We start from the raw sequence: 72,089 nt of genomic DNA, 5'->3' as shown, positions 1-72,089 counted from the left end.
GAAAAAGAACAGCAAATCTGTTGTCAATAGATCTGACCGTCTTATTATTTTTTCCTCTATCCTCCCTTGTATACAAGATTTCTTATTTTCTAATAAAATTTACTTCGACGCTGCCTTTAATGAATTCAAATTATACCTGACTTTTTTTAAATTTATTTTTATTTTTATTTTTTTTAGACCGTCCAATATCCAGTGGAGCATCCAGAAAAGTTTGAGAAGTTTGGCATGTCGCCCTCGAAAGGAGTACTTTTCTATGGCCCCCCTGGTTGTGGGAAGACCCTACTGGCCAAGGCAATTGCCAATGAATGCCAAGCAAACTTCATCAGTGTCAAGGGTCCTGAATTGCTCACCATGTGGTTTGGAGAGAGTGAAGCCAATGTTCGTGAGATCTTTGATAAGGCCCGCCATGCTGCACCCTGCGTTCTCTTTTTCGATGAACTCGACTCAATTGCAACTCAGGTTTGTTTTCATTTTTAAGGCAGAGTTTGGGTGTAACTCCAAATTCTGGTTGGTAGGGCCTCTTAATACTCTACTTCTTTTTTTCTTTTTTTTTTCTTTTTTTTAAAGACTTTTTTTTAGCATGTTAATACACCCCCACTGTCAGTTCGCACTTCACTGTTAGCCACCACACCAGGGAATCGATCCCATGACCTCAGTGTTGAAACGAGGTATCTTTCTCTCAGTCTACCACTTGAGCTATGGATCAGGGTGTGGTTGAGCCTATGGGTGGTGTGGAAAATGGAACCTGCATTTAAGTGGGCTAGCAAAATCCAGCCTTTTCAACCCTAAAATCATGTTTTAGATAAAAATGGGAAAACTTATTATTTCAAACATGGTTTTGTGCAAGTGCATTACATCAACCTTTTGGAACTGCAAGCACTCAAACGCACCATAAAATGTCTGAGATTCTTTGCTCTAAAAGCTCAAATGGTTATAGTATGGCGGATTAATCCCTTTATCTCATAACCCAGGCCTCAAGTTCATGGGTTGGGTCCTCGGCCGAACTCTCCTCGTGAGCCCCAAATTCATGGGTTCTGCCCTATCGTGGGCTCCAAATCCATGGTTTTCGCCCTATACGTGCCACCCGCCTCACATGGGCTCCAAATCCATGGTTTTCGCCCTATACGTGCCACCCGCCTCACATGGGCTCCAAATCCATGGGTTATGTGGGCCACTCACCCCGAGTGTGCCCCTGTATCCCACAGGCCACTCCACTCGAGCCTGGTGTGAAAATGCCCCCGCATTAGATTCTTTGCTCTTTACTCCGACGGTCTTGGCTTGCATTTTATATTTTTGTGTATTGTGGTAGAGAGGCAGCAGTGCTGGAGACGCCGGAGGTGCTGCTGATCGAGTTCTGAACCAGCTCCTCACTGAAATGGATGGGATGTCCGCGAAGAAGACAGTGTCCATAATCGGTGCCACGAACAGGCCTGATATAATTGACTCTGCGCTACTGAGGCCAGGCCGTCTTGATCAACTGATTTACATTCCTCTACCGGATGAGAGCTCTCGCTATCAGATATTCAAAGCCTGTCTGAGAAAATCTCCTGTCTCAAAAGTTGTTGACCTGAGAGCTCTAGCCAAGTACACACAGGATTTTAGCGGTGCTGATATTACAGAGATCTGCCAACGTGCTTGCAAGTATGCCATACGCCAAAATATCGAGAAGGTAGATTTACTCATTTCTTCTTCTAAATTGATTTTTGGTTATCCAGCATGTATCCATACAATGGATAATTTCACATATCATGCGGCCATATGTAGCTAACTGGAACATGTTTTAGATGTCCAATCCATGCATCAGGTGGGCTGCACCTTTGGAGGTTTTCTTGTGCCTCCCGGGCCATGAAAAATAAAAACAGTTTCCTCCCTTTATTTGCATTTATCTTTGCTATGGCTCACCAGAATTTTGAATCAAGGTGAAAATTTGTCCCCTGGGGTTTTATGGGATTCCGCATCATATGGACCGTTCGGATTAGATTCCTATAACACGTGCCCAAAGGTGCACACCTTTTATATATATAATGGTTCTACGCAGTCAATTTGGTAGGAACTTCCCATGAGGTCGAGCTGTGTGAGCCCCACTGTGATGCGTGTCGAACATCAAAACCGTGCATTTGATGGGTCCCCTTTTAAGTTCTGGGATATCCCAAAAATAATCCCTATACGGAACTCAGGTGGGCCATGCCATCTAAAATCATGTAAAGACATGCCTAAAATATATAAAAGCACTTGGTGGGGCTCACCTAAAATTTTGATGCATCTTAAACTTGGTCTGACCCCTCATCCAAGTGGGACACACATAATGGATGGGCTGGATTCGTGAACCACATCTCGGTGGTCCTAAAAAATGATTATGAATTTTTTAATGAGAGGGTAACCCCTCTCTAACTTTTGTACGTGGTGTGGCCCACAAAACTAATTGATTCACTTGATTTTTAAGTCCGAGGATCACCATGGAATGGTGCATCTGACTGATGGTGTAGATTTTCGACATCCAACACAGTGGGGCCCATGAATGTTCCCTCCCCCCCCCCCCCCCACACACACACACATATAAAATGCATGTGGTGTAACCCAAACTGCTTCAGGAATCTATGACAAAGACAAAGCGAATCAGTAAAATGATGTGTTGGATTTTTGCCCATGCAGGACATAGAAAGGGAGAGGCGAACGAAAGAAAATCCTAAGGCTATGGAAGAGGACAATAGCGAAGAAGTGTCAGAGATAAAGGCCTGCCACTTTGAGGAGCCTATGAAGTATGCACGCAGGAGCGTAAGCGACGCCGACATATGCAAATATCAGGCGTTTGCTCAAACCCTGCAGCAGTCAAGGGGTTTAGGAAGTGATTTTCGGTTCTTGGAGCAGTCGGAGGCAGGAACTGGGGTGGCTGGGTCAGACCCATGTGCAGCTTCATTTGGAGCCGGTGATGATGATTTATAGGAATAAATTAAAATTCTGTTTATGATTTGATATAGATGCATGCCTTGTATATAAATCTCTTATTATGGTTTAAATTCATACTCAGAAAAATAGATACCGTGTTGATGGCTATACCTTTTTGGGGCCATTTTATACACAAAACAGTAATGCATTGATTAATTTATATAAATTTTAGTTGGTGTAAATCATACTGTTTCTTTCCCACATGGACTTGAATGCTTGATTTCTTCTTAACCTTTTATTTTCTTTCCTTTTTTCTTAGATGGAGGGTCCCTCTTTTACTTTTCCCTTCTTTTTTTTTTTTCCCTAATTTGGCGGGTTTTTATAAAGTACCCCACTTCTACTCTTGCAAATGGCTTCGATCATTGAACCATGCCCATAATTTAACTCTATATATATGCTATTATAAGGTGAATGGTTTTTTGGACATTTTTGCTCTTGTAATTATCTTTTTTAAGGTGGAGAACTTTGAATATTAAAGGGATACGGAAAAATATTTTAAAGTGTATTTTGAAAGCTAAAAAATGTAGTAGCCTTATGTTAAGCTCTCAATTGGTGGAGTGAGTTGGATCCAGCTGATCTGACTCGATTCAAAAGGTGTGATATCCATATCCAATTCACTTATAAATAGCAAGATCCGAATCCATCACATCACAAATCTAAAAAATATATAAGACAACATATTTAATTTAGTAACAAAATGGTGCAATTTTAATATTTCCAATTTGAATCAAGCAAGAGTATTGAAGTCCAAAGAACGGGTTGTCCTTACCTCAGTGGTAGACTTTGAGGAGTTTTAACACAAGGTCTTGGGTTCGATACCCATACGTGGTGAAATCCCACCATGGTGTGCGCGGGTGTGTGTCAAAAAAAAAAAAAAAAAGTCCAAAGAACAGAAGTGGAACAGCCACAATGAACAGATCTCACTACTAATCCAACCGAAATATGATTCGGATTTATTTATCCAACTCTACATTATACGGTTTTAGTGACCCGCTCTCAATAAAAAAGCAGCTTTTACTAATCTGGTGAGCATTTACAAACAATCGCGTGTGCCAATAAAAGCGTGCGAGATCAGAGCTTTACACCAGGAGGCCACATTGATTAGAGCTTCTGGCTCAAAGCTATGCTTTTTCAGACTGGTGGTCCGCATTTTCCGAAATATTTTAGTGGTGGGCATTCAATCACACTGGCTCAAACCTTATCAATAGGTTGGATGGAAAACAAACATTACCGCTTCCTAGAAATATTTCAGTGGTGGGCATTCAATCACCACTGTTTTGTGGTACGGTCTGCCTAAGATTTCGATGTAAGTCGTCTTAGGACTCATTCCCTAAAATGAGCTAAAAATACGAATGGATGGCATGGATATATCATACATCCATCAAGGTGTGGGCCCCATGGTCAAGGGTGCGCCGCATTGGAAGCGGATTGGCTACTCCCCTGCCAGCCAATGGCTGATGGTGCTCTGGGGGCCCCACTATGATGTATGTGTTTCATTCATGCCATCCATCTATTTTTCTAGATGATTTTATGGCATGAGACCAAAAATAAGGTATATACCAATCTCAAATGGACCACATTACATTCAACAATGTTGAATGAAGGTAGACCATTAAAAACTTTTTGGAGGGCATAAAAGTTTTGGATCAAGCTGATCTTTGTTTCTTCCCTTCATTGGCATCTGTATGACCTAATCCACAAATTGGATATCAAATAAACAGTACAGTAAGCCTTAGGAGTATTTTAATGGTAGATATCCAATCACTATTATTTTCCCGAAGTTTGGTCCACATGAGATTTATATACCTCTCATTTTTTAGATCAAGCCCTAAAATGATCAGTAAAAATGAATGAACGGCATGGATGAAACACATACATCATGATGGGGCCCACAGAGCATCCACCACCAGCCACCAGGCTGGTGGTAGGGCTGGTGGTAGGGGGAGTAGCCAATCCGTTTCGCGGCACATCGGATGAGACCCGGGCCGCACCTAATCGGCTCCCATTGAAAGGATGCTTTTATTATTATTATTATTATTCTTATAAATGGGAGAACGCCGATTGCATTCTACCCCGGCCTGTCCCGAGCTAGGAATGGGCAGGGGTTCTGAGTGGCCACCGTAATGTATGAGTTCTATCCATTCCGTTTATCCATTTGGCCATGTCATTTTAGGCTAAAGGCTCAAAACTGAGGTAGATTCATGTGAAAGTGGACCACACCACCACATGAAAAAGTAGGGGTGATAATAATGCTCACCATTGAAACTTCCCTAAGGTCCACCGTGATGTTTATTTGCCATCCAACTTATTCATAAAGTCACGTGGACCTAGATGAAGGGAAATAACACATATCAGCTCCAAACAAAACTTATATGTGGGCCTTAATAATTTCCAACATTAATATTTTAATCCCCACTGTGTGGTCTAGTTGTTTCTTGAATCTGCCTCAATTTTGAGCCAATATCCTGAAACGATACCAAAAAATGAATAAACAGCGTGGATAAAAACCAGACATCACGGTGGCTGTACAGATCTCGTGCCCGTTCCTGGAATTCCGCTGTTTCAAGTCAGATTCTCATGATCATGCATATTAGTTAAACAATCGTATTGGGGACTGATGTAGAGTGGGTTGGACAGTTTATGACTAAAATGGATCAAAAAACGCCAAGTCGACAACAGAAGTGATCCGAACCGTCAGACCTTAAATCAGACATCTCTCGCAATCTAAAATGAGTTTTTCGACGTATCATATATAATTTTGGGGTAGGACGAGCTACTTTAGCTACCCAACTCCGCTACGCCAGGTTGTGCATGCTAAATTTGCAAAATACTGCCAGATCGTCGGTGGAATTCTCATTTTATTTTCGTTTTTAATATTTATAGTAAGTTTTTGTTTAACTCTTAACTCTTCATCCATTAGGCTTTAGGAGTTGTGCCTAATATGAAAAGTGCTTAGAATAATTAAGATAACGTACACTTACTATTTTTGGCTAAAAGCCATGCGCACTAGTAGACATCACCTATTTAAAGGATTGTGAACTTGTTTATTTCAATCATCAATAAATTTATGAATTTATAGAATTAATTTAAAGGGTTGTGAACTCGTTTATTTTAATCATCAATCAAATTATGAATTTATAGAATTTATTTTCAATTTTTCTCGCTTTTTTCATCGTGAATTTGAAAAGTCTCTACGAGGAGTTCAGAGAAGTTCCATGAATTCGGAGTAGTTATTCTTGACGAAGATGGTGATCGACCTCATCATGTTCATCCCTGCGTCAAGGACCATTAGACATTTATCATTTTCAACCATCCAATAAATGTCAAAAAATCTGATATCAGATAACAGAAATGAGACTTTTTGTTTCATGATACATCCCAAGTGGTTATTGCAGTTTGAACGGTTTAATATGGCTAAATATATGCTGATTGCAACTGCTAAATAATTTCTAAGTGCCTGCCGATTGTGTCTCACTCTATGCCAGACCAACATTAACATTGATCAAACCAGGCTATTTTGGTAATTTCAAAAAAAAGAAAAAGAAAAAAGAAGAAGTATGAAGTACTGTTAAAGATAGAGCAACTTGCTTAATTTCCGGCTACGTAACAGGGCAGCTTATGTGCATGCTAGCACATGGGTCAGTGCAATATCCTAGCCGTCCATGGGATGGGTCTTATTACGTAGATATTCTCTTCCATAAGTAATATGTCTCTTTAGAAGTAGGCCGCGATTCTAGATGCTGTTGAATGGGTGAAATAACTTCAGCTTTCGGCCTCATGTTGGTTCTGTAAACTGTGGCCCACCTGATGAGTGGGCCAACCTGATTCTTGGATGAAGGCATCTTCACAGTGGTATGGCTCCGATGAACGGATTGGATGTTTGTAATGTCGGCACATGTGTGACACGTGTGGCATGTACATGATATGCATTAGCAAAGCCCAAATTTGCTATTTGAGTGTGGTAGGAAGTCTCCATTTTGAATTTTGCACGTTGGGAATGCAATTTCTGTAGTGGATTTGATTCGCTCGTGGGAAAATGAAACATTTCAGCCTCCAACAATCCTATTTTCTTAGGTGGGCTCCTGCTTGCAAGATTTTCCACATGGGTTTTCAGGGCCATAACTGGGGTCCATGGTTCCGAAATCTAGATAGTTGATTTATTGTGCCTCACCATCCAAGGAGATGGACTAGAAGAGAAATAAAACATCCTAATATTGGCATCTTGGATCCTCCAAACTAAGAGAATTTTGGGCGTTCTCTATCCACGGTGGGGATTCAATAATCCAATCTGGATTACCAAAACATGTGGCCCACTAATTTAAGGTTGAAAACATGCACCAGGTCCTCTTATTTTGGTGGGCCCAACTACCCACTCAGCCCAGCTGTAGTTGAAGGACTATGGTTGACAGTGTTGCGTAAACGCCATCCCACCCATTCACCCAAAGCATCCCATCCAGATGAAGGGAATCTATAGCCGTTGTTTTGACAGGGGTGGGCCTTGTTGGAGATCAATGGCAGGCATACCCCTAATTGTTTCATATAGTGTGGCCCACCCCAATTTTCGATCGAACTAATTTATCAGCCCCTGGCTAGTTGACCAGGGCACATTTGGAAGGGTCTCAAGTCAAATATTTGAAATGAATCATTCCCCATTCCACTAAAGTAAGTAAACACTCAGTCCGGCTTAAGTTGAAGGATTATAGGCATGCCTTGGATCTTGTAATGGGTCCACCATGTTATGTGCATTGCATCCCACCCAATCACCTTAGGCATCTGATCCAGATGAAGGAATTTTGCAGCCATTGTTTTGATACTCCAGTGGGCCACATCGAAGATCAATGGCAGGCATATCCACTCATGGTTTCATACTGTGTGGCCCACCCCAATTTTGGGCCCCAGGCCAACCCATGGGTGAAGCTGGGATGGATGTGATGAGGTTGATCACCGTCTTCCTCAGGGATAACTACTCCAAATCCACGGAGCTTCTCCAGACTCCTTACATAGATTCCTCAAATTAAAAAGATAAAAATAATTCTAATAAATTTGAAAATAGTTTGATGGATGATAAAAATGAATTTAGAACCCGTCAAATAGTGATACCAAAATAAGTTTCAGAATCAAACTCAAACTCAAGCTCCCTATAAATAGTAGACCATTATGATTTCTACTAGACTTCATTGTTTTTGGCCAAAAATATTAAGGGTCCAATTTGGCCTAACCACATTATTCTACTAAAATTTCTAAGCCCTTTTCATGTTGGGCAGACTCCTAGAGCTCAAAGAAAGAAGAGTTATGATTGAACTAAAACTTACTATAAATAGAAAGAAACAAAATTAAAAAAGATTTTCGACCATCGATATGATGGAATGTCGCAAATTTACAGTGGGAAACCCAGCATAGTAGGGTTAGGTGGCTAAAGTAGCTTCTCCTACTCAAAATCATATATGGTTCATCGAATAACTCATTCTGGTTTGCGAGATCTGTTTGTTTTAAGCCGCCTACAATAGGGCATTCTCCGGTCCATCTGAAAGTATCCTTGACCTGCTCTACATCAACGGGCCACATCTGAATGGGTTGGAGGTCATCAACAGCACTGTCAGCCCTCACCAAACGTTTTCACGTTGGGTACCTTGAAATGTTTGAATTGAATCATTCCCCATTAGCCTATAGCAATTACCCATTCAGCTCAGCTGAAGTTGAAGGACTATACGCCCACCTTTAATTTGTAATGGGCCCACCATGTTGTGTATATGCCATCCCACCCATTCCCCTAAAGCATTGATCCAGATGAAGGGATTTTCAGCCGTTGTTTTGACACTCATGGACCACATTGGAAATCAACGTACCCACTAATGGTTTCTACTGAGCGGCCCACCCCAAATTTGGATCGAACTAATTTTTGAGCCCTGGCTAACTGACCAGGACTCATCTAAATGGGTCTAAAGTCATTGAGACGTCACCATTAGTCCAAAATTTTTTCACGACATATAAGTAAAAAATGAAACATTTCAGCCTCCAACAATCATATTTTCTTAGGTAGGCTCTTGTTTACTAGATTTTCCACATGGGTTTTCAGGGACATAACTGGGGCCTATGTTACCGCAATCCAGGTCGTTGATTTGTTGTGCCCCACCATCCAAGGAGATGGTTTAGAAGAGAAATAAAACACCAGTCAAGGATTCTAATATTGGCATCTTGGATCCTCTAATCTAAGAGAATTTTAGGCGTTCTCTATCCACGGTGGGACTCAAAAATCCAATCTGGATTACCAAAACATGTGGCCCACTAATTTAAGGTTGAAAATATGCACTAGGTCCTCTTATTTGGTGGGCCCAACTATCCACTCAGCCCAGCTGAAGTTGAAGGACTATACGACCACCTACCGATGATTTTGCGATGGGTTGACATGTCGCGTAAATGCCATCCCATCCATTCAACTAAAACATCTTATCCAGATGAAGGGAATCTGTAACCGTTGTTTTGACACTATGGTGGGCCTTATTGGAGATCAATGGTAGGCATACCCCTAATTGTTTCATATAGTGTGGCCCAACCCAATTTTGGATCGAACTAATTTATCAGCCCCTAGCTTAGTTGACCAGGGCACATTTGAATGGGTCTGAAGTCAAATATTTGAATTGAATCATTCCCCATTCCACTAAAGTAATTAAACACTCAGCCCAGGCGAAGTTGAAGGACTATACTCCCACCTTTCATTTTGTAATGGGCCCACCATGTTGTACATGCCATCCCACCCATTCACCTAATAACCTAAAGCATCTGATCCAAATGAAGGGATTTAATTTCAGCCGTTGTTTTGACACTTGGTGGACCACATTGGAGATCAACGTACCTATTAATGGTTTCCTATTGAGCGGCCCACCCCAATTTTGGATCGAACTAATTTTTGAGCCCAGGCTAACTGACCAGGACCCATCTAAATGGGTCTAAAGTCATTGACACGTCACCATTATTAGTCCACCCAATTTTTTCACTGTATATAAGGTAAACTGTTAGAATTGAATCATTCCTTAGTAGTCCCACTCAACTTGGTTGAAGTTGAAGGAATGCCCACCTTTGATTTTGTTATGCGCCCAACCATGTTGACCCAACCATGTTGTCAACATGCCATCCCACCCATTCAACTAAAGCATCAGATGAAGGGATTTTGTAGCCATTGCTTTGACACTCGGTCCACCACATTGGAGATCAATGGCACGCGTACCCACTAATGGTGAAGTCATGAAACATCTTTGTCCGTGCTCACAAAACGTTGGTTTTATATATATATATATATCTATATATATATATATATATATATATATATATATATATATATATATATATATATATATATATATTACTGTGAGTAGAGTACCGTGAAATGTTTGAATTGAATCATTCCCCATTCGCCGAGAGAAATTACCCACTCAGCCCAACGGATGTTGAAGGACTGCTCGCTTACATTTGATTTTGTAATAAGCCCACCATGTTGTGTGCATGCCATCCCACCCATTTGCCTGAAGCATATGTCCAGATGAAAGGATTTTGCAGCCATTATTTTGACACTTGGTGGACCACATTGGAGATCAATGGTAGGCATACCCACTACTGGTTTCCTATTGTGTGGCCCACCCAATTTTGGATGGAACTAATTTTTGGGCCACTGACTAGGGTCTAAAGTCATCAACACATCAGTATTAACATATGCAGTATGTGAAAAATGTAAGTGGGTCTAAAGTCATCAACACATCACTGTTATTCCACACAATAATGTTTTCACGGTAAATAAAGAAATTGTTGGAATTGAATTATTCCTCATTGGCTTAAAGCAATTACCCACTCAACTGGGTTGAATTTGAAGGACTATACACCCACCTTTGATTTTGTGATGGGCCCATCCTGTTGTGTACATGCCATCCCACCCATGGAATTCTGCAGCCATTATTTTGACACTCCGGTGGACCACATTGAAAATCAGTGGCAGACACACTCACTAATTCTTTCCTATCATGTGGCCCACCCAATTTTGGATCAGCCTAATTTTTGAGCCCCTAAGGGCACATTTGAATGAGTCTGAAGTCATCAACACAACACTGTCAGCCCAGACAAAAGTTTTACTTGAGTATGGTAAAACGTTTGAATTGAATCATTCTCCATTTGCCTATAGCAATTACCAGCTGAAGTTGAAGGACTATATGCTTAGCTTTGATTTTTCTTTTTTAGGCGCCCACCATGTGTTCATGGCATCTCATCCCTTCACCTGAAGCATCTGATCTAAATGAAGGGATTCTGCAGCTGTTGTTTTGACACTCGGATGGGCCGCATCAGAGATCATTGGCAGATGCACTCCTAATTAATTACTACCATGTGGCCCACCCCCAATTATGCATCTGAATAGGTTTGAAACTCATAACTGTCAACCCACAAAATGTTTTCATGTTGAATACCATGAAAAGTTTGAATTGAATCATTCCCTATTCCCCTAAAGCAATTAGCCATTCAGATTACCTGAAGTTAAAGTACTACATGCCTACTTTTTTCTTTTTTTTTACTTTTTATGGGTCTGCCATGTTGTGTACATGCCATCCCACCCATTCGCCTAAAGCATCTGATCCAAATAAGGGGATTCTGCGGTTGTTGTTTTGACAAGGTAGTCAGCCGCATTGGAGATCAATGGCTAGAGCTGTACACGAGCAGAGTAAGCTCAGTTACTCGCTCGACTCGACTCGGAATTACTCGACTCGACATGAGTTTGTGCTGAGCACGAGCATGAGTTTGATACTCATTTTGATTATGAGTAGAGTACGAGCTGGGGCAATACTCGACTCGGTACTCGACTCGATACTCGACTCGTAATATGTGGTGTTGATTTATTATTATTAATTTTTTGTATAAATTGTTAATATATTTCAAAAATTGATATCATATATTGTTACTATATGTCAGAAATTGTTAATATATGTTAATATAGCTAATATATGTTAATATATATTAATATAACTAATATATGTTAATATGTTAATATAGCTAATATATATTAAAATTGTTAATATAAGTTAATATAGCTAATATATGTTAAATTTGTTGCTCGAAAACCCTGTTCGAATTGGGCTCAAATTCGGACTCAGACTCGAGCTCGACTTGGCTTGATTTCTGCTCATACTCGGCTCGTACTTGGACGAGTAGAGCACAAGTAGGGAATCCATGCTCAATGCCCGAGCATAGCCGAGTACAAGTAGGACTCGGGCAGTGTGAGCCGAGCTGGGCAATACTCGGCTCAGCTCAACTCGTGTACAACTCTATCAATGGTAGATGTACCCCTAATTAATTCCTACTGTGTGGCCCACCACCAATTATGCATTGGACTAAGTTTTGGACTCCTGGCTAACTGACCAGGGCGCATCTGAATAGTTTTGAAACACATCACTATCAGCCCGCAAAATGTTTTCATGTTGAATACCATGAAATGTTTGAATTGAATCATTCCTCATTCCTCTAAAGCAATTACCCATTCAGCCCATCTATGCCTACCTTTGATTTTTTGATGGGTCTACCATGTTGTGTGCATGCCATCCTACCCATTCACCTAAAGCATCTGATCCAGATAAGGGGATTCTGCGGTTGTTGTTTTGACACTCTGGTCAATTGCATTGGAGATCAATGGCAGGTGTATCTCCTAATCATTCCTTACTGTGTTAACGGGCGGGCTTGAGGTTGGCTTCAGCCTGATTTTGAACTGTTTTGGGTTGGGCCTTCAGGCTAGGCCTATTCATAATTATAATTTTGGCAGGCCCAAGGCTGGCCCATTGACGACCGTAGTCTGAAGTCATTGGTAAAATTCATCAGAAATTTGGATTTTACTGAATAAATCCTCTAGGAACCAAGGAAGCACCTTGTTTTTAGCAGTGAAATTACCATAATATCCTCCGTGCATATTTTTGAGCCCTGGCTAACTGACCAGGACCCATCTAAATAGGTCTAAAGTCATTGACACGTCACCATTAGTCCACCCAATTTTTTCACTGTATATAAGGTAAACTGTTAGAATTGAATCATTCCTCAGTAGCCCCACTCAACTTGGTTGAAGTTGAAGGAATGCCCACCTTTGATTTTGTTATGCGCCCAACCATGTTGTCAACATGCCATCCCACCCATTCAACTAAAGCATCAGATGAAGGGATTTTGTAGCCATTGCTTTGACACTCGGTCCACCACATTGGAGATCAATGGCATGCGTACCCACTAATGGTGAAGTCATGAAACATCTTTGTCAGTGCTCACAAAAACTTGGTTTTTTTTTGTTTTTTGTTTTTATTATTATTGTTATTATTATTATTATTATTATTTTACTGTGAGTAGAGTACCATGAAATGTTTGAATTGAATCATTCCCCATTCGCCGAGAGAAAGTTCCCACTCAGCCCAACTGAAGTTGAAGGACTGCACGCTTGCATTTGATTTTGTAATAAGCCCCCCATGTTGTGTGCATGCCATCCCACCCATTTGCCTAAAGCATATGTCCAGATGAAAGGATTTTGCAGCCATTATTTTGACACTTGGTGAACCACATTGGAGATCAATGGTAGGCATACCACTACTGGTTTCCTATTGTGTGGCCCACCCAATTTTGGATGGAAGTAATTTTTGGGCCACTGACTAGGGTCTAAAGTCATCAACACATCAGTATTAGCATATGCAAAATGTGAAAAATGTAAGTGGGTCTAAAGTCATCAACACATCACTGTTATTCCACACCAAAATGTTTTCACGGTGAATAAAGGAAATTGTTGGAATTGAATTATTCCTCATTGGCTTAAAGCAATTACCCACTCAACTCGGTTGAATTTGAAGGACTATACACCCACCTTTGATTTTGTGATGGTGCCCATCCTGTTGTGTACATGCCATCCCACCCATGGAATTCTGCAGCCATTATTTTGACACTCCGGTTGGCCACATTGAAAATCAGTGGCAGACGTACCCTCTAATTCTTTCCTATCATGTAGCCCACCCAATTTTGGATAAGACTAATTTTTGGGCTCCTAAGGGCACATTTGAATGAGTCCGAAGTCATCAACACATCACTGTCAGCCCAGACAAAAGTTTTACTTGAGTATGGTAAAATGTTTGAATTGAATCATTCTCCATTTGCCTATAAGCAATTACCAGCTGAAGTTGAAGGACTATATGCAGCTTTGATTTTATTTTTTTTGGGTACTTTTTTAGTATATATCAACGTGCTACATACGTTTTTTCATTCGACCCGAAAAACCTAAAATGCCAAAATAGACAATATTCGTACTAAAGAACTCAGAAAGATGAAAATACCCCTACTTTTTCAGCTGCTTTACCCTAACAGGCAGGAGTATTTTCGTCAAAAAATCAACCTCTGTACCCTAAAAATCTAAATCGGTTCGATACTTTTCGAGCGGCGCAAAAAAAAGAAGAAGCATAGTACGGACTCGTCACAATGCTATTTTTTTTTATTTTTTAGGGGCCCACCATGTGTTCATTGCATCTCATCCCCCCACCTGAAGCATCTGATCTAAATGAAGGGATTCTGCAGCTGTTGTTTTGACACTCTGATGGACTACATTAGAGATCATTGGCAGACACACCCCTAATTAATTACTACCGTGTGGCCCACAGCCAATTATGCATCTGCATCTGAATAGGTTTGAAACTCATTACTGTCAACCCACAAAATGTTTTCATGTTGAATACCATGTAAAGTTTGAGTTGAATCATTCCCTACTCCCCTATAGCAATTAGCCATTCAGATGAAGTTAAAGTACTACATGCCTACTTTTTTTCTTTTTTTCTTTTTATGGGTCCGCCATGTTGCGTGCATGCCATCCCACCCATTCGCCTAAAGCATCTGATCCAAATAAGGGGATTCTGCGGCTGTTGTTTTGACAAGGTAGTCAGCCGCATTGGAGATCAATGGCAGATGTACCCCTAATTAATTCCTACCGTGTGGCCCACCACCAATTATGCATTGGACTAAATTTTGGACTCGGCGCTAACTGACCAGGGCGCGTCTAAATAGTTTTGAAACACATCACTATCAGCCCACAAAACGTTTTCGTGTTGAATACCATGAAATGTTTGAATTGAATCATTCCTCATTCCTCTAAAGCAATTACCCATTCAGCCCATCTATGCCTTCCTTTGATTTTTTAATGGGTCCGCCATGTTGTGTACATGCCATCCTACCCATTCACCTAAAGCATCTGATCCAGATAAGGGGATTCTGCGGTTGTTGTTTTGACACTCTGGTCAACTGCATTGGAGATCAATGGCAGGTGTATCTCCTAATCATTTCTTACTGTGTTAACGGGCTGGGCTTGAGGTTGGCTTCAGCCTGATTTAGAACTGTTTTGGGTGGGGTCTTCATGCTAGGCCTATTCAAAATTATAATTTTGACAGGCCCAAGGCTGGCCCATTGACGACCGTAGTCTCACCGGTAAAATTCATCAGAAATTTGGATTTTACTGAATAAATCCTCTAGGAATCAGGCAAGCACCTTGTTTTTAGCAGTGAAATTACCATAATATCCTCCGTGCATATTTTTTAAGAAAGGGGTAAAGTGGAGGATAGTGGGGTCTACATGATATTTTTGGATATATATCTAACCTGTCTAATAGATATAATCTGCCATGATGTTCAGAAGAACAAAAGATTTGGTCAATCTGAACGGAAGATGAACCACTTGAAAACATTTTTAAAAAAAAATAATAACAAATTAATAAAATTGAGAGGATTACTGAAATGCCCTTGATTATTTTTTTTTTCTTTAAAAAATTAATAAAATTGTGAATTGTTGGGCCCACATGGTCCATATATGACATCCAATCCGTCTAATGTATGCACCTGAACATGATGATAACCTAAACATAAAATTGAGCCTATCAAATCATTAGATGGGTTACAAGTGAATTTAGATTATTTTGGGTGGTGTAAATTATTTTTTATAGTGTGGCCCGTACAATTATTTGATCCATCATATTTTCTGTTTGTTTGATCATCATGGTAGGGTGCATCTATGGGATGCCTTGGATGTCTTATACATGCATATTGGGTCCACAATTCTCGACTCCAACACTTTCTAAAGAATAAATAAATGGGGGCGGATTGCCTACTGAGTAACTCCGTGGGTCCACTATAATTTATTTATTTTATCCAATCCGGCCATAGATTTTACCAGATAATTTAGGGCCTTATCCCAAAAACGAAACATATAAAAAGTTAAAATGGACCACACCACAGGAAACAGTGTGAATTGAATTTCTACCTCTGAAATTTTCTTGGGGGCTATAGAAGTTTTGGATCAAGCATATATTTGTTTTTTCCATTCATCCATGTTTGTGTGATCTTATGAGAAGGTTGGATGAAAAATAAACATCACCGTGGGGCCTACTAGCAAGGTTTCAACTGTGGAAATCAATATTTCCACTGTTTCTTGTGGTATGGTCCATTGGAGCTTTGGATAAGCTTCGATTTTTGTCTCAACCACTAAAATGAGCTGAAACAACGGATAAACGATGTGGATAAACCACACACATTCACTGTGGGCCCAACAGAGTTTACTCAGTACGCAATCTGATTTCTTATCCGGTGAAATCCTAAATAGCAAGGAATTTTTCCCAAAATAAAAAAATCCAAATTAAAATGTTATTACTAATGAGATGACAATGGAGGAAGTATATCTTCCTTTTGGGCTCAATTTGGATCTGTACATGGGGCCAGGCCTTTGGTCATAGATATTGTTATGGGAAAATGAGAGCAGACCCAATAGGGACTAACTCAAGCAAACCAAATCGATTAGTAGGGCCTCAAGGGAGAGCATCGCGACAAGTCTGGCCTTGCTTCCAAACTATGATTCCAAAACTAGGGTTACTTAGAAAAGACAGACGGAACAATCTGAGTCAAGCTCCTGTCTGGAGCTCTCATTTGAAGAACTAAGACCCTGGATCAGCCGAGCCGAGTTCTTGTCCGGAGTCCTCATCCGAAGAACCACGGCCCTGGATCAGCCGAGCCGAGTTCTTGTCTGGAGTCCTCATCCAAAGAACTACGACCCTGGATCGGCCGAACTGATCTCTTGTCTGGAGTCCTCATCCAAAGAACTACGGCCCTGGATCGGCTGAGCTGAGCCCTAATCACATCTCAGAGGCTGAAGACGCATTATGACCACGGACTCCGACCATCAGGTCTGACCAATGGCTAGGGAGACTGGGTTCCGGAACCGACCCCAGTATGGACGTGGCTGAAGATCACGCCCATAGATACGCTCCATTAAGACTTATGGGAGAGTGAACTAGTGCACGATCCAAAGATAGCGGCCGACATCTTCGCACGCGCGACATCCGCTTGATTGAACAAATCGTGCCGAGATTGATGGTCATGATCCAATTGTCTCATGAGTATAAATACTAGAGGAACCCATGACAATAGGTACGAAATATCTCGTACCCTCTCTCTACATTACGTGACTTAAACCCTGATTCCCTAGCCTAACTTAGAAATCGGAGGGTCCCCTATTTAAGCCAGGGTCTCCTTTGCTCACCTTTTTATACAGGTCCAAGGTTCGCTCCGAGTCCTCAGCATTGAGTGGAGGGTGGTCCGGATTTTAACATCAACATTTTTTGGCACCGTTTGTGGGAATTCAAATAAAAAGACTAGAAAGCTTTGCCAGAAATGGGGAGAGGAAAGAAGAAGGTGACAACATTAGAGCCCGAGCTAAGTGGACAACACCAATCATCTTCACTGTTGCATACTGAATCGGCTCTGATAGGATCATCCCAACGGACTCGGAGTCGAGGAGGGAAATTCAAAGCATTGCAAAATGAAGTTCAGATGTTGAAGGACGAGATTGATCGGTAGAAGGCACCACAAAGTCGGCATTGGTGAGGCGGGTAGCGGATTGGGCAGAGGCCTCAGAGGTTCCCCCATGGCGGGAGAAATCAGAATCAGGAATCTCCCCAACAACTTCTCTCCCAATCCTAGGAGGGCAAGCGGGAGTTGAGGGTGGAACCTCGGAAGGTTGCCTCTCAGGAGTTGGAGTTAAAATGATGATGGGCTCGGCTCCGATTGGGGCTTTGGGGGCTTGTGGGGCCACGGAAGCTGAGGTCGAAGTGGGTGTCGGCTCGGTGTTGGCCAGGGCAGAAGTTTTCTTCTTCTTGGGCACCACCTTCGTCCTCGGCTCAGCAGCGAGGACCACGTTCATGGGTGGGTGCACTACGGCTGACCTCTTCCTATTAGGACCAGATTCTTCAACCATTCTTGCACAAAAGAAGGGAGTTAGTCCAAGCAAAGCTTATAGAGGAATTCTCGGCCAATCATAACACCCACCTTGCCTACCCAGAGCAAAAGGGTGAGGTAAAAATCGGTAGAAGCTGGAAGACACAAGGTTATCCCTACTAATGAGGTCATGCCAAATGCATTGATCCTCCCCAAGCACCCGAGCCCTAGCAACCTGCGCTTGGTATCAAAAAGAGAGATTAGGCTATCCTTTTAGTTGGATTGTAGGTAGAAGCAGAAGACAGATTAGAATGCAATAAGATGGGTCAGCTTTAAGAAACACAATGAAGAATAAAAAGTGTTCCACTTAGATTAGAGAATCTGGTGGGAACTTGGACCCGCAAGTTGCCGAGCTCAGCGGCGGGAGCTTCCCACTCTCCCGAGGCCTAAAACCACTTTCCCTTCCAGTCTTTGTTGGAGGTGGGGAGTTGGGTTATCAGACCCGGGGAACATTGAGGCCTGACCGAGAAATAGTACTAGGCCGGGTTGGACCTATCAAACTTGGCCATGTACAAATGCAGGAACTCGTCTGGCGTCAAGTGTTGGTTCTTCACCTGATACTAAAGGATAAAAGTGGAGACCAGAATCCGCCATGCATTCAGAACTAACCCAAAGCCAATTGTAGATGTACCAGTACCAGACGCACAAACAAATGGATGGGGAATTGAAGCCTACACTGGAGGGCACAGTGGAATATCGTGACGTCTCCATAAGTGGGACTACCCTCTTGATCCTGAGGTGAGGGAGGTCGGATATGTACCGAGTCAGGAATATGGTAATCGGCCTAGAACTGGGCCATCTGAGACTCGAGCAAAACCAAGCCTCTAGGAATTGCTACTTAAGACTTGTCCCCCGAAGGACCAGCCTTGGACCTTCTCGCCGGGTCCTGAAGTGCCCTTCTTGGTTTCGCGCCTCGGCTCTTGGGCTTTGGACCTGCAGTCTTCTTAGCCGGTGGATGTAATGGTATGGCCTTCAAGGGGCCTTCGAAGTCTCTGAGCTTTGAGTCGGTAGTCTCTGACTTGGAGTCCACTCCCACTCCTCGGATCTCTTGGACTCCGTCAGAATTACTCGACATAATAGAAGAAAAAGCTAAAGCAGTAGAGGACTCACAGCGCTTTAGGCGATTTACTCCGGCAAAAATTCTCTTTATGCTGGCAACTTCTTCCAAGCAAGACCCTTTCTCCGACTGACGGAATCCCTTTATCCGGCAGAAAAAACCCTTTCCCGGCAGAAGGCGATTTGAGAAGAACAGAGAAAGTGGAGAGCAAGAGAGCAAAAGTTCAAATGCAGGAGAGGTCAAGTGAAGGCGTGGATGAATTTATATAGACTCCGCCAGCCAAACGCTATCATTACAGACAGTTGTCTCCATAGTTGAAACGGCTTGGACCCGAGCCTAATGAGACACATGGAAGGAAGCTATACATCTGGACCCATGTGCCCTGATCCGAGTACCCTCAACATTAAATGTCGCTACGGCGCATACGACCTCTCACCTCCCCCCATGAGCACGCGACATCGTTTTGCCTACTCCATTAATTGCAATCTGTAACCGCCTGCCACGCGTCCCTCATCTAGAGGTCAGAAGTTGAAGGACTGCGGCCACCATACCGTGCACGTATCTTGAAGCATAATCATCGCAATGATTGTGCTTCGATTACCCCGACCCGTCATCATGAGTGGAGGCAGCACTTCATTTCCCTAGGAATTTACTCTCTAAGTCCAAGCTCAGACCAAGAGAGTAGGGGGATTCTGTTGTGGGAAAATGAGAGTAGACCCGATAGGGACCAACTCAAGCAAACTTAATCGATCAGTAGGGCCTCGGAGGGAGAGCATCGCAACAAGTCTGGCCTTGCTTCTGAACTATTATTTCAAAACTAGGGTTACTCGGAAAAGACAAACGAGGCAATCCGAGCAAAGCTCCTGTCTAGAGCTCTCATCCGAAGAACTATGGCCCCGGATTGGCCGAGCCGAGCTCTTGTTCGGAGCTCTCATCCGAAGAACTAAGGGCCTGGATAGGCCGAGCCAAATTCTTGTCCGGAGTCCGCATCCGAAGAACTACGGCCATGGAACGGTTGAGCCGAGTTCTTGTCCGGAGTCCTCATCCGAAGAACTACGGCCCTCGATCGGCCAATCTGAGCTCTTATCTGGAGTCTTCATCTGAAGAACTACGGCCCTGGATCGGCTGAGCCGAGCCCTACTCACATATCAGAGATTGAAGACACATTCTGACCACAGACTCCGACCATAAGGTCTTACCAACGGCTCGGGAGACCGAGTTCTGTAACCAACCCTAGTATGGATGTGGTTGAAGATCACGCCCATAGATGCACCCCATTAAGACATACGGGAGAGTGAATTGGCATGCGATCCAAAGATAGCAGCCGACATCTTCGCACGCGCGACATCTACTTGATTGAACAAATCATGTCGAGATTGACGGCCATGATCTCATCGTCTTGTGAGTATAAATACTAGAGGAACCCATTACAATAGGTACGCAATATCTCACACCCTCTCTTTACATTACACGACTTAGACCCTGATTCCCTAGCTTGACTTAGGCATTGAAGGATCCCCTGTTTAAGCCAAGGTCTCCTTTGCTCACTTTTTTGTGCAGGTCCAGGGTTTGCTGTCTAGTGATCAACAACCCTGTCTAGTGACTGCAATACCTTCACCCATTTTCGATCTAGCTTTGTGGTGGGTCAACAATCCTGTCTAGTGACTGCAATACCTTCACCTATTTCATAGCCCAATCTATCAATCTCTGCAATATGGCAACCCAACCTCGAAAAAGCTTATGAAAGTTCTCCAGTAGCACTAAAACCTCTCTCAATAAATTTTTTTAAGAAAACCTCGAATCACTAATCTGTAAGTCGTTGCATGCCCCCTTCGCTCCACCTGACAACCATTAACCCTCCCGTACTACATGCCCCTAACAACCCTTCAAAATCCACCAATTTGCACGCCCCCCCCCCCCCCGCGAAGGTTTAAGACCCCTTTTAAGTAAGCTTTGTCGGAAATTGATTTGAGTCATTACATGGTTTTCGAAAAATGATGAGAATGCCAATTCCAACTCAAATTTCTAGCAAAGAAAATACCCAACCCCCAACTTTGTCCATCAGCATCGCATATTACATGCATTGCATCTGAGCAACTAGTCGATTCGAGTGTTTGCTCTGCAACTATTGAATCTTGCCCATTAAAAATATAGATTGATTGGTATATGAGCGCTTCATTAAGTTGGTGAGTCAGGGTTTATTTATTTGACTCGGGCCATCACTTGTTACAACCATTACATTATATCAGGATGTATTCCACACACTTGCATCATCTGTTACTAAGGACCAACTGAATCCTTGATAGTTTGTTTAGTATTGTGAAATAGAAATTGTACAATTGTACGGGTAGAGAGAGTGCCTAATATATTCCCTTTTTGTAACCATGACCCGTAGAATATTTAATCACATATCAAGGAGTCATTTTAAGATAATGAATCTAACTATTTCTTCTCCTAAGGTTTTTACAAGGTTCAGCCGACCATGGAAATTTGAGTAACTGGCTAATGGCAACTCCAATCAAATATAATACCCTCACACCTCAAACACACCAACAAAAGCCCTTCAAAAAGACACATGTGAGCACCATCCGTGTGTAATCTAACATCCACACCAACACCAATAAGTAATAAACAATGTATCCATAAATGAAATATATATATATATATATATATATATATATATATATATATATATAATTCATTAGATTAAAAGAACATACATTTCAATAAATATACATTTGGTACTCTATTAGTTTTGATGGTGAATTAGTCACCGACAAGCCCCATGCTATTATTTGTGGGCAGGGTTTTTCTAGCCACAGGATGTGCTAAAATAATATTTTATTATCTCCCTTCTAACGCATCTTCGGGCTGAAAAAAGCCGCATATATAGGCGCTCATAGATGATCAATTTTATGGAGGGAGTTAGTCTAGTCATGTATTATTATTACTTGTTTACTTGTTTTTCTCAATTACAATATTATTACTTGTAAATAAATAATTATCATTTACACTTATAATTGCAGCCCAGCCACCTCCACATAACGTGACACCTAGGCTTGTTTGGAAGCCTCTAACTCTAAAAATAAGGAAAGAAAACATTATTTTTGTAAAATTTATGGGCCCACCATTATGTATGTGTCTAATCCATACTGTCCATACATCTTACCAATTAATTTTAGAGATGTGTCCAAAAATAAGGTAAATCCACAATGCAGGTGAACCACACCATAAAAAACATGAACGCCTACCATTGAAAACATCCTACGGCCACGGAAGTTTTCAATCAAGCTGATATTTATTTATTTCTTTCACCCGTGCTGTGTCTATGTGACCTTATGACCAGGTTGGATGACACATACACATCCCTGTGTGTCCATCGAATGGATGAGAGGAAAAGTAGTCATTGGTCTATATTTACTGAACAAGCGTGAATGAGGTAAAGGTTATAGGATTGCCTAGCCAATCTGATTTTGGGATGATGAATTATCTGCAATGGCCCCTAAAACTCTGACCGTACAATTTGAGTTAACGTGTGCCAAGTATACAATATCTTAATTACTACGTGCTTATCAACCATCATACTCCTCCAGATTATCAAATCACTGCCCTATGGGTCCTACCATTAGCCTATTCGTAGGGCATGCATTACCACCGTTGCACTTTCATCAGCTCCATCGGCAAATGCAATGAATCCCGGTCCACACCATGTCAAGAGTCATGCATGCAGCACATGCACTGACCACTGACCCATTTTATTTCGGAGCGGATTAGCTGTTAACTAGGTAATACGTTAGTGGGTGTTTCCCTTACCTTGGGCCCACCTCGATGTGTGTGTTGTATATCCATGCCGTTCATCAGTTTTCCAGCTCATTTTAGGACATGGTCCCAAAAATGAAGATGAACCAAATCTCCAAGTGAACCACACAGTAGGGATTGAATGCTGGCCAATAAACACATCTTGGGGTCAAAAGTTTTGGATCAAGCTAATATTTATATTTTCCATTAAATAAGTTTGTGTGACCTTAAAATGAAAATTCCAAATCTCAAGTGGACCACACAATAGGGATTGAATGCTTACCAATAAACACTTCTTGGAGGCCACAGAAGATTTGGGCCAAGCTGGTCTTTGTGTTTTCCCTTCATCTAAGTTCGTGTGACCTTATAAACAGGTTTGATGGCTAATAAACATTGTGGTGAGCCTTCAAAAGTTTTTAATGACGGTTTCTAGTGGTGTGGTCCACTTGAGATTGCAATATGCTTCATTTTTGGGACCATGCACTAAAATGAGCTGCGAAAATGATGGACGGTGTGGATATACACCATATACATAAAAAATGAGCCCCACGGCCAGGGAAGCACCCACTGACATGTTAGCTGGATAACACCTAATCGGCTCCCACTTTCTTTCGTCCATGGACACGTGGAATGACCACTGGCCTATTTTGAGAAAATGACCACTGTAGACAAAACCTTTTACCCAGCGGTTTTTATGAAGGAATACAAACTTAAGTTACCAACTTAGACTAGCACGTGCGGACAGCGACTTTGAGGACGAAACTACCCCTCCTTTTTACTGCCGTTGCTTTCCCTCTCCCTTTAACCGAAAACCCATGGGCCTTTTTTTTTTCCAGAACGCATCGCTACGTTCCATTGCAACGAAAAACCGACGCACGGCCGTTTTTCTTATCATTTTCTTTACTAAAATTCAAACTTTATCATCTCCATGTTATTATTCTACATTTATCATTTTCCATTTTGGTGAGGGTTACGTGGAATCCTCCAAAGTGGTTGCACCTCCAATCTTCGAAAAGGTTCAAATTAATCCCTCACTTGAAAGCATCCGTCCTCAACTTGCATTGAGCGAGGCTACACCTCCAATCTTTGAAAAGGTTCAAATTAATCCCTCACTTGAAAGCATCCCTCCTCAACTTGCATTGAGCGAGGCTACCGTTGCTGGAGGTAAAGATATTAAAAAAACCCCTAGTGTGGTTTATACTTTCCTTTGTAGTATTGAACAACGATTAACTAAGTACCCGTGGAAATTCAGCTTGTGATTCAGCAAAGGTGTTTGGTCAAACTTAGCCATTGCACACTTTAATTTGAAGAAAGAACTCACGAAAATTGAGACATGCGGAAGTCAACGACAATTGATCGACCACTCGTCGAATTTTATGTGAAGTTCGGTGAATTTCATGTTAGGCTCTTACAATTTCATTTGTTAGGCTTAGTCAATTTTATGCGTTGATCGTTCAAATTCTTGTAAAACTCGTTTAATTCCATTTGAAGCTCACTTAATTTCATTTTAGGGCTTACTCAATTTGATTTTAAGGTCGCTCAATTTCATGTTTGCCCAGCTCAATTTAATGCTAGGCTTGCTTAATTCAATGTTTGCCCAACTCAATTTCATGGTAGGCTCGCTCAATTCAATGTTTGCCCAACTCATTATCATAGTAGAATTGTGTTCACACCCCAAGTATAGGGTTGTGATGTAGTAATAAACTCGGTAAGACCGAAGTCGGATCCACAGGGACTGAAACTTGTACGTTTCCTGAAACTAGATAGAAATAGAACTAGCCTAAGATGCAATCTAAATCAAATATAAATTGATGAATAATGGTGAGAGATGATGTAAAACTTAAGGAATTTAGAGAAAGGAAACTAGAGATTCAGAGGATCCACTTGTAGGGATCAGGGAGATCTTTTGCCTGCATCAAGAATCACGGAAATCAAACTGAACCTGCTTGATCTAGTCTTTACAAGATGAAAGGTATATGAATTAGAATAGATTCCATCACCAAACCATGCCCAGGAGACAAAGTAAACAACAGAATTAAGCTAATTACCAACCAACCAACAATGTATGAAGATCAGGAAGGGTACTATCATCCCGCCATGCCCATGGAACAATGATGAACAACAGGGCTTCCTGACTTCATAAACATAAAAAGGGGAAAGGAATACTCAAAGCCATTGCAAACCCATTGTAATTTCAATCACAACAGACCGTTAAAGACTAAGAAAAATATTCCTTTAAAAATCAACTAAATCAAATTCAGTTTATGAATTTTAACTTAAAGGCACAAAATAGAATCTCCCATCTCGCTACAGGCTTCACCTCTTAGCCCTAACTAAGAGGTTTAGCCACACATGAATGGGCTAAAAACAATAGAAGAAGGAGAAAGGAAATAGGAAAAAAACCAGGTCCAGGTCCAGCCCAAGCCTTGCTCCACGTCCGTCTTCCTTCTCAATCCTTTCTCATCTCCAAAACCGAGCCCTTTGGATCTTCCCTGACGTCCAGCAAGAAGCCCCCTGTTCCAGCCAAGCCTCTCTACCTCTGTTCTCTTTCTCTCTCCCTGACGTCCTGCTGAAAGCCCCACGTTTTCCTCTCACGTTCCAGCCATCCTGTTACCTCCCACGGCTTCCACCTTGAATCCCCAAAACTCCTCCCTCCCTCACGTTCCACCTCTTTCTTTTATAAAGGCAGTCCCCTCGGTCAGATGGTTGCTTGCTGGCGTGAAGTGATCAGCCGGAGAGAAGTCAGTGGGAAGTTTTGCACCACCCCAGCGGAAACGCATAATCTTCTTGCGTTGGATTAGATTTTAGCACCACAAAGATCTGGCAGCATGATCCATTCCATTCATTAAATTCCTCTTAAAATCCTAAGCCTAGAAAGTGTGGTATGGATCATCCCTGTGATGGCCCGCAGGATCTTCACTGTTACCATTTATCTTATGCTCGAGAAAAAAGAAGCATGTAGAAACAATTCTTGGCCCTTCTTTGCAGGATTTTCATCTACATAACCCTCAGCCAGACTGTTAGAACCTTCTAGACGGTCCGGATCAAGCCTATGGGTCAAGACAGAGGCCCACAAGGTTTCGTTCACAAGCCAGATCGCGGAACAGAGCCTGCGCAATGACCTTTCGCTGTGGTTGTTGGGGTCATGATCGATACAAGAGAGTAAATCCATTCCGTCCATTGAAATGTCTTAGAAAAACCAATTGGAAAGGGTTTGTTTGGCTTGGATTGGGTGTGGCCCACCGATCTTTCTGCTCCACCGTCCATCCTGTGTTTAACAACTAGGAAAGTGAGGAAATTTTCATGATGCCCAAAAGGAGACCTAGGCGTGGGTTAAACCCCCATTCCGAATGCATTGGACGGTTCAGATCTGCCATAGGGATGATGGGTGGGGCCTACTAGTCAAAAACGGCCAGCCAGGCGCGCGTGTACCCTATGTACACGCGCTGTACGTGCGGGGTCCACTATGATGTATATGTGGAATCCGTTTCATCTATTCCCCTCCTCATCATATTTAACGTGTTGAGAACAAAATTGAAGCATTTCCAGATATCAGGCGGGTCCCAAATTACTGCTTTATGGGCTGATCTGTCCATTGGGACACTTGCACAGGGATTGAACGGATGAAAATTGACGTGTACGGTTAATTTATAGTCCTCGGACGATGTATGAATTTTTGAGCTAAACAGATAGTGGGAACCCTGTGATCTTGCATTCTGGATGTCTTTCGGGCCACTTGAGCTTCAGTTTTTTCGATTTCTTGAATCCCTAGCATGCACGTCCGTCGATCTTGGTCTCCTGGGGTTCGTCGCTTGCCTTGGTGACTTCAGACCATTAAATCCATGCTTTTAGTACCTTTTTCCCAGTCCAGGCTCGTAAACACGCCCTGCAACACAAACACGATTTAAATCGGGCCGTTAAACAGTATCATGTTTGAAAATCCAGGCAATAACAGGGTCTGATATGCAATATTTGACCCTCATCAAATTGCTCAATTTAATGTTTGCCCAGCTCAATCTCATGCTCGGCACGCTCAATTTAATGTTTGCATTGATAAATTTCATGTTTGCCTCAATGAATTTCATTGTTGTCTCACTCAATTTCATGTTTGCGTTGCTCAATTTCTAGTTTGTCACACTCAATTTTCAGTTTGCCATGCTCAATTTCAGCTTTCTTCGCTCAAATGTCAGTTTGCCTCGCTCAATATATACTTGACCTCGCTCAATTTTCCCTCTTCCCTCGTTGAATTTCTAGTTTGCCTCGTTTAAAATCTAGGTTGTGTCGCTAAATTTTCAGGCTTCCCTTGCTCAATTATTTCTTTTGCGTAGCTCAAATTCGAACTTCCCTCGATCGATTTCATTTTTCCCTCGTTCAATTCATAGTTTGCCTCGCCCAATTTCTAGCCTGTCTCGCTGAACTTTCGCTTTTCCCTCGTTGAATATCTAGTTTGCCTCATTCAATTTATAGGTTGCATCACTGAATTTCTAGTTTGCCTCGTTCAATTTATAGGTTGTGTCGCTGAATATTCATGTTTGCCTTAATCATTTTCATGTTTGCCGCGCTTAATTTTAGTTGAGGTTTATTCCATTTTATCCGAAGCTCGCTCAAATTTATCAAGTGCTTGATATTTAGTATTAACATATATGATGTAATGCTTAAATTCCTATTACTCTAATTCTAATTAACCATGTGTAGAGAATTTAGCCTTGTATCTCCTTATGGTACATTTGTGATTGCTTAAATATAGGTATATTTCTAGTAGATATGACATGAACCATCAAATTACATTTTATTTTGTCTTATAAACTATACAATGTGGAATATTTGTTAAATGTTGAATGAACTTTTAAATATTCCAAATTCCTTAACCATACTTGAGATTGATATGACACGTTTGTGGGCTGTCATTTGAGCTTAGAGGAATTATAAGAATCCGTGTTAAATTCATGTGTTGATGCTATTTGTTTGGATTGCAACAACATGAATTCCCACATTATAACCATTAAGTTGATTCCAGTAGCAATTTTCTATCGCAATATGAAAAGTGGCAGTTGCGATTTGAATAACATTTTTCTAATGCAAGATGAAAACAACATGAATTTGTGAATCTTTTCATTCAAAATCATGCATCATGATGCATTCGTCTTGCATTTGGGCATCAAATACAATGGGGCAAATTTCATTACAAAATCATTCACCAATTCACCTATGAATCTAAACACATATTGACCAATCATTCCATAAAACAACAATCTTAGAGAGGCAAAGAACAAGAAGCAATCAATTTCTAAAAGAAGAAAATGAAAAATGATCCAAGGAATTCATATGGATTGATAGTACAGGTAAATCCAATTTCTTCTATATGGATGTTGGTCTTCTTCTTCTTCACGCAAAAGCCAGAAAAAAGCGTGCACAACGTTGGAAATGTATATCAACCATCTATATTAAGTCCAGGTACCTTCTGCATTGGCTACAACTCACCTGGTTGTAGCCACTCATCCATCGTATACGTGGCATGAATAGAGCATAATCACCGGTCGTGCAAGTTTCCTATACCCGCATAAACAGGGCCCGCTCAATTTCCAGTTTGTCCCACTCAATTTCCAATTTGGCCAGCTGAAATTCTAGTTTGTCCTGCTCATTTCCATGTTTGCCCACTCAATTTTCAGTTTGGCCCGCTTAATTTTCAGTTTGTCCCGCTCAATTTTCAGTTTGGCCCGCTCAATTTCCAGTTTGTTCTGCTCAATTTTCAATTTGGCCCGCTGAAATTCTAGTTTGTCCTGCTCATTTCCATGTTTGCCCGCTCAATTTTCAGTTTGGCCCGCTCAATTTTCAGTTTGTCCCGCTCAATTTTTAGTTTGGCCCGCTCAATTTCTAGTTTGTTCCGCTCAATTTTCAATTTGGCCCGCTGAAATTCTAGTTTGTCCCGCTCATTTCCATGTTTGCCCGCTCAATTTTCAGTTTGGCCCGCTCAATTTCAAGTTTATCCCGCTCAATTTTCAGTTTGTCTCGCTCAATTTTCAGTTTGGCCAGCTCAATTTCTAGTTTGTCCCGCTCAATTTCCAATTTGGCCCGCTGAAATTCTAGTTTGTCTCGCTCATTTCCATGTTTGCCCGCTCAATTTCCAGTTTAGCCCGCTCAAATTTTCAGTTTGTCCTACTCAATTTCCAGTTTGGCCCGCTCAATTTTCAATTTGTCTCGCTCAATTTTCAGTTTGGCCCACTCAATTTCCAGTTTATCACGCTCAATTTCCAATTTGGCCCGCTGAAATTCTAGTTTGTCCCGCTCATTTCCATGTTTGCCTGCTCAATTTCCAGTTTGGCCCGCTCAATTTCCAATTTGGCCCACTCAATTTCCAGTTTATCCCGCTCAATTTTCAGTTTGGCCCGCTCAATTTCCAGTTTGTCCCACTCATTTCCATGTTTACCCGCTCAATTTCCAGTTTGGCTTGCTCATTATGAGCTTAGCACAATAGCCCATAATGATGTGTTCTTGTCGTGGGTCCCATGATGTTCTGATTTTTTGTTTCTTATACAAAATTCTAAGATTTTCAAGGTCCCATCATGTTTGGATTTTTAAAATAACCCCCAGTTCAAAGATTTTCAAGGTCATTTTTATGCATTTCACGATCAACCCCGGCGATACCGTTTCTCATTTCACTCTGGAATGGGAAGTCAATGTATATATTGTCCCCAGATGTGATATTGACATGTAGAAGTCTACATGTGAGATGAGTCACCGAAAATGATGTGGACCATTAAAAGCAGTCGATATTGAAATTTCCTTTGCCTTCAACACAAATGATCTGCACTCAATTATAAATTGCTTTAGAAGGAACTTATATATTAGTCGGGTTCGTGTTGGGTCAGGCAACCCGAGACCTCAACCCGAGCCCAACCCAAGTTTTATCGGGTTGGTGTTTGTATGGCCCAACCGCAAGACCAACTCCCATAACATCCTGTCCAAGCCCAACCTAATGTCGGGTCGATCACATTTTGGTCAGGTTGAACCCACCCAACTTTTAGCCATAAAATCATATATGATACGTCAAGTAACTAATTTTGGTGTAGAAGACATTCTTATTATATGATTAAAGAAAGAAATGAAGAAAAAAGAGATAAATTTTTTATTTATATGCTTATATATACATATTGATTATAACTATGTGTAGGTGAAATAAAACTCTCCATGTCAAAAAAATGGATACGACTATTGCTACGATTTTAATCCATAGCCATAGATAATCTTCAGATACGGCTATTGCTACGGTTTTAATCCATAGCCATAGATAATTTGCAGATCAGCGATCAATCGCGGATCCTGCGATTCCACCGCAAGTCGTTGTGATGATCGGCGATCAATCGCGGATTCCAGGATTCCACCGCAAGTCGTTGTGATGATCGGCGATCAATCGCAGATTCCACGATTCCACCCCAACTTGCTGTTAGGTTCAATGATTTATGGCTACGAATTATAACCATATCCCAAATTTTTTTCCTTTTACATGAAGAATTTTATTCTCTAACACATATCAATTTGAATGCAATTTCTCTAACATATATCTATAAAAAGTAAATCCTATCAGCCCTTAAACTAATCCATCCATCATGAAGGAAAGAAAAATTAATAAGAGAAACCAACTTCCTGACTCCAAAAACCCACTCGGCTACTTCCTTTATGTATGACCACATGGGCTTGGATATGTGTATGGTTGTATGAAACCCTCCCATACCCTATGGTTGTTTGCATAAACCCAACAATAAGGCTACTAATTGGATATGTGGGACCAAGTCCAATCAATGGAATTTGATTGGATACGTGGGTCTCAAATTAACCTTAATTTACTTGTTTGAAGCGAACAAATCATCATTAACCAGTAAAAGCTAAAGAGCATCTTACCATTTTCTTAAGTTGCAAAGCAGATCAGCCAGCTACTTTCTAGTTTCATGGAGTAGAGATAACACTTTACCATAGAGCCACAACACTATTTCCGTTTGGTAACAATAGCTCTATTTTCATAATCACAGGAGAAATAGAGAAATCAACATATTACAAAAGGGGGAACTGTCCCAAGAGTCAAAAGTGGCATCTTTAGTTGGCATTTGTTAAAGATGGATGACATGGTCATGATTGCCTAATAAGAGTGATCCGTTGGAATCATATGGAAGGGTTAAAGATAAACAGCCTAGATCAATGGATTGGACTAGGTGTCCCATAGCAACTACGTGTACTATAACTTACATTACTCTGAAAGCAATGGAGCATCTCTCCATTTCCTCCACTTTATCTTCTTTCTTGGCCTCAGCAGCTCCACCACCGGCACTTGCAGCCATAGCAAAGCCGCCACCACTACCACCAATGGCACGTTTATTCATAATAATTGAAATACATCAAGAAAGGGGCAGCGATTGTTCAATAAAAATAAAGATCTGGGAACATTTTGGTAATGAATTTGTCTTTAAAAAAAAAAAACATTCCATTTGTCTAGAGGCTGAATTACTCTCATCAAACCAGTGTTTTCTAATTGCCATGTTTACTTAATGTCATTATTCCATTATTGGGTGTCATAAAGAGATAGGAAGCCTCCAAAGATATTTTATTTGGCAACTAATGGAGGAAAAACAAACACATCATTAGGCAGAGTGGGTTGTGGTTTAAAAACCACACCAGCAAGGCAAGGGGAAATAATCTTCTAAATAGCATTAATTGCTGACTTTTCAGTATTTATCATAAAAGCTAACTTTTTACAAATTTCTAAGAAGAGTCTGATGGAAGACTGAGAAAACTACAAATTTCTAGTCTTTTAATAACTACAAAAACCAAAAACTAATCAGTAGTAAAAATTATAACCATTCTTAGTCTTGCTTGGATTATCAGAGAACAAAATCAAACCACCTCTTTAGGATGAGTTCTTTCGGTTGGTGTAGTACATTTTCGCTAATTTACAGCCTTCCTTTTCTTCATTTTAGTATTCATGGACCAGCATAACACAAAAGTAAAAACAACACTAAAACTAATAGAACACATGGGGAATGCTTAAAGCACCACAAACATACACTGCTCAGAAACAGAAAAGCCAATTGCCTTCCATGGTTCTCCTCAACATAAAAGAAAAGACATATGATATGCAAAATGGAGTGCCAAAATAACTTCTTTTAGTACCAACAGGGGCAATGTGAAAATCATAGGAGCAGAAGTAAAAGGTATATGACACAAATTGTTAGGGAAATGATAGTTGGGTCACTTGGCAAAAATTCGGCCAAGATATCACTATTCTCACTTTTTGTAGTATATGGCATGTCCTTGGACACTTGTTGAGAATCTTGATAGGGCATTGAAAAATATCACCCGGTCAGCTCAATTTGCCCTGAAAATCTCGAATGAGGACTCAATCAGGTTTTGAGTTGACTGGACTTGTCAAGTTAAGAATCAGGTTTCAAGTTTTCAAACATTGTTATTTAAATAGAGAGGTCTAAGTTAAAATCAGCCATTTGTAGGAAGAATGGTAATTACATGAGCCCAAGTACAAATAATTAGGGGACACGAGGTAAGATTAAAAGAAGATAACAGAAAATGTCGGATGAAGAATCATACCTCTTCATCAGACATACCAGGTTTGCCCTCCACCCTCATAGCAAGCTCGGCCTGCAATGTCATACATGCGACAAAGTTTCAAAAAAATGCAGCCATGAGAATGATGATTGTCTTGATGCAGAATGGAAAAATAGAGGAATTTAGATTTATTTTTTTCCCTGTCAGAACTTCCATTCATGAAAATGTTACAAACCTGCAACCGCCACCGAAAGACGCAATTTGGGTTATTGATCTTGATAATTATCCACGACTGTACGAACTTATCCCATGCATCATAATAAGCTTCAAGTTTTTTGTTTATGAAAGGATTTGAATCAGAAAAGGTTGGATGTTTGGTCCCTCCAAGACATCCAACACCAAACTGAGAGACCATTCAGAACTGGTTTCTCAGCAATCAAGAGATATTCTTGGCATTCTAGAAGCATGCAGCCCCAAGAGGATATGCTAGGAGGTTCGTTTGAGGAACATTTTCATAAAAATTGAGTAATCTGGTAGATATACCCTGGGTTGTTGGAAACTTATATTAGGCGCATCCCTTATAACTAATGAAGAATCTTGGATATACCCTGGCCCTATAAATGTGGGATCCACCTTAGGTGGTCTAAATAGTTCACATTTTGGCTTCATTGTGTATAGAACATCCCCACAATGTTCTATGTCTTCCACTACAAGTTTTATATGTTTATATCGAAGAGCCATTGTTTTATGTTATGTTTGCAACTTTTCAGCTTTTCATTGTTTTATGTTCAATTGCCAGTAGTTACACCATCCAGGCATTGCAATGCCTAGTAATTGAAATATCCAATGCATCTAGATGCCCCCAATTCAAATGATCCTGAAGTAATCTCACATAGTTTTGTTTCTTAAAATTCTAAAGACTTACCGTTTATAATTGGTAAAATTGGAGAGGCTATATTCGTGGGTATTTTCAAAGTGGCTTATTTCCGAGGGTATTCATTATGTCAAAGCATAGTTCTAACGTACCTAAAAAAATCCTATGACCAGTTTGATATTTGTCATGTTTCAAGACTTGCACATTTGTGTAAGGACAATGGATTTTCAATCTTTTAAAGTTTATTAACTACTCTCAAGAGTAGTTAAAGTTGGCAAAGCTAGCCCTTCTCTCCTTATTCAGGGCTGTTAATGGCTCTGCAGGTGGATGGCCTGCTCATTTTCCAGTTTGTCCCGCTCAATTTTCAGTTTGGCATGCTCAATTTCCAGTTTGTCCCGCTCAATTTTTAGTTTGTCTCGCTCATTTCCATGTTTGACCGCTCAATTTTCAGTTTAGCCAGCTGAAATTCTAGTTTGTCCCGCTCATTTCCATGTTTATCTGCTCAATTTCCAGTTTGGCCCATTGAAATTCTAGTTTGTCCCGCTCATTTTCATGTTTGCCCGCTCAATTTTCAGTTTGTCCTGCTCAATTTTTAGTTTATCCCACTCAATTTCCAATTTCCAGCTTGGCTTCCAATTTCCAGTTTGGCCCGCTCATTTTCCAGTTTGGCCCGCTCAATTTTCAGTTTGGCCCACTCAATTTTCAGTTTGTCCCGCTCATTTCCATGTTTGCCCGCTCAATTTCCAGTTTGGCCCACTGAAATTCTAGTTTGTCCCGCTCATTTCTATGTTTGCCCGCTCAATTTCTAGTTTGGCCCGCTGAAATTCTAGTTTGTCCCGCTCATTTTCATGTTTGCCAGCTCAATTTCCAGTTTGTCCCGCTCATTTTCCAGTTTGGCCCACTCAATTTTCAGTTTGGCCCGCTGAATTTCTAGTTTGTCCCACTCAATTTCCAGTTTGTCCTGCTCAAATTTCAGTTTGGCCCGCTCAATTTTCAGTTTGTCCCACTCAATTTCCAGTTTAGAAAATATTCTTGTTATATGAATAAAGAAAGAAATGAAAAAAATAGAATTATTTTTTATATGTTTATATTTACATATTTATATAAATATGTGTTAGAAAAAAATGTAGGCAGAATAAAATTCTCCATGGAAAAAAAAAAAGAAAAAAAAAGAAAAAAGAAAAAAGAAAAAGGGTATAGGGATACGGTTATAGCTACGGTTATAATCTGTAGCTATAGATCAGGGGTGGAAACGCGGAATCCACGATTAATCGCCGATAGGACAGCGGCTTGCGGTGGAATCACAGGATCTGCGATTGATCGCCGAGCTACTATTATGGTTACGGTTTATAACCGTAGCTATATCCGTATCCCTGTGCATACACCATTACCATTCTGCTTGAACGTCTACCGTTGAAACCCTTTTAGGTGCCACACAAGTTTTGGATCATTATGAAATTTGTTTTTCCTCTTCATCCAGGTCTTTGTGACCTTATGAATGGATTGGATGGAAAATAAATGTTATGGTGGGCCCTACAAAAGTTTCATGATGAAAATCAATTTTCCGCTGCTCTGTGTGGTGTGGCCCAGTTGATCTTTGGATATGATTTTCTTTTTTTGGATAATGCTCCGAAATGATCTCAAAATATGGATGAACGTTGTGGATATAATAAATACATAGCTGTGGGGCCATGTAACTTTGATCTCTTTTAAGCCGTTCATACAACTCTCAGTTGGAGGAGCGTCAGCGCTCGTCTTCGCAGTGAAAAGGAGGGGGTAGTTTCGTCCTCGAAGTCGCTGTCCGCACGTGCTAGTCTAAGTTGGTAACTTAAGTTTGTATTCCTTCATACAAACCGCTGGGTAAAATGTTTTGTCTACGGTGGTCATTTTCTCGTCTATTTTCATACGGGCACATGCACGTCACTTTTCTGGACTATCCATAAGGTACAGTTCACTCTCCAATGTCTGTGTAGAAAAATCGTTCTGATCGAAGTATCCAAATCAGGCAATCGATTTCATGCGAAAATGGATTGACAAGATGGTTAGTAGAAGATTCAATATGTGGATGTGTAAGACCGTCCAATTCATATGAAGACCTACGCCTAATGGACGACGGTCCAAATAGGCCGTTTGACTTCCAAAAAGTTATCCAATTGCAACTAACTACATGCATAGAAAGGTTCTGCCAAATGGTTCTTTGCTGTCACTCCTGGCTACACCATGGTCCTTCCTAGCATCGACTCACCAGGGTTTAAAGAAATCCCAGTGACCCCGAGCTCTATGGGGCCATTGTGATGCCTATGTTATATGACCACTCCATCCATAGTTTGCCCCAAATCACCCTAGGATGTGATCTAAAAAGTCAGGCATACTCAAAACACAAGCAGCCCATGCCACGAGAAAAAGTGGGCGCTGGGCGCTCATCTTCGAGACCTTGGCGCCATGAAAGTTTTGGATCATGATAATATATCTGTTTTACTTTAATCCCGGTAAGAATTACCTTATGAACAGATTGAATGGTATATAAACATCAAGGTGGGCCAAGAAGGATTCAATTGTGTGCATTTCCATCTCCATTATTTCCCGTGCTGTGGCCCATTTGAGTTTTTAAGTCTTCTCATTTTTGTCTAAGCGTCATAAAATTATCTAATAAAATGGATATACAGAGTGGATATAACCGGTGTTCGAAGTATTGGTATTGTTACGAGTTTTGCTAACCAGGGATACGGAAACAATATTGTTATTGTCGATAATATCATTGATAATTAGAAATATGGGGAAATATGAGAATAACGGTAGAATTTTCAGCAAAACTTTAGAAAATGTTAAAATGGACATATTTGCCTAGTTAGAAATTAAAAAATTGCAAAAATAATGCACACATAACAATTTTCCATTTAATGGGGCCTTAAAAGCATGATATTTAACCATCCGACATATTTAATGTCACGTCCCAAACTCGGAAACTGGGCTCACAAAATTTTCAATCGTCGAATCTGGCGCGGACAGCCTCCGTAGTACCCTATTTTCAGCTCCCGGCATCTATACACCAGGTTCCGATCCTCAGATCTTATAAGGAGGATTTCAAACATGATTTTGATTCAGTATAAGCATAACCATAAGCATAACCCACGAATAATAACCACAAGAATACCATCACAAAATCCACCATGATAAAAAAAACTTTGAGTACAGTGCGTAAAAAAGAAATATACAAGATAATGAAAGTAACAAAAACTCCAGAAGCTCGGCTACACGCTCCAACGGCGGCGAGGCTATGGCTGCGTCCTGGCATTACCTGCACACATCAATCATGCATAAGCTTATAGAAAGCTTAGAGGGTGGTGTAAGTGTGTGCGTAATATAAGCGTGCTCAGAATGCAAGGTCAAAGTAATGCGGAATCATGCTGGTGAGTACATGAATGCAATCAGCCGTACCAAGGCTATGCGGTGCAAGATATGAATGCCATCGGCCGTAACACGGCCATGCGATGCGAGATGCAACTCAAGCATGCCAATCCTCATCATATATCAGTACAGTTTTTATTCTGGATAATCACCAGGGTTTACTACACTCTAAATGGCACTGCTGCTCTCCCAGCTGCACAGTCCAAGTGTGCGTAAGAAACCTCACTATCCGCCTGACCAATAGTCTGCCAATACCTATCTGGCACGTCGATAATGGACCCATTCATGAGCTGGTCAAACTCAGCCTAGTATTGCCCCCTACCCTCGGGCCAGTAAGGCCACACCCCTTTCCAACCGACCACGACACAGTGGGAGACCCGGCCTCCTTGTATTCGGCCCTCATGCACTCATACATCTACTCAGTCTCGACGTTGGAGTCATTCTTTGGTACCATCGGGTTTAAGAATTTTTACCCGAGGACATCTATGGTGCCCCGATGCTAGAAACAGTATTTTCGGTATTCAATTCATCCATCCACGATGTGTTTGTGGAGGCTATGACCCTGATGTCACTAGGGCATACAATAATCATAATCACATAAATGCAAGTGCATGAATCACCCTACTAGACATGTAACAATCTTGCGCGTACCGCACGCTCATGTAGGGCAACTCCGCCAATCAAGGAGCCCATAAATAATCTGCCCGAAGGCATATGCTATGACCAGTCACTCCTCATATCAGGCATACATATGATGCGTATGATCATGAATCATGAATCTATATTAAACATGTTATATGGTGATGGACTCTGATCATAACGAAGATGGACTTAGACGGCCTACACACTACAAGTATGGGCCTATCAATGGGCCTTAGGGAGAGTGACAATGCGGACATTTAACCAACATCATCCATACAATGTGGACGTCAAACCATCATTGCTCCCAAGGTGTAGCCCGTCATCGAGGTCATCACATAAACCACGATGGAAACACATTACAATGGTCCTTATGTACATCCCATTGGGCCTCGACCCATGGGCCTTCAATATGTCAAATGGCCTCATACCATGGGTCTCATATATATTAAAGTGGGCCTCCATGGGCGGGCCACAATTACATTAGGTTGGGCCTAACACTACCAAAAAATCGAGCAAAGGCCACAGACTTTGAAAGTTTTTGGTTACGGATTTAATCCGTAGCAATATTGCTACAAATTTAATCCATAGCTAAGACCTGATATGTTTATAGCTAAAACGTACCTCCTCCCAATAACCTTAATGGTGCTTAAAGGGCTCCATGGGACCCATTAGAATATATGTGTTTGATCTAAGCCGCTCATCAATTCTGATATATAATTTCAGTGGATGAGCCCAAAACTTATGTAGATTAAAGGTCAAAGTGAACCACACCATACAAAATAATAAAAATTAAATCTTTATTGTTAATTTGTTGTGTGGTCTTCTTACTGCTTCGATCTGACTCATTTTTTTGTATCAACGCTTAAAATAAGACTTTAAAATTAATGGATGGAGTAGATAAATAAAATACATCACGGTGGGCCCCACCATCCTAAAATCCAATGTCCAAATGGGCCGTCCGTCCTGCGCCCTTGAAACGCGCCCTCCTAAAAACTGAAACACGCCCCTCCCAAATCGGCCATTTCTCCCGCATGCAGCAGCCTCCCAGAACCCATCTCTAAATCTCTCTTCCTCTCTCTGATCTCTCCACCCACCTCGAGCTCTCTCTCACATCCTCTCCCTCCTCTGTTTCTCTGTATCTCTCTTCCTCTCTCTTTGAACTCTCTCGGACGGACCGCTGCCGAACGCCCTACCCACGCCGTGAGGGGTAGGGATTTGGGGACCGTGAGGTATCTCTCTCTCTCTCTCAATCTTTCTCAATCTCAATACTGATTTGGGGATTTGGGGATTTAGGAATTTGGGGATTTGGGGATTTGGGGATTTAGGGATCTAGGGATTTGGGGATTCCTGTTCCGAAAATTTGCTCAAGCCCAAAAAGACTGGCATCGTTGTTGATTCCATGGGGTTTTCGGATTTGGATTTGCCTCATATCCATGGGTTTATCGATGTATGAATTTGGCAAATCCCCAACAAAAAACAAACATGGGAGATTTTAAATCCATAGATTCCCAAATCCTTGCTCCTAATCCCTCACCTCAAATAGCTCCTATTTTTTGCGGCAAAGGTATGTCAATACGGACCTCTAGTCCTAGGTTTTTTTTATATATATATTTTTAATTCAGTTATAGTGTAGGAAGCAGAGACTTTATTGCTAAGTTAATCTACTCACTACTCTTCTATTTTGTGCTACTGCAACCAGAGCAGAGCTTTCTCTTTTGGTTCTATATTCAATTTGGGTTTGTTTGGATTCCACCATTTTTTATGGTTTTGCAGTTTGCCTTGGGTTTGTTTGGATTCCACCATCCGATTGTACAGTAATGTTCTGGCTCTAGGGATGGGTGTTACATTACTCTTCAATGGCCATCTTGAAAACTCCATTAATCTTAAATGGTTGTTACCATCCGATTTGGAGCATAAAAAATGGATGGCCATGTTCATTTATAATAAAAAGCAGATTAAGCAATCCATACAGATGACGACTGATGATCAAAGAAATGTATTGATTGTTTGAGACAGTTGCAAAACATACTTGTAGCAGAAACGAGTTCACTTGAAGAATGTGGTTGAATTAAAGCAGCAAGCATGGTCTAAAGTTAACAAGAGCCAAAAAGCAAGTGAAATGTTTAGTACTTAACAGTATTAATTACTAAATATTTCACTAAGGTTAGTTTTTAGGATCACCTAGACTCTAGCTTTAGGTCACCTAGGCAAGGTACCCCACCCTGGGTGCCCTAAGGTAAAGCCTACGATAACAAAGGCAGTAAACCGATTAACTTCTATTTCCTAATCGTTCTCTTTGCTTTCCTAATTTTACTTATTTATTCGTTTTATTCTCATTTCAGTACTTTTCAATTTTAAACATTTTTATGAACATTAAGAGTTTTTCACTCTGACCTTTGAAAGCTTGTACAACAGAATGCCCAAAAGGATCGATCTGCCATCCAACACGTGGAACCTTGTTGAATTGCTTCTTTATCAAGCGGTGACCTAGAGTTGTTTGATCGATCATATCTATGTAATGACACATTGCTTCATCATGCATGCACCAGCCACCATTTCTAAGCAACAATTTGCAAATTACTCTGACAGCATAAAAATGAAAAATAAAATAAATTCAATTTCAACAGCGAAAACTGGTAATAGAACTTAAGAACTGCATACATGAACTTGAACTGGCCAGAGTCTACCAATTTCTTCACTACTTCTTGTGTTTCCTCATTTTGCTCATCCCACCAACGTTGGAAAAAAGCCTATCGATATCAAAATTGACTTGTGAAGATAATCAATCATTTTTCCAAAAATAAAAAATAAAAAAATCTAAATACAGGGTATAGATAGATTAAAAAAACTATGAAAAAGCTTGAATATTAGGGAAGACTTTGTGTCCCTAGTGTTTTTGTGTTGAAGAAAAAAATCCCATCACATGTTTCTTTTACTTGACCAGCATTACTTTCTTATAGTGTTTATGTCATGGAGTTTTTCTAATCGACATGTGTAAGGCAAACCATATTCCACCACATCGGCCAACATGGCACTTTGATGTGAGATCCAGGCCATCCATTGAGTGGCCCCAACTTCTTAAATGCGTAGGACTACAATCAAGTAAGTCCACTAATCATATGGGCCACAGTATAAAGCAAGTCAACGGCTAAAAGAACCTTACCACTTTTTTTCTAAGATTTCCTTTTGTTTATAATATTGTAGCACATGTGATGGGTGCACCAGCCTGACTTTGGGGCCATGGCATCTACACAGAGGGACTCACTTGAACCTAATGGAAAGCTTGGATTTCACACAGCGACATTGCCACATGAGGTGGTGTGTGGACGGGCTGCTTTATACAAATGTGGAACTAAAAAATCTGTCATAATATGTTATAATTCCCTCTATCCACCCCATCATAATATGAGCCTTATCCCAACTAATTGGGGTCAGCTTCCTCATATCCAACTAAGCTTATATTTAATCACACTTGTGCTCTTTATTAGTCCATTTACTTTCAGTTTCATCATCACCCAAATCCAGTTTGTTCACATGTTCATTTGACTTCATTAATTTTTCATTCTCTAATATTAGTTTAGTCCATATATATCCAATGCTTATCGACTAAAGAATTAGATTTCTCATTTTTCTACTATGCCCCTTTAGTAAAGGCATGGTTTCATTAAACGATCAGATAGGGTTCACTCTATCCACCATAGTAGTTCCGTTTGATTTCATCTTCTCCTCTGTGATCTAGGAGTTTTATCCACAACGTTCATCAAATGCTCATTTGGGATCCATTTGGGAGCTAGATAACAAGTGGTGAACTAGATGCTATTAGAATGTTGAAATACTATTTTCATCTGAAGAGGACTCAACGTTCATCAATTGCCCATTAGAATGCTGAAATACTATTTTCATCAAATGCCCATTTGGGATCCATTTGGGAACTAGATAACAGGTGGTGAACTAGATTAAGTAGAGTTTCTTTCATCGTGACAGCTTAAGGCCTGTAGCTTACACACCATGGACTAGTAGAAACATTGCTTTTGAAATTAAAATTGTGTTATCATGTTGAGATGACCAATGTTAGCCTGTTAAGGCTTGGAACTTTTGAATTGGGCTATTGATACTCTATATCCCTACTCCTAACACCAAGACAAATGAGTGGGGTATAAGGTTGCTGATTGGATACTTTGGCTTGCAATTGGCAGGTGGTAAATGGTTTTTTTTTTGGGCCAGGAAAACCCATCCTGGCCGCTGAAGCAGGGGGCTACACATGCAACTGCACTTGGTGTAAGTGGCTATAGGTTCTGCTTGATAACCATGCTACTTTCATTTTTTTTTTGAAATGTTTTCTTGAGCACAAAATCCAAAGGTATGTTGCAGGAAATTCATTGAAGTTATGGTGGCTAGCCACCCCACAATTTCTGCATGCTCATTTCAATTATGCCCAAAAGATGTGGGCTACATTTCTAGGCAAATTCAACATCAAATGGGTTTCTTAGGTGGACCACACCGTGAGAAATAGTGATGATGGAGAATTTTGCTATGGACCACACCATAAGAAATTTCTTAGATACATAATGTCAAAATGCTGTGTTTGATGGAGAAGTGTTTTTACATGTAGTGAACTTAGAGTAGTGAACTTATTTTAACTAGATTGGGACTTTGATTTCCAACTGCTCTATGCTTCTCAGTTCTTCAGTTTGTTTGCCACTTATGAGACATCTAAATCACCATCATCTAAGCCTTATCCCGACTAATTGGTGTTGGCTTCTGAGACATAAACAGTGAAAATTACATATGTGCTACACCAACCAAGGCTTTAGAACTTGCCAAAACCAAGTGCACTTAGTTTCGCTAAGGAACAAATTGATAGGTCCCTTTAAAATATATATGTTTCAGGATGAGTTGTTGTGTGACAGGTGGCAGTTTTAACTAACAAAGCCGCAAACTTAGATATTCCTAGCTACCTAAGTCTCCCATCTCAGTTGATGTGCCAGGTTCACAATGTTACACTACATGCATGTTTTAACTCATACTCAATCTTCCTTTAGTCTTTATGTTTCCCTTAGTAGATGCTCTCTAATACCTGTGTGGTTGCATATATTGCTTGGAACTATAAGCAGAGAGAGATGCTGATGAGATTTACACCCAAGCGACTCTTCAGCCGGTGAAGTCTAATGCCAAAGAAATCTATGTAAGTGTCATTTGGTTTTGATGTGCATTGGCTGTCTTCTTTGTCTTATACAAGATTTTAAAGGAGCATGTGGCTCATGACCCCAAAAGAAGATTTGGCCATTCTAAGGCATTTTTCTAAAATCAGGTCCTTAATCAAATTGGCCATCTATTGAAGTTTGGACCAAAAAAGATTGAAATGGAAAATTTGAGAAAACAAGGAAATTTTTTTTATATAAAGTAAGTATATGGGGCCAAGTGGTTATGTATTTGCTTCATTAAATTTGCTCGAAATTAATGGAGCAGACCCGGATGTGCGTCGGAGCTATCCGAATGAGCGGCGGTCCCTGGAAGGTGGGAACCGCTGTTATGACCATGATGAAGCTGTTCATTTTCTATGGACAACATTGGAGGGGCCTGACCATTTAGACAGGCCGTGTTTATGTATTTGATCAAAATTAATGGAGCAGACCCGGATGTGCGTCGGAGCTATTTGGAAGAGCGGGGGTCCTTGGAAAGAGGGAACCGCTGTTATGACCATGATGAAGCTGTTCATTTTTTATGGACAGCATTGGAAGGGCCTAGCCATTTGCGCCGGATGGCTGTGTTTATATCTGTTTATATCTGTATTTGCAGGGACCATACCCTTAACCTAAACCAAAACCTATGACCTAAAACCTTAACCTAAACCTCAACCTTAACATAAACCTAAACCTTAACCTATAACCTAAAACCTAAACCTAAACCTAAAACCTAAATGTATTCTCAAATCCCTAAACCTAAACCTACACCTAATCCTAATCTTAACTCCCTAACCTAAACCTATACCTAAACTTAAAAACCCAAACATAAACTCGATCCCGAACCCGATTTCCTAAACCTAAACCTTAACCTATTCTCAATTCCCTAAACCTATATCTTATAACCTAAACCTAAACCTAAACCTAAACCTAAAACTAAACCTTAACCTATACCTATAACCTTAACCTAAACCAAAACCTATGACCTAAAACCTTAACCTATAACCTAAACCTCAACTTTAACCTAAACCTAAACCTTAACCTAAACCTATAACCTTAACCTAAAACCTAAAACCTAAACCTAAACCTAAAACCTAAAAGTATTCTCAAATCCCTAAACCTAAACCTACACCTAATCCTAATCTTAACTCCCTAATCTAAACCTATACCTAAACTTGAAAACCCAAACATAAACCTGATCCCGAACCCGAACCCGAACCCGATTTCCTAAACCTAAACCTCAACCTATTCTCAATTCCTTAAACCTATAGCTTATAACCTAAACCTAAACCTAAACCTAAACCTATAACCTTAACCTAAACCAAAACCTATGACATAAAACCTTAACCTATAACCTATAACCCGAACTTATAACCTATAACCTAACCTTAACCTAAACCTAAAACCTAAACCTTAACCTATAACATATAACCTAAATAAAAACATATAACCAAAACCAAAACCTATAACCTAAACCTGAACCTGAACTCATTCTCAAATCCCAAAACCTATAACCTAAACCTAAACCTTAACCTAAACCTATAACCTATAACCAAAACTTATAACCTAAACCCGAACCCATTCTCAAATCCCAAAACCTATAACCTAAACCTAAACCTTAACCTAAACCTAGAACCTATAACCTAAATCAAAACCCAAACCTAAACCTAAAACCTAAACCTATAACCTATAACCTAAATCAAAACATACAACCAAAACCAAAACCAAAACCTATATCCAAAACCCGAACCCATTCTCAAATCCTATAACCTAAACCAAAACCTGAAACCTATAACCTAAACCAAAACCTATAACCTAAACCAAATCCAAAACCTATAGCCTAAACCCGAACCCATTCTCAAATCCAAAAACCTATAATCTAAACCTAAGCCTTAACCTAAACCGTTAACCTATAACCTAAATCAAAACCTATAACCTAAACCAAAACCAAAACCTAGAACCTAAACCCGAACCCATTCTCAAATCCCAAAACCTATAACCTAAACCTAAACTTTAACCTAAACGTATAACCTATAACCTAAACCCGAACCCATTCTCAAATCCTAAAACCTATAACCTAAACTTAAACCCGAACCCATTCTCAAATCCCAAAACCTATAGCCTAAACCTAAACCTTAACCTAAACTTATAACCTATAACCAAAACTTATAACCTAAACCCGAACCCATACTCAAATCCCAAAACCTATAACCTAAACCTAAACGTTAAACTAAACCTATAACCTATAACCTAAACCCGAACCCATTCTCAAATCCCAAAACCTATAACCTAAACCTTAACCTAAACCTATAACCTATAACCAAAACTTATAACCTAAACCCGAACCCATTCTCAAATCCCAAAACCTATAACCTAAACCTAAACCTTAACCTAAACCTATAACCTATAACCAAAACTTATAACCTAAACCCGAACCCATACTCAAATCCCAAAACCTATAACCTAAACCTAAACCTTAACCTAAACCTATAACCTATAACCTAAACCCGAACCCATTCTCAAATCCCAAAAACTATAACCTAAACCTAAACCTTAACCTAAACCTATAACCTATAACCAAAACCTATAACCTAAACCCGAACCCATTCTCAAATTCCAAAACCTATAACCTAAACCTAAACCTTAACCTAAACCTATAACCTATAACCTAAATCAAAACCCAAACCTAAACCTAAAACATAAACCTATAACCTATAACCTAAATCAAAACCTATTACCTTTCCCTAAACCTTAACCTAAACCTATAACCTATAACCTAAATCAAAACCAAAACCAAAACCTAAAACCTAAACCAATAACCTATAACCTAAATCGAAATATATAACCTAAACCAAAACCAAAACTTATAACCTAAACCCGAACCTATTCTCGAATCCCAAAACCTATAACCTAAACCTAAACCTAAACCTAAACCTATAACCTATAACCAAAACCTATAACCTAAACCCGAACCAATTCTTAAATCCCAAAACCTATAACCTAAACCTAAACCTATAACCTATAACCCAAATCAAAACCAAATCCTAAACCTAAAACCTAAACTTATAACCTATAACCTAAATCAAAACCTATTACCTTTCCCTAAACCTTAACCTAAACCTATAACCTATAACCTAAATCAAAACCAAAACCAAAACCTATAACCTATAACCTAAATCAAAATATACAACCTAAACCAAAGCCAAAACCTATATCCTAAACCCGAACCCATTCTCAAATCCTATGACCTAAACCTAAACCTAAACCTGAAACCTATAACCTAAACCAAAACCTATAACTTAAACCTAAACCTTAACCTAAACCGTTAACCTATAATCTAAATCAAAACCTATAGCCTAAACCAAAACCAAAACCTATAACCTAAACCTGAACCCATTCTCAAATCCCAAAACCTATAACCTAAACCTAAACCTTAACCTAAACCTATAACCTATAACCAAAACTTATAACCTAAACCCGAACCCATTCTCAAATCCCAAAACCTATAACCTAAACCTAAACCCAAACCAATTCTCAAATCCCAAAACCTATAACCTAAACCTAAACCTTAACCTAAACCTACAACCTATAACCAAAACTTATAACCTAAACTCGAACCCATTCTCAAATCCCAAAACCTATAACCTAAACCTAAACCCGAACCCATTCTGAGATCTCAAAACCTATAACCTAAACCTAAACCTTAACCTAAACCTATAACTTATAACCAAAACTTATAACCTAAACCCGAAACCATTCTCAAATCCCAAAACCTATAACCTAAACCTAAACCTATAACTTATAACCTAAACCCGAACCCATTCTCAAATCCCAAAACCTACAACCTAAACCTGAACCTTAATTAAAACCTATAACCTATAATCAAAACCTATAACCTAAACCCGAACCCATTCTCAAATCCCAAAAAGCTATAACCTAAACCTAAACCTAAACCTTAACCTAAACCTATAACCTATAACCTAAATCAAAACCCAAACCTAAACCTATAACCTATAACCTAAATCAAAACCTATTACCTTGCCCTAAACCTATACCTAAATCTATAACCTATAACCTAAATCAAAACCAAAACCAAAACCTAAAACCTAAACCTATAACCTATAACCTAAATCAAAACATATAACCAAAACCAAAACCAAAACCTATATCCCAAACCCGAACTCATTCTCAAATCCTATAACTTAAACCCAAACCTAAACCTAAAACCTATAACCTAAACCAAACCTATAACCTAAACCAAAGCCAAAACCTATAACCTAAACCCGAACCCATTCTCAAATCCAAAAACCTATAACCTAAACCTAAATCTTAACCTAAACCGTTAACCTATAACCTAAATCAAAACCTATAACCTAAACCGAAACCAAAACCTATAACCTAAACCCAAACCCATTCTCAAATCTCAAAACCCAAACCTAAACCTAAACCTAAACCTAAAACCTAAACCTAAACCTATAACCTAAACTCAAATCCCTAAACCTAAACCTAAACCTAATCCTATAACCTAAACTCAAATCCCTAAGCCTTAACTTATAACCTAACCTAAACCTATACTTATAACCTAAAACTATTCTCAAATCCCAAAACCTATAACCTAAACCTAACCTTTCCCTAAACCTATAACCTAAACTCAATTTCCTAAACCTAAACCTAGACCTATAGCCTAAACTCAAATCCTTATACCTTAACCTATAACCTAACCTAAACCTATACTTATAACCTAAAAGTATTCCCAAATCCCAAAACCTATAACCTAAACCTAACATTTCCCTAAACCTATAACCTAAACTCAATTCCCTAAACCTAAACCTACACCTAATTCTAATCTTAACTCCCAAACCTAAACCTAAACCTAAAATTGAAAACCCAAACCTAAACCCAATCCTGAACCTGAACCCAATTTCCTAAACCTAAACCATAACTCATACTCAAATCCAAAAACCTATAACCTAAACCAAAACCAAAATCAAAACTAAAACTTATAACCTAAACCCGAACCCATTTTCAAATCCCAAAACCTATAACCTAAACCAAAACCTATAACCTAAACCTGAACTCATTCTCAAATCCCAAAACCTAGAACGTAAACCTAAACCTTAACCTAAACCTATAACCTATAACCTAAACCAAAACCTATAACCAAAACCAAAACCAAAACCTATACCCTAAACCTATAACCTAAACTCAATTCCCTAAACCTAAACCTAGACCTAAACCTAAACCTATAGCCTAAACTCAAATCCCTAAACCTTAACATATAACCTAACCTAAACCTATACTTATAACCTAAAACTATTCTCAAATCCCAAAACTTATAACCTAAACTTAACCTTTCCCTAAACCTATAACCTAAACTTAACCTTTCCCTAAACCTATAACCTAAACTCAATTCCCTAAACCTAAACCTATACCTAAACTTAAATTTATAGCCTAAACTCAAATCCCTAAACCTTAACCTATAACCTAACCTAAACCTATAACCTATAACCAAATCCTATAACCTAAACCCGAACCCATTCTCAAATCCCAAAACCTATAACCTAAACCTAAACCTTAACCTAAACCTATAACCTATAACATAAATCAAAACTTAAACCTAAACCTAAAACCTAAAACCTAAACCTATAACCTATAACTTAAATCAAAACCTATTACCTTTCCCTAAACCTTAACCTAAACCTATAACCTAAATCAAAATCAAAACCAAAACCTAAAACCTAAACCTATAACCTATAACCTAAATCAAAACATATAATCAAAACCAAAACCAAAACCTATATTCTAAACCCGAACACATTCTCAAATCCTATAACCTATAACCTAAACCTATAACGTATAACCAAAACCAAAACCTATAACCTAAACCAAAACCAAAACCTATAACCTAAACTCGAACCCATTCTTAAATCTAAAAAACCTATAACCTAAACCTAAACCTTAACCTAAACCATTAACCTATAACCTAAATCAAAACCTATAACCTAAAAGAAAACCAAAACCTATAACCTATAACCTAAACCTGAACCCATTATCAAATCTTAAAACCTATAACCTAAACCGAAACCAAAACCTCTAACCTAAACCCGAACCCATTCTCAAATCCCAAAACCCAAACTTAAACCTAAACCTAAACCTAAAACCTAAACCTAAACCTATAACCTAAACTCAAATCCCTAAACCTAAACCTAAACCTAAACCTAATTCTATAACCTAAACTCAAATCCCTAAACCTTAACTTATAACCTAACCTAAACCTATACTTATAACCTAAAACTATTCTCAAATCTCAAAACCTATAACCTAAACCTAACCTTTCCCTAAACCTAAAACCTAAACTCAATTCCCTAAACCTAAACCTAGACCTAAACCTAAAACTATAGCCTAAACTCAAATCCCTAAACCTTAACCTATAACCTAACCTAAACCTATACTTATAACCTAAAACTATTCCAAAATCCCAAAACCTATTACCTAAACCTAACCTTTTCCTAAACCTATAACCTAAACTTAATTCCCTAAAGCTAAACCTACATCTAATCCTAATCTCAACTCCCTAACCTAAACCTAAACCTAAACTTGAAAACCCAAACTTAAACCCAATCCCAAACCTGAACCCGATTTCCTAAACCTAAACCAAAACCCATTCTCAAATCCAAAAACCTATAACCTAAACCTAAACCAAAACCAAAACTTATAACCTAAACCCGAACCCATTCTCAAATCCCAAAACCGATAACCTAAACCAAAACCAAAACCTATAACCTAAATCCGAACCCATTCTCAAATCCCAAAACCTATAGCCTAAACCTAAACCTTAACTTAAACCTATAACCTATAACCTAAACCAAAACCTATAACCTAAACCAAAACTAAAACCTATAACCTAAGACCGAACCCATTCTCAAATCCCTAAACCTATAACCTAAACCAAAACCTATAACCTAAACTAAAACCAAAACCTATAACTTAAACTTGAACTCATTCTCAAATCCCAAAACCTTTAACCTAAACCAAAATCTTAACATAAACCTATAACATATAACCTAAACCAAAACTAAAACCTATAACCTAAACTCGAATCCATTCTCAAATCTAAAAACCTATAACCTAAACCAAAATCAAAACCTATAACCTAAACCCGAACCCATTCTCAAATCCCAAAACCTATAACCTAAACCTAAACCTAAACTGTAACCTAATCCTATAACCTAAACTCAAATCCCTAAACCTTAACCTATAACCTAACCTAAACCTATACTTATAACCTAAAACTATTCTCAAATCCCAAAACCTATAACCTAAACCTAACCTCTCCCTAAACTTATAACCTAAACTCAATTTCCTAAATCTAAACCTACACCTAATCCTAATCTCAACTCCCTAACCTAAACCTAAACCTAAACTTGAAAACCCAAACTTAAACCCAATCCTGAACTTGAACCCGATTTTCGAAACCTAAACCATAACCCATTCTCAAATCCCTAAAGCTATAACCTATAACCTAAACCTAAACCTAAAGCTATACCTAACCTAAACTTATAACATTTCCCTAAACCTTTAACTTAAACCTAAACTTAAAACCTAAATGTATTCTCAAATTCTTAAACCCAAACCTACACCTAATCCTAATCTCAACTCCTTAACCTAAACCTAAACTTGAAAACCCAAACCTAAACCCGATCCTGAACCCGAACCCGAACTCAATTTCCTAAACCTAAACCTTAACCTATAATTAAGTTCCCAAAAGCTATAACCTATAACCTAAACCTAAACCTATAACCTAAACCTAAACCTTAACCTAAACCTAAACCAAAACCTATAACCTAAACCTTAACCTATAACCTAAACTTAATTATAACCTATAGCCTAACCTTAACTTAAACCTATAACGTAAACCTAAACCAAAACCTATAATCATATGGTGAGACCATTTCTTTTGTGTCAATTTCATTCCTCTTTGAGTTTTTTTTTTTAATTCATTAAAAAAAAGTGGTTATACGTGATGCACTTCTTTCACTGTCTTTCTTTTCCCCAATGGGCATTCTAATATATGAATGACATGACTGTTTGTAGGATGATGAAATATACGAAGCTGTTGAAATTTCAGGGTGAAGTCGAGCACATTTCTCTAATGAAGCCAAAGATTTGTATTTTCAGCATTATTGTAATTGTAACTGTAATTGATTGTAATTGTAATTGATTGAATGAAGGATTGTAATTGTAATTGATTGAATGAAGGATTGTAATTTAATGAATGAATGATGTAATTGATTGAATGAAGGATTGTAATTGAATAAATGAATGATTGTAATTGAATGAATAAATGATTGTACGGGTGGTAATTGAATGAATAAATGATTTAATTTTTCAATGTACAAAATATCTACGGATATTGACCATAGCCACTAATCAGAGAGGTGTAGTCTTTTCAATTTTGGCATATTGCTACGAACTTTCAGCTACAAATAATATCCGTAGTTGTTTGAAGTTTTTGCTACAGATATAATTGCTACGGATTATATTTGTAGCTGTTTAACCTATAGCTACAGATTAAATCCGTAGCCACTAATCAGACAGGTGTAGCCTTTTCAATTTTGGCCTATTGCTACGGACTTTCAGCTACAAATAATATCCGTAGCTGTTTGAAGCTTTTGCTACAGATATAATTGCTATGGATTATATCTGTAGCTATTTAACCTATAGCTACGGATTAAATCCGTAGCCATTGGTTCCAGACCTATTCTTATGGCACCTACGACAATGGTTGTGTTACGGACTAAAACCGTAGCCATAGGTCTATGGCTACGGATTTTATCCGTAGCCTTTGCCCCTTTTTTTGGTAGTGTAATCACATGGGCCTTGCATACGTCACAATGGGCCTCATATCTATTAAGGCGGCCTCAACAACGGGCCTCATACAAATCAAGGTGGGCCTCAACAATGGGCCATAAATATGGTAAGTGGGCCACATGTATATCAAATGGGCTACACTCAAATATAAGTGGTGATAAGGATTTCCACCATTAAAATTCCCAAGGGTTTAATGGTGGACGTTCAAACCCACTGTTTTCTATAATGTGATCCACCTGATCCTAGATCTGTCGTGTGTGTGTGTGTGTATATATATATATATATATATATATATATATATATATATATTCCATCACAGGCCTTAAAATAATCTCCAAAATAGTTGGACGGTTTGGATGAAACACATGCATCATGATGGGTCCCATAGGGATGGACGACATAGATGAATTACATAACTCATGGTGGGGTCCACACTAATGGAAGGTGTGGATTACCATATATACATACATCAATGGGTCCCATGTGGGGCCCACCATAATGTTTATTTTCCACCCAACTCGTGGATAAGGTCACATAGATCTGGGGTGAAGAGGAAAACAAATTTCATATTATCCAAAACTTCTGACCCAAAAAGGGTCTTAATGACAGACGTTCAATCCACCGTTTCCAGTGACGTGGGCCACCTGGGTAACGTACATGGCTGATTTTTGGGTGGGTTGTAGCTAGGAGGGAGGCCCACCAAATGCACGGTGATGATGTTCCACTCACATCATGGTGGGGCCTGAGGTGGGGTCCACTGACCCGTGCAAGGCAGCGGATGCTGCTTGCTGCAACATCTAGAGATGCTAACAGCAACAACGTCTGTGGTTGCAATTTTCTTTTTTTTTTTTTTTATTTATTTCTCATGGTTTTTCCGTAATAGGGCCTGCACCAGGTAGATCCACTCCAACCATTGCATTCCATGGCTCAAAACAGACCAATCAAGCCCAATATTGGGTATGTTTCGGTATGCAGAATCATCAGGTAAGTTTTAACGGTAGGAAACACTATTTCTCATGCCATGGCCCGTCAGATAGTCGAATTACGGTCATTTTTCAGCTCAACGTCTGAAATGAGCTGGGGAATGGAATGGACGGCTTGGATTAGGTCCATGCAATAAGGTTGGGCTTGTATGAGCGGCCCATCAAAAAAAAAACTCAAACATATATATTATATTATATTATATAACAATAATATAAAGTATTATATGATATGCATGTGAGAGGGAGGGGGTGTAGCATCAGCGCTGTCAGTGCCCAGCATCCAGAGATGCTGGACGGACAGCTGATGGTAGGGCCCACATGTATGTATGGTTTTGATGCAACACATACATCATGCGGTGGGGCCCTCATAACTGGACGGTGTGGATTATGTCCACATGCATGATGGTGTGGCCCATTTAAATGGATATTTAAATGGGTAACGTGGATGGGTCCCACAGACCCCACGTCAGTGCATGCACTTCACGTTAGCCACCCTCACTAGGGATTGATACCAAGACCCCCAGGTGTTGAAACGAAGTATCTCCTCTCGGCCTGCTGGTTGAGCTATATGGACACGGGTATGTCCAGACCTAGAACAGCCCCAATATAGGTGAAATTTCATGGTGGAGTCCCACCATTCATGATGTACGTTGCGAATGAAATACGAATTGGTGGGGCCCACTTCATCAAAATGGATAGAAAGAGAGAGGGAGAGAAAAAGAGAGAGAGAGATGATGATGAAGGGACCCCGCCACTATGGGTCCCTCATGATTACAACATATACATCATAATGGGTCCCACCTATAAGTGGGCCCTCAAATGCGAATCGATGGTAGGGCACCCACCTATTGCACTCCTCCTTGATCCCTTAAGACTCCTATGCTCCTTGTCTTCTCTTTTGATAGTGTTTGATGGACTTTTGATGGTAGAGATGAGAGATGAGAGGGTAGGGAAAGTGGGCCACACTTGGCTTTGGGGAAGAGAGGGCTTGGACTTGTGGTGCTTGTGAGGTTTGAGAAATGAGAGAGAGAGAGAGAGAGAGAGAGAGAGAGAGAGAGAGAGAGAGAGAGAGAGAATGGGATGATATGGATGGGTGGAGTGGTTGTTGTAAGGTGAGGTATGAGTTGGGTTGAAAATTTGTAAAAGAGGAATGGTGAGGGGAGAGAGAGAGTTGACTTATGGAAAAGGAGGGATGGGCTGTTGTACTTGGGGTATGGTTTATACTTGACATTAATTGACTGATTGATTGATGGGACATGTCATAGAGATTCTCTCAAAATTCGCAATGCGCAGCATTTCTTCGGAATGAACGCAGGCCCACATCTTCTGACCTGGGTATCGGCTCGGTGCGCAAGTCGCAGCGTTAGAACTGCGGCGACAGTGCAGTCACTAAGGTATAAGTTTCAAATCGAGCCGACATTGATATGCAGGACTTGGCTTACGATTGCGCGAAAACGTCGGATACGGGTTGAGAGTTGCCGAAATTCGACCGGGAGGACCGCGGAAGCCTACGGAACGGTACGGACTAGAATACGGGTCTTACATTTAACCATCCAACTTTCCATTCAAACATCCATCGATATTACAAAATATCAACAACACATGATATTTCACTGAGAAATCATCAACAATTGGAAAGAAAACAAAAGATTGTGGTCTCAATATCACGTATGTTGCGATATAGATAATATCAAGATATTATCAATGCTAAATTGAACACTACATACAATCATGTGCCCATGAAAAATATAATTGAAATAAAAATTTACTATTGAAATATCATCGATACACTTATGATACAAGCATTACCTAGAATTTACATAGTCGAAAATATCGACAATACATTGGCGATAATGATGCATTATCAATACAAGCGATACCTAGAATTTATATAGTTGAAAAAATTGGCGATTACATTAGCAATATTGATACGCTGGCATACTTAGTTATACATTGCTAATACCTAGAATTTTTTATACTACCGGTGTTATTGATATCGCTGAGCTAAAGATAAAGATAATTAATATCAAAAATATTTTGATAATATTGGAGATAATTCAAATATTGGATATAACACATATAGTACACTAGCCCCGCCGAGCTTTGTATTACAGGAAGTTGGCTGCTACTTGCACAAGACTGTATGGATTTGTGTGTCTGGTTGATCTATCGTCCAAAGTGATAATCCGAAGTGCTAACATTGAACAATTGCAACTTCAAGTATAAGCGATTTTCTAGGGACTTCTTCGCATATATGTCCTCTAATTTTGCCCACAACTCTGTTGCGGTTTTCTCCCTCATAACATTGTAGAGAACTTCATCCGTTAGATACAATTGAATTGAGGATTTGACTTTCTTATATGGAGTCTTCCAATCATCATCATTCATAAACTACATCGCTCTTCAAGAGCCTCATCTACCCCTTGCTGAGTTAATAGACTAATCATCTTAATATTCCATAACTCAAAGTTATTTTTTCCTGAGTACTTCTCAATGTAATACTTTAGATTTCCAGCCATTAATATTTTTCCTTAGAAGTTTGGGCTACATTTATTAAGTTGAATTTTTTTTTAAAAAAATAAAAATCATGTCTAATATATTTTTCATATAATACTTATGAAGAGTATTTCATTTCTAAATTGTTTTTGTTTCATATAAAGCCTAAAATTTTAAAAAAGAAAATTAAAAAGAAAAGTCAATCCCACTTTACAAAGAATTTTGAGATTATATATGGAGACAATTCCACTATGAGAAATGCATGACACACTCTTAAGTGAAATTAACGAAGAAGAGACCCAATCATATCACCCATGGATGGCATCCCATTATCCCCATGCCCCTCTGGAGCATATGCACCATTTGTACCCATGGATGATGCCTATCTAGATAAGACCCATTTCCAACCTCAACAATCAAAGGAAAGTGGTAATCTAAATAAATGTAGGAAGAAGATCAAGCACATTCTTAACACATATGGACCAGAAAAAGCCTAAGGAGAAATCAACAAAATTCAACATAGTTTTAACAAGTCGACCCTTGTAGTCGACGGGTTAAAATTCTGCCAAAAATTTTAGATTGCTTGTTCGTTAATTTTTGCCAGTTTAGATAAGACAAAATACTATTCAATAGGTTGAAATACTGTTCCAGATTGCTTGCTGGCTGATTTCAACCAGTTTTGACAGGTCCATAGGTAAAAAATTACAGAATTTTTGGTTTAAATCTCTAGGATTGTTTTAACCTGTCGACTTGACGGGTCGACGACAGGTCGACAGAAGGCATAAATTTACACATTTTTTGAAATTTGTTTCCTTATTTGATTAGAGATCTTTGATTATGTTTTATAATTTGTTTAAGGTTATTTAAAGTATGTTAAACTCATTTTTATAATTCATTCAAATCTATTAATTAAAATTAACTTCTTAAAAATTTTATTTCTTCTCATGGATTTGAGATTTTCTCTTGTGGATTCAAAAGCACCTTGTAGATTCAACGTATCTATTGATCTAGGAAGACGGTGATTGACCTCTTCAAGTTCTTCCCAGTGTCTCAAATGTAAAGTCCTTAGCTTCAAGGCTAGCAAAGAAGAAAAAGGACTCCTGCAACGGGTGTGATGTAGAAATTCGATGGCCTTTATGACTTAATAGACAAATATATTGTCTTTAAAACTGAAATTTTCAAAAAGAAAAAAAAAAAAATACAAGAAGAGTTGGAAAGTGTGGGAACTATTGATGATAAAATGTTTTAGAGGGCCAACAAATATCTTATCAAATGGCCACATTTAGCTGCAGTGTTCTTTAAAGTTGACTCCAACCTTTAATATATTGTTGAAGAAGATGATTCCCCAATAAGTATTTTTATAAATGTATTTCATGATTCGTTATACACTATGGATACTACAGTTTATGCTGAGACTTATTATTTTTATTTATTTATTTATTTATTAGTTATTGTAAGTTGCTTATTCACATTACAGATATTTTGAATCTATAAACTTACTTTAATTTGTATCTGACTGATTATTAGTTTAATCTAAGAATCAGTTAAAAATTTTATTTAGACGAGCCCAGCCCAGTTGTATATCTTGGGCCACGCTTCTTCTTCTTTTTTGAAAATTTTGTTGCAATTCTCCACTCGAACTTTGATTTGGTTTAAATGCAGACTTTCTTATCTATAAACACTTTTTTTTGTTACCAAAACCTTAAAAAAAACTATTTTGTTTTAAGTATTTTACAGCTTACATCCAATCAGACGTAGCGTAAGTGATGACTTACACCTGAAAGTCGGGTTAAGTTTTTTACAATTTTAAAAATTAGGTGCGTACCATCCACTTTTTCCGAACTTAGCTTTTCGCCAACGAGGTTTTCTTGACCATCACATCCAGCGAGAAATTTTCTTTTCCATCTGTCGACGGTGTGAATGCAATTTCCATCATGGATTTGGTGGCTTTTGTTGCTGCAAGTCAAAGATGCTGCGGAAACATTCATCGATCACGTACTGCAACTTTATCCACATTTTACATTTTTCCTTGCAGAAGAGAAAAGAAACTCATTTGAGCCTCCATGGATCAACGTTTTCTTAGGTGGGCCACACGTTCCAACAGAATTTTGTACACGTGGACGAGGTTACCACGTGTGCCTACATTTCCGGAAACGGATTGGCTACCCCCCCTGCCACTAGCCCAGTGGCTGGTGGTCGGTGCTCTATGGCCTCCACCATTATGTATGTGTTTCATCCATGCCATTCATCCATTTTTACCAATCATTTTAGTGCTTGATCCCAAACTTGAGAGAAATATAAATCTTTAGTGGACCACACCACAGGAAAATAATAGTGATTAGATATCCATCATTAAAATCCTCCAAAGGCCCACTGTACTGTTTATTTGACATCTAATATGTTGATTAGGTCATATAGACAGAGATGAAGGGAAAAAAAGCAAAGATCAGCTTGATCCAAAAATTGCGGGCCCCAAAATGTTTTTAATGGTCGACGTTCATTCAACACTTCTTCCTATAATGTGGTCCACTTGAGATTGGGATACACCTCATTTTTAGTCTAATATGGTAAAATGATCTAGAAAAAATAGATGGATAGCATGAATGAAAGACTTACATCATGGTAGGCCCACACAGCACCAATGGGTAATTTTTTACTTTAAACATTATCAGCTGCGACTAACCACAAATATAGGTAACCAAAGTAGACCCCTGTTTATAAGGACAACTTATTTTAGATGAAATTAACCTTCATTTTTCACTACTTCTTACCTAAACTCAAGAGGTTCGAGGGGTATTTTCGTCCATCCGTATCTTAAAAATCCTTTTTCGTCAGCAAAGTTTCCATCCAGGGATAAAAATAATTACCCTAAAAGACAGCATCTACAGTGGTAATTTTTTCATAGAAAAGCCGAAGAAAGAATACCCAGCAATCTGAAATTGGAAATAATTATATGATGTATGCACTGCAACTTTGGACTCTGTGCATGAGCTTTTAAGTACGGTCACGTGGAGCTCATGGTTTGGTAATCTGGATCGTTGATCGGTTGTGCTGCACAACGAGATGGACCGTGCTAAAAGAACATCCTTGATAGAAAAATCATAATCTTTAAATACATGGACTAAGGAAGATGATTAAGAAGATAAATAATACAATGGTCCATATTCAAATGAGAATACCCTAATATTGGTACGAAGGATCTTCAAATCGAAGAGACCTTTGGGGCATTCTCAGTCAACGGTGGGAAGCAATATTAGACCGATCCAGATTATCAAAACATGACCCACTTGTTCGAATTGATAGTATACACCATGCAAAGATAGGCCGCGTGCACGTACCGTGAAAAAATGTGGGCCATTACATAAATGATAAAAGGGTGATGCACCAGTACTCTCATGGCACTATAATAGTGCTCTTTGGTTCACTATTTTACTTTGACAATCCAATCAATTCATCTGAACTGTTAAGTCCAAAAAGTATTTGATCGATATAGATTACTACTACACCTAAAAGAAAATTATCAAAAAGACATATTATGAACGCTTAGAAACCGTTCTTGAAAGATTTAGATATGGTCCCAAATCTTCCTAAATAAGACGTCGTTAAAAAATAAAAATGGGAGAAAAAAAAACCAGCAGTATATTTTTTATTTTTTGAATATGTTGCACCTTATAGCTATTTTACCCAAATTAAGAAAGAAACTCCCTCTGCGTAATTCAATGGTCATTTTTATTATGCGCCACAACTATGCTCCTCTGCCTACTGTACACGCTTATGTGCATCAAATCTGAGTCCGTCCAAAATATGGGCCCCACTGTAAATGAATTGCAACAAAAATTTGTACATGCAGTCGTATATTAAGTGGTCAGTTTGTCAGGATATGATGGTGAGTAAAGACAAAAGTAATAAATAGTCTAAATTCAACAAATAGATGCCCATGATTCAAAGGTTAGGATTGTTTAATGAATCTGATTTTGTTAATATGGCCAACGCCCATCAATAGAGGTGAGGATTGCCTACTCAATCTAATTTTTACTTAGGTGGTCAGGATCTGAGGTAGTATATGGCCATTTTGTGTTGAACATGGAATTTCCTTGTTGTGCGCTTAGTAATTTGTACATGCGGGACCTGAAGTTAGTTTATCATGGTCCCCATCATGGATGGATAATGCCAAAAAAATCTCAAATTTGTAAGATCTTGACCATTGAATTTTTGGTCTTTTCCCTATTGAATATGGACTATTGGTCCATTTCTCCATATATAACTAAGCATTTACATGCCAAAAAATGAAAAGGTTAGGATTTGAATAAATGAAGAGAGCTTTCGGCCATGAGACATTCATCATGGAACCAGCAGATCAATGGCTTAGATAAACCATCCATGGGCACCACATGCGCTGTTCCTGTACAGTTCGTCACAGACTGGGAACTCAGCCTCCTATTATTAATATATTACTACTAATATCATCTTCTTTATAAAAAAAGAAAAAAAAGAAAAAGATATTAAAAAGGACCATCGATGATACAGGCCAATCTTTATGTTCCAATCTTACACATGGCACACGTATGAACCATCAGAAATGTATAGGATCTTAGCTGCTCATCAAATGTATGGCTTTTCTTGAAAATAACATTGAGCAATTCTTTCAGAAAATATTTATAAATCCCATTTGAGAAAAAAAGGTCATCGTTCTTTAACGACTGTGAGCCACACAAGGGAAGATTCCAAATAGGTGGGAGGGATTATGAGATGGAGATTAGAAACATCGTACGAGTTTAATGCTAGCTAGGATAGAATTAAACTATATATTTTTATGCATCATTCAAATATGTGACACTAATCACTTACGGGACTGAGATTAGAAACACTGTATGAGTTTCATACTAGTATGTGTTTTTATGCATCATTCTCATGTATAACACTAATTAATCACCCCAAGCTAGAAAAATCAAAATAAGTAGACTGTGGTTTTATAGGCAAGGAAATCATTGTCAAGGAAAGGGATTTCTTCCTTGTGAGACAGATTGAGGAGGAACCAAGCAAGTTAATCTAAACGAGACAAAATTCATTGTCAAAAAACAACATATTTACAAGAAAATCAAGATCTTTATAAACAAGGAAAGAGATTTTTCAAATTATATGTAGAGAGAAATGCTTTTGTTCTTTTAAGAGAAGTAGGAAATGAACAGACCTTTAGAAATGTGAACAACCATGCCTTCCATTTTTAGTTATACGAGGGGAGCATGTCAGTGGATTTCGTCCTGCTTGTAGCTCTCTTAACTCTTATCTCTTCATCATCCATTAGTACTATTGACACATCCGATATTGCTTGGGATCCAAGTCCAACAATTGCAAGTATGCATATGCTCTATGCATGCAGCGTCTTTCGAGTCTCATCTTGATTACATATAACCTGAATTATTTAGCAAAAGTATAAGGAACTACAAATAATTGCAGCATTGACACTTGGTTTTGCTTCAATCATGCAGGCATAAACAGCTGTTACAAGGCTATCTTTTTGTTGTTGTTGAAGGCTCTCTTTTCCTGCAATTTCTTCCCCAATGTTCTTTGCTTCTGCAACTTCATACAAAACCACAATTTCTATGGAAAACCAAAATTTGGAGTCCATCCAAACCCTAAGAATGTACAAAATCATAAAAAGAAATCTTTACTTTGGTGGAAGAAATAGAGCATAATCCAATTATATACCAAGAGCTGTGGATTTCGAAACGTGATGATCTCTACCTTCTTCGAAGAAATGAGAAGAAAAAGAAAGGTAAGAAAAATGAGAGAGAGAGAGAGAGAGAGAGAGAGAGAGAGAGAGAGAGAGAAGAATGTTAAAATATGTCCTACATGAAATGGCAATATGGACATTATTTGGACTTAATGAGATAAGGTGGTTATTGGCTTTAGAAAGATATGCACGGTTACTTAATGAGTGAGAGAAAATAGGGGAGGTTATTTCTCCTATCTGCCTACTTTTATAGGGAGTAGGATAACTGTTTCATTTGCACGTAAGAATTGTCCTCTCTCTACCTATATATTTTCTTTTATTAAATTTTCCCATATCTTCTGGTAAATCATAGAAAAAGGGTTAAGTGAGAGAAATAATTACTACAAGTCTTCTTCAAGAAAGAGATTTTATTATGGCAGATTCCGGTATGTTTTTTTTTTTTTTTTTTATGAAACATTTATTTCCGCATAAAGCATGACTATGTGATTTTCATGATAGTTGAAGATTCTTATTTCATTAAAATATGATATAACATGTGGTATCAGAGCCAAGTTGAAACTATCATGATTTTCCTTATAATTTGTATGTAATATTCTGTGTTCTATGATGCTCAGAACACAAATTTATATTTCACTATTAATTGCAAAATTCGAATGTTCACTGTATTGTTATTTCACCGGATTTAATTGAATTCATGAAATCTTATATTAGCCGAATTTATTGGAATTTCACTATTTGTTTTGATTTATGATGGGATTTCACATTATCAACTTGATTTCATGTGGGTTGATTTCGGATTTGTTGCATGCATTATATGAAATCCACTGGTCAATTCAAAATCTGATTTTGTGGCCGAATAAAATTCTCTTTGTTGTTTTATTGGACTTACTATCTATTTTGAACGTGGATAGATTTTTTGCTTGGTTATTTATCAATCAATATTTATATTATGGTTAGCATGTTGTCACCAAAGTGATCTTGTTGAGAAAAGTTATAAATATTGAATTGAATTATGACTTTGCAAAATTATTATGGAATGATTATTTTGATTATTATGGTTTGACCCAACGGTACACCAACTTTCAAGTAGTCATTAAATTAATTAAGTTAATTGATAGAATGAAAGTGAGATTGGAATGGATGCCCAAAGGTGACAAACCAATCAAACTTTAAGGGGTTATCAATTATGACTAGGTGAATGAAAATTACCATTGAATTTGAATATTAGTATATTGCATTAGTTAATCCAAAGATTGAACGCAATATTACTAATGAAAGTGATTTTCTCAAAGCATTAATATTATGTTGATTTTATTGCAGTGTCAGTTCTTGTTTCGCTTCATTCACTAGCTTCTTCTGTTCCAATCTTTAGTGGAACTAATTTTTCTGACTGGAAGGAACAGATTCAGTTTCACCTTGGTGTTCTGGATCTTGACTTAGCATTGCGAATTGACAAACCAGCTGCTATTACTGAAACAAGCAGTTCGGAGCAGCAAGCTTTATTTAAGTCATGGGAAAGATCGAACAGATTAAGCATCATGTTTATGCGAATGTGCATTGCGAACAATATTAAATCAACACTTTCTCAAATTAAAAATGCAAAGGAATATTTCAAGGTTGTGGAAGATCGATTTTGTTCAGCAGATAAGTCCCTTCGAGGGAGATTAATGGCTGAACTTACCACCATGAAATTTAATGGTAACCATGGAATGAATGAGCATGTCCTTGAAATGACCAATCTAGCTGCCAGACTCAAATCTCTGGGTATGAATGTTGATGAAAGTTTCCTTGTTCAGTTCATTCTGAATTCCTTGCCTACTCAGTATGGGTCATTTCAGATTCACTATAATACTATTAAAGAAAAGTGAAATGTAAATGAATTGACGAGTATGTTAATTCAAGAAGAGGCAAGGCTTAGGCAACAAGGACAACATTTAGTTAATGTTATGAGTCATGGAGTTGGAAACAAAAGAAAGAAACCGAAGAAGAATATTGCTGGACCTTCTCATGTCAATGGGACCCACAAGAAGGTACATAATGGACCGAAATGCTATTTCTGTCATGGCTATGGGCATGTACAGAAAAATTGCCCAAAACGTAGAGCTTAGTTCGAGAAGAAGGGTAAGTTTTTGGCTTATGTGTGTTTCGAATCAAATATGACACAAGTTCCTTCTAATACATGGTGGATTGACTCTGGTTCTACTATTCATGTTTCAAATTCGATGCAGGGATACCTTTCGATCCAGAACATAAAGGAAAATGAGCATTTTATAGTCTTGGGAAATGGAACTCAAGTATTAGTTGTTGGCATTGGAACTTTATGTTTATTTTTAGAGTCAAGCCATTGTTTGGACCTATTTGATATTTTTTATGTTCCTACTATTTCTAGAAATTTAATTTCTATATCAAGAGTTGATTATGATAGTTATGCTTTATATTTTGAACATAAAGGTTTTCGTTTGTTAAGAAATGACTCATTTGTTGGTTCTGGTGTTTTATTTGAGGGGTTATATAGATTTAATCTTAACAAAAATTTTGCTAAAACACTCCTAACCTTGTATCAAGATGTTGGAACTAAATGTAACAGAATTAATAAGAATTCTTCTTTCTTGTGGCATAAAAGACTGTGTCATATATCCAGAGAAAGAATAGAGAGATTGGTAAAAGATGAAATTCTTTCAAATCTTGATTTTACTGATTTCGAAGTGTGTGGATTGCATTAAAGGAAAGCAAACCAAATATACAAAGAAAGGTGCTACAAGAAGTAAAAAACTTTTGGAGATTGTCCATACCGATATTTGTGGACCTTTCGACTCACCGTCTTTTGGTGGAGAAAAATACTTTATCACTTTCATCAATGATTTTTCACGTTATGGTTATGTCTATTTGTTACATGAAAAGTCTTAAGCAATAAATGCTTTAAAGGCATATATTGCTGAAGTTGAGCGATAAGTAAATAGAAAGGTGAAAATCATTCGATCTGATAGAGGTGGTGAGTATTACGGAAGATATGATGGAATAAGACAATGTCCAGGACCGTTCACAAAATTCCTAGAAGAGCATAGTATTTATGCACAATACAAAATGCCTGGTACACCTCAGCAAAATGGTGTAGCTGAAAGGCGCAATCGTACTCTTATGAAAATGGTTAGGAGTATGTTAAGTAATTCCTTAGTACCCATTTCATTGTGGATGGAGGCCCTTAAGACAGCCATTTATTTACTTAACCAGGTTCATAGTAAGGCAATTCAAAAGACTCATTTTGAATTGTGGATGGGAAGGAAAATGAGTTTGGAACATTTTCATATTTGGGGTTGTCCAGCAGAGGCTAGGATCTATAATCCACATGAAAAGAAGTTGAATTCTAGAACTGTAAGTGGGTACTTTATTAGTTACCCAGAGAAGTCCAAAGGGTATAGGTTTTATTGCCCTAACCATAGTACGAGAATTGTTGAAACCGGAAATGCTAGATTTCTTGAGAATGGTGAAATTAGTGGGAGTGATGTATCACGTAAAGTAATCATTGAAGAAGTTTAAGTGCCTGTCCCGATACCCGTAACTTCAAAGGAAGTTGTTGTTTCTCCAGTTGTCGAATAGTATGATAACATTGAACAACAATCTAGTGACCAGTCACTTCATAATGAGAATATCACAAATGAACCAGTTGCAGAACAATCACAAGGAATGACATTAAGGAGATCTCAAAGAGAAAGGAAATCAACTATTTCAGATGATTATTTGGTATATCTACAAGAATCTGATTATGATTTAGGGACAAGTAAAGATCCGGTTTCATTTTCACAACTTATTGAAAGTAGTGATTCTAAAAAATGGATCAATGCTATAAATGATGAATTGAAATCAATGAAACAAAATGAAGTTTGGGACGTCATTGATTTGCCTGAAGGTTTTAAGACAGTCAGGTGTAAGTGGGTCTTTAAGACCAAACGAGACTGCAATGACAAGATTGAACGACATAAAGCTATACTTGTTGCAAAAGGTTTCACTCAAAAGAGAGGTATTAATTACAAAGAAACATTCTCTCCTGTATCGAATGACTCTCTTAGGATCATAATGGCTTTGATGGCTCATTTCGATTTGGAGTTATACCAAATGGATGTAAAAACTGCTTTTCTAAATGAGCATTTAGATGAAGAGGTTTATATGGATCAACCTAAAGATTTCTTGATTAAAGAAAATGAGCATATGGTATGCAAATTAAAGAAGTTAATTTATGGACTTAAACAAGCTTCCAGACAATGGTATCTCAAGCTTAATGATACCATCACGTCCTTTGGGTTTAAAGAAAATACCGTTGATCAGTGTATATATCTAAAGGTCAGTGGGAGCAAGTTTATTTTCTTGATTCTGTATGTTGATGACATATTGTTTGCCAGTAATGATCTTGGTTTGCTGAATGAAACCAAGAAATTTCTTTCTATGAACTTTGAAATGAAAGATATGGGTGAGGCAACTTACGTGATAGGAATTGAAATATTTCGCGATAGATCACGTGGATTGTTAGGGTTGTCTCAGAAGGAATATATCGATAAAGTTCTTGAAAGATTTCATATGGATGAATGTGCAGCCACCCTGCTCCTATTTGTAAAGGGGACAAATTCAATGAAAAGGATGGAAAATATTCCTTATGCATCTGTTATTGGAAGCTTGATGTATGCTCAAACTTGTACAAGACCGGATATTAGTTTCGTAGTTAGAATGCTTGGGAGATACCAAAGTAATCTCGGAATGGAGCATTGGAAAGCTGCAAAGAAGGTTTTAAGATATCTAAAGGGAACAAGACACTATATGCTCACGTATCGAAGATCTGATCAATTAGAGGTGGTTAGTTACTCCGACTCAGATTTTACTGGTTGTGTTGATAGTCGAAAGTCAACTTTTGGTTACTTGTTTCTATTAGCTGGAGGAGCAATATCATGGAAAAGCGCCAAACAGACTATCATAGCAGCATCTATTATGGAAGCTAAATTTGTGGCATGTTTTGATGCCATAGTTCATGCTTTATGGTTGCGAAATTTTATTTCGAGACTTGGAATTGTTGACAACATTGCCAGGCCGCTGAGAATCTATTGTGATAATTCCGCAGCAGTCTTTTTCTCCAAGAACGACAAATATTCTAATGGCGCTAAGCACATGGAGCTTAAATATTTGGCCGTTAAGGAGGAAGTTCAGAAACGAACAGTGTTTATAGAACGTATTAAGACTGAGCTCATGATTGCAGATCCTTTGACTAAAGGGTTAACACCAAAGACATTTAAGGAACATGTTGATCGCATGGGTCTTTGTTGCAATCCCTGAGGTATGTTTGTGGATCTTTATTTTTTGTTCTATAACATCTATAGAGATATCACTAATTGTGTTTCTGACATTTTTCCTGTTTACTATCAATTACGTAATTATGAAAATAGATCATTAATGACAGGAATCGTCTTTGACAAAGACATTATGGGGACATTACAGTTACTTCCTAATATGGATTATGATTAAGTAATTTGCTAGCATTGTAGTGCATGGAAGGGAAGATGTCACTTTATTGATATTTACCGCTATGACTCATGTTAGTAAGTTATTTAATTATGGTATTATTGTAATCTCACTAAAGTGCGAATAAGCTAATATTATGCATATATTATTTTGCCTTGTAAATCCAAATAAGTGTCATTCACATGGGCCAAGTGGAAGAATGTTAAAATATGTCCCACATAAAAGGGCAATATGGACATTATTTGGACTTAATGAGATAAGGTGGTTATTGGCTTTAGAAAGATATGCACGGTTACTTAATGGGTGAGAGAAAATAGGGAAGGTTATTTCTCCTATCTGCTTACTTTTATGAGGAGTAGGATAACTGTTTCATTTACACGTAGGAATTGTCCTCTCTCTACCTATATATTTTCTTTTATCAGATTTTCTCATACGTTCTGGTAAATCAAAGAAAAAGGGTTAAGTGAGAGAAATAACTGCTACAAGTCTTCTTCAAGAAAGAGATTTTATTATGGCAGATTCGGTATGTTTTTTTTTTATGAAACATTTATTTCCGCATAAAGCATGACTATGTGATTTTCATGATAGTTAAAGATTCTTATTTCATTAAAATATGATACAACAAAGAAATGTGAGAGACGAGAGAGATGGAAGAAAAGGGGGAGTGAAGGAGTAAGAGTGCCCCTGAGAAATGAGAAGAAAAGGGAATAGAAGAAAAATGTTTGCCTTATTAAAACCGTTCAAATTGGGAACGGCCTAAAACCATTCCTAAACCAAAGACATAGCCATTCCTAATTAGTGATTTTGGTGTAGTGTACTTGGTGACCAAATCATCAAAATTGACCCCACAAGGTGGGTTTGGATGATGGGTTGGTGAGTAGGGCGTTTTAGTAATGGCAACTATGGTTTTGAATTAGGATGTAGAGGATGGGAGTTTTGAATGATGGTGGGTTGTAAGGGACAGGTTTTGAACGCCCGAGATGATGGTGGCAGCAGCAATGGGTTTTGCAGGGGCTACGATAGTGTGGCTAAATTTTGGGAAGAAAGGAGGTTGCAGGGTGAGAGGAGGTTACAAGGTTAGAGAAGAGAGAGAGAGAGAGAGAGAGGTTGTACAAACCCCCACCGGACAGAGTTAGAAACGGATGGTCCTGTAAGGCGCCATGTGGGGCCCACCGTGACATGTGTGGTTTATCCATGCCGTCTATTCATTTCAATAGTTAATATTAGGGCATGATTCAAAAAAGGAGGTAGATCAAATGCTCAAGTGGACCACACCACAAGAAGCACCAAATAATTAATCTCCACAGTTTCCTCCAGTGTGGTCCACTTGAGCCTTCAATCTTCCTCCTTTTTTGGGCCAATGCCCTAAAACGAGTTTTCAAAATGGATTGACGACTTAGATAAAACACACACGTTGTGTTGGAGTCCATAGAACCCTTAATATTTAGTTATGTGTTGGGGGATTAGAAGCTTTTAGCTACGGTTTATATCCGTAGCAAAATATACTTATAGTCCGTAGTCACTGCTCATTTTTTAGTAGTAATAGACATTCCAGATCCCAAGGTTCTCACACATGCCTCGTAATCAGTTGTTGTTAAACTGTTTTCCATTGTCTGAGACGATCATGTAGGGGATCCCGTATCGACATATTACATTCTTCTAAATGAATTCAGTAATCTTTTGCTTAGTGATCATGGCTAGAGGCTCGGCCTCTGCCCACTTGGTGAAATAGTTGACTACGATGACCACGAACTTGGTCTGTCCTTTGCCAGTTGGCAGGGGGCGATAATGTCGATTCCCTATTGGGCGAATGGCCATGGTCCTGTCATAAGAGTCAGCTATTCGGATGGTTAGTGGGGTGCTGGTGTGAAGTGTTGGTACTTGTCGTATTTTCGAGTGTATAACCTAGAATCTGCTTGAATGGTTGGCCAAAAATATCCTTATCGAATGACTTTATGAGCGAGGGCCCGACTGCCCAAGTGGTTGCTACAAATTCCTTCGTGAGTTTCCTTCAGGACGTATTCGACTTCATCAGGTCGTAAGCATTTAAGGAAGGGAGAATCCTTAAAACATCTCCGACCATAATATAGCGAGCTACTCTGGATCGGAGTCTGTGTACTTTTAACCGATCTTCAGGTAACTTTCCTTCCCTGAGGTAGTCAGCTATTAGGTCCATCTAGGTCGGCTCTTAATTTATCGAAAGGAACATACCCGAATTGGGTTCGTTGATGCTTAGTTCGATCGGGAACTTAATTCGGATTGGTTTCGAGATATCATCTCCAGTTGCCGTGGCTAGCTTTGCTAGCATATCTGCCTTGGAGTTCTTTGACTTGGGGATCAGACTGATATTACACTTCTAGAATTTGTCAATCAGCTCTCGAGCCTTCTATAAATAGGCCCTCATTTTCTCTTCTTTTACTTGGTATTCGCTAGCTATCTTGCTAACAACAAGTTGTGAATCGTTGTGGACTTTCAAGTGTTGGGCTCCCATTGCAGATGCTAGCCTCAGTTCGGCCAAGAGGGCTTCATATTTTACAGCCTTGTTCGATGCCTAGAATCCAAATGTTAAGCCATATTGTGCGCAGGTCTGATCAGGAGCTTCTAAGACTATCTCGGCCCCACTGCCTTTAGAATTAGATGAATCGTCTACGTGTAGTGTTCATGTTTGCAGATCTGGCTCGGCTATTTGATCTCCAAGTTGTTCGCCCTGTATGTTGGTGGTGACTTCTAGGTCACTTTTGGGTACGAGTTTAAAGAGGAATTCGGCCACTGCTTGGCCCTTGATAGTTGTTTGAGGGCGATAGCTAATGTCGAACTAGCTGAGCTCAATCGCCCATTTTGTGAGTCCTCATGATATTTCCGATTTCTGGAGCACTTGACGAAGGAGTTGGTCAGTCGGGACCACGATGGAGTGGGCTTGGAAGTAAGGTTGGAGACATCGTGCTGAGACGGTTAGGGCCAAGGTGAGCTTCTCGATGTCTGGGTACTTAGTTTCTGTCGGGACTAGAGCCTTGCTGACATAGTACCGGTAATTGTTTACCCCCTTGTTCTCTGATGAGGATCGAGCTGATTGTGGCTGATGATACTGCTAGATATAGTAGAAGTTGCTCACCTTGCTTGGGTTTCGAGAGTAATGGTGGAGAACCCATGTATTGTTTAAGCTCTTGGAAGGCGAGCTCACATTCTTTTGTCCATTCTGCTTTCTTATGTCGTTTCATCTGCTTGAAGAAAAGAAGGCATTTGTCTGTGGCTCGGGAGACAAATTGACTGAGCGCAGCTATTCTTCCCGTGAGACATTGGATCTCCTTCATCGTTCTTGGTGAGCTCATGTCGAGTAAGGTTTGGATCTTGTCAGGGTTTGCTCCTATTACCCTCTAACTAACTAAGAATCCAAAGAATATTATTAAGCTGACGCCGAAAGCACACTTACTCGAATTCAATTTCATATGGTATTTCTGTAGGATCGCGAACATCTCCTCGAGGTCGGAAAGGTGGTCTGTAGCTTTGATGCTTTTAACCAGCATATCGCCGACGTAGACTTTCATGGAGCACCCGATCTGCTGGGCGAACCTCTTATAAACAAATCGTTGGTATGTGGTCCCAGCGTTCTTCAGCCTAAAAGGCATGACTTTATGGTAATAGAGACCTTTGTCGGTGATAAAGCTTGTCTTCTGCTTATTATAAGGGTGCACACGATTTGGTTGTAACTTAAATATGTGTCCATGAAGCTCAGAAGTTCGTGTCCTGTAGTGCTATCGACGAGCTAGTCGATCCGAAGGAGATGGAAACTATCTTTGGGGTAGGCTTTGTTTAAGTTGGTGTAGTCAATACAGACCCGCCACTTTCCGTTAGACTTTTTTACCAAGACAACGTTAGCTATCCAGTCTACATAGTATATTTCTTCCACAAAACCTATTTCGAGGAATTTCCTGATCACTTCTCCAATTACTGTGTATTGTTCTGCTTCGAATGCCCTTCGCTTTTGCCTAACCGGTTGGTGGTCGAGATCGACATTGTCACGCCCCAAACCCGAAAATCGGATTCACAAGAATCCGATCACCGAATCTGGTGCCGACAGCCTCCGTAGTATCCCATTTTCGACTCCCAGCATTCATACGTTAAGTTCCGATCCTAGGATCCTACAAGGAGGATTTTCCAACGTACATTTGTTTTATAAGAAGCATAACCACAAGTATACCCAAATCATAAAGACAACATCATCATCACATATCCACTAATATAATCATTTGAATACAATGCTGAAAGAGAAATACATATATCGAAATCAAAGCTCCAGAAGACAGTTGCACACTCCAAGGTCAACGCTGCTGCAACCTAATGCCACCTGCACGCATATATTGTGCATAAGCTTATAGAAAGCTTAGAGGGTGGTGAAAGTATGTGCACAAGGTAAGTGCCAAGTATACCATAAAGCCCATAAATCATACATCATCGGAATAAGCGGAAATACTGACAAGATCATGAATCATACGATATCAGAGTAATTAGAATAAGCGAAAATATACTAGTAAGTCCATGAGTCATATAATATCAGAATACGTAATACAGATGAACAATGCAAATGAGGAGTCATAGATGCAGAGGGTACAATGCAATATGTAAATCCTACTAAGTCCATCTAGGCCATATAAGTATAGAAAACATAACGACCCAAAATGTCATATGAATGCGGATGCAATATGAGATGCGAATGAAATGACTAAGCTGTAGTGTGAGGTTGGGATGATAGTAAGTAGTATCATAGGCTATGGGGTCCATCACAAGGGACTTCTATCCAAATCAGTCCCATACCTAAATTTGGATAGTCAGACTCAATGTGGTAAACTCCTGGTCTCAAGTTAGTCGCGCACCTAACCAAAATCTTGACCATGTGAAGGTACACGTAACAAATAGTTATGCACCACCAGCCCGAGTGGATCGTGAATGAATATGCAATTCCTGCTCAATAAGTCCACATATCAGTACGGTTCCTCTCTGGGATCATCACCGGGGTCTAGTACACTCCACACCACCTGCCGCCCCATCAAGCGCACAACTGGGTAAGTGGAAGAGACCTCACTATCTGCCTGGCCAGTAGTCTGCCAATACCTACCCGGCTTGTCGATAACAGACCCATTCCTCGAACTGGTCAAACTCAGCCTAGCTATGCCTACTCCCTCGGGCGGGTAAGGCCACACCCCCTCCCAACTGACCACGGTACAGTGGGAGACGCGGCCTCCTGGTATTCGGCACTTGGGCGCTCATGTATATCCACTCGGTCTCGATGTTGGGGCGTCCTCTGGTACCAAGAGGGTTTTAGGAATTTTCACCCAGGGCCATCTATGGTAGCTCGATGCTCAAACAGATTTTTGGTGTCCCATCTGGCCATCCATAATATGCCTGTGGAGGCTATGGCCCTGATGTCAGTAGGGCGTATAGTAATCATAAGTCACAATGTAAGATGCATGAGTCATATAATCCAGTCACGCATCAGTCCTGTGCATACCGTGCGCTCACGTGAGATAACCTCCGCCTATCAAGGAGTCTCATAACAATCTGCCCAATGACATATGTAATGGTCAACCACACATCATAACAAACATACAGATGATGCATATGGGCATGTATCATAATGCTATGCTGTCATATACTCATAATCAGTATCAATAATCGGTATCGATAACCGTCACTGATAATCGGCCTTGACAAGCAGAATCGGTAATCAGCCTAACAAAGGG

General features: G+C 39.2%; 2 protein-coding genes across 2 annotated transcripts in view; both read left to right on the top strand.

Annotated features, from left to right (window-relative positions):
* The window catches only part of LOC131230880 (cell division cycle protein 48 homolog), a 6,416-nt gene extending 2,928 nt beyond the window's left edge, over window positions 1–3,488 (top strand). The window contains exons 5-7 of the mRNA XM_058226905.1: window positions 178–459; window positions 1,310–1,669; window positions 2,653–3,488. Coding sequence (XP_058082888.1) covers window positions 178–459; window positions 1,310–1,669; window positions 2,653–2,943 — 933 coding nt within the window. The 3' untranslated portion in view covers window positions 2,944–3,488. The remainder of the gene's footprint in view (window positions 1–177; window positions 460–1,309; window positions 1,670–2,652) is intronic.
* Window positions 3,489–60,355: 56,867 nt separating this feature from the next.
* LOC131230539 (uncharacterized) lies at window positions 60,356–62,714 on the top strand. The gene is made up of 2 exons (XM_058226448.1): window positions 60,356–60,467; window positions 62,167–62,714. Exons 1-2 carry the CDS (start codon window positions 60,356–60,358, stop codon window positions 62,712–62,714), a joined length of 660 nt encoding a protein of 219 aa, XP_058082431.1.
* Window positions 62,715–72,089: the final 9,375 nt, after the last annotated feature.

The sequence above is a fragment of the Magnolia sinica genome, chromosome 17 (genome assembly GCF_029962835.1).
Source record: "Magnolia sinica isolate HGM2019 chromosome 17, MsV1, whole genome shotgun sequence".
Taxonomy (NCBI): Eukaryota; Viridiplantae; Streptophyta; class Magnoliopsida; order Magnoliales; family Magnoliaceae; genus Magnolia; species Magnolia sinica.
The sequence above is the reverse complement of the archived record's forward strand: the minus strand, read 5'-3'. Positions and strand labels throughout refer to the sequence as shown.

Bases quoted from the DNA above. Each gene is read 5' to 3' on its own strand.
- LOC131230539 (XM_058226448.1), top strand. From the start codon at position 60,356: ATGTCAGTGGATTTCGTCCTGCTTGTAGCTCTCTTAACTCTTATCTCT. The intron at 60,468-62,166 runs GTATGCATATGC...ATTTTATTGCAG, and splicing joins TCCAAGTCCAACAATTGCAA to TGTCAGTTCTTGTTTCGCTT.